Source organism: Eschrichtius robustus, chromosome 12, assembly GCF_028021215.1.
Source record: "Eschrichtius robustus isolate mEscRob2 chromosome 12, mEscRob2.pri, whole genome shotgun sequence".
Classification (NCBI taxonomy): domain Eukaryota; kingdom Metazoa; phylum Chordata; class Mammalia; order Artiodactyla; family Eschrichtiidae; genus Eschrichtius; species Eschrichtius robustus.
Window position 1 is genome coordinate 16,255,768 of NC_090835.1, and position 72,089 is coordinate 16,327,856.

Sequence of the window (72,089 nt, forward strand, 5' to 3'; positions counted from 1 at the left end):
GGAACAAGAAAAAACCCCAGAAAAACAACTAAATGAAGTGGAGATACGCAACCTTCGGAATAAGAATGGAGGCAAAGATTGAGAAGATGCAAGAAATGATTAACAAAGACCTAGAAGAATTGAAGAACAAACAAACAGAGATGACCAATACAATAACTGAAATGAAAACTACACTAGAAGGAATCAATAGCAGAATAACTGAGGCAGAAGAACAGATAAGTGACCTGGAAGACAGAATGGTGGAATTCACTGCTGCGGAACAGACTAAAGAAAAAAGAATGAAAAGAAATGAAGACAGCTTAAGAGACCTCTGGGACAACATTAAACGCAACAACATTCACATTATAGGGGTCCCAGAAGGTGAAGAGAGAGAGAAAGGACCAGAGAAAATATTTGAAGAGATTATAGTCGAAAACTTCCCTAACATGGGAAAGGAAATAGCCACCCAAGTCCAGGAAGCGCAGAGAGTCCCATACAGGATAAACCCAAGGAGAAACACGCCGAGACACATAGTAATCAAAGTGGCAAAAATTAAAGACAAAGAAAAATTATTGAAAGCAGCAAGGGAAAAACGACAGATAACATACAAGGGAACTCCCATAAGGTTAACAGCTGACTTCTCAGCAGAAACTCTGCAAGCCAGAAGGGAGTGGCATGATATACTTAAAGTGATGAAAGGGAAGAACCTACAACCAAGATTACTCTACCCGGCAAGGATCTCATTTAGATTTCATGGAGAAATCAAAAGCTTTACAGACAAGCAAAAGTTAAGAGAATTCAGCACCACCAAACCACCTCTACAACAAATGCTAAAGGAACTTCTCTAAGTGGGAAACACAAGAGAAGTAAAGGACCTACAAAAACAAACCCAAAACAATTAAGAAAATGGTAATAGGAACATACATATCGATAATTACCTTAAACGTGAATGGATTAAATGCCCCGACCAAAAGACATAGACTGGCTGAATGGATACAAAAACAAGACCCATATATATGCTGTCTACAAGAGACCCACTTTAGACCTAGGGACACATACAGACTGAAAGTGAGGGGATGGAAAAAGATATTCCATGCAAATGGAAATCAAAAGAAAGCTGGAGTAGCTATACTCATATCAGATAAAATGGACTTTAAAATAAAGAATGTTACAAGAGACAAGGAAGGACACTACATAATGATCAAGGGATCAATCCAAGAAGAAGATATAACAATTATAAATATATATGCACCCAACATAGGAGCACCTCAATACATAAGGCAACTGCTAACAGCTATAAAAGAGGAAATTGACAGTAACACAATCATAGTGGGGGACTTTAACACCTCACTTACACCAATGGACAGATCATCCAAAATGAAAATAAATAAGGAAACAGAAGCTTTAAATGACACAATAGACCAGATAGATTTAATTGATATATATAGGACATTCCATCCAAAAACAGCAGATTACACGTTCTTCTCAAGTGCGCACGGAACATTCTCCAGGATAGATCACATCTTGGGTCACAAATCAAGCCTCAGTAAATTTAAGAAAATTGAAATCATATCAAGCATCTTTTCTGACCACAACGCTATGAGATTAGAAATGAATTACAGGGAAAAAAACGTAAAAAAGACAAACACATGGAGGCTAAACAATACGTTACTAAATAACCAAGAGATCACTGAAGAAATCAAAGAGGAAATCAAAAAATACCTAGAGACAAATGACAATGAAAACACGACGACCCAAAACCTATGGGATGCAGCGAAAGCAGTTCTAAGAGGGAAGTTTATAGCTATACAAGCCTACCTAAAGAAACAAGAAAAATCTCAAATAAACAATCTAACCTTACACCTAAAGAAACTAGAGAAAGAAGAACAAACAAAACCCAAAGTTAGCAGAAGGAAAGAAATCATAAAGATCAGAGCAGAAATAAATGAAATAGAAACAAAGAAAACAATAGCAAAGATCAATAAAACTAAAAGTTGGTTCTTTGAGAAGGTAAACAAAATTGATAAGCCATTAGCCAGACTGATCAAGAAAAAGAGGGAGAGGACTCAAATCAATAAAATCAGAAATGAAAAAGGAAAAATTACAACAGACACTGCAGAAATACAAAGCATCCTAAGAGACTACTACAAGCAACTTTATGCCAATAAAATGGACAACCTGGAAGAATTGGACAAATTTTTAGAAAGGTATAACCTTCCAAGACTGAACCAGGAAGAAACAGAAAATATGAACAGACCAATCACAAGTAATGAAATTGAAACTGTGATTAAAAATCTTCCAACAAACAAAAGCCCAGGACCAGATGGCTTCACAGGTGAATTCTATCAAACATTTAGAGAAGAGTTAACACCTATCCTTCTCAAACTCTTCCAAAAAATTGCAGAGGAAGGAACACTCCCAAACTCATTCTGTGAGGCCACCATCACCCTGATACCAAAACCAGACAAAGACACTACAAAAAAAGAAAATTACAGACCAATATCACTGATGAATATAGACGCAAAAATCCTCAACAAAATACTAGCAAACAGAATCCAACAACACATTAACAGGATCATACACCACGATCAAGTGGGATTTATCCCAGGGATGCAAGGATTCTTCAATATACGCAAATCAATCAATGTGATACACCATATTAACAAATTGAAGAAGAAAAACCATATGATCATCTCAATAGATGCAGAAAAAGCTTTCGACAAAATTCAACACCCATTTATGATAAAAACTCTCCAGAAAGTGGGCATAGAGGGAACCTACCTCAACATAATAAAGGCCATATATGACAAACCCACAGCAAACATCACTCTCAATGGTGAAAAACTGAAAGCATTTCCTCTAAGATCAGGAACGAGACAAGGATGTCCATTCCCACCACTATTATTCAACATAGTTCTGGAAGTCCTAGCCACGGCAATCAGAGAAGAAAAAGAAATAAAAGGAATACAAATTGGAAAAGAAGAAGTAAAACTGTCACTGTTTGCGGATGACATGATACTCTACATAGAGAATCCTAAAACTGCCACCAGAAAACTGCTAGAGCTAATTAATGAATATGGTAAAGTTGCAGGATACAAAATTAATGCACAGAAATCTCTTGCATTCCTATACACTAATGATGAAAAATCGGAAAGAGAAATTATGGAAACACTCCCATTTACCATTGCAACAAAAAGAATAAAATACCTAGGAATAAACCTACCTAGGGAGACAAAAGACCTGTATGCAGAAAACTATAAGACACTGATGAAAGAAATTAAAGATGATACCAACAGATGGAGAGATATACCATGTTCTTGGATTGGAAGAATCAACATTGTGAAAATGAGTATACTATCCAAAGCAATCTACAGATTCAATGCAATCCCTATCAAATTACCAATGGCATTTTTTATGGAGCTAGAACAAATCATCTTAAAATTTGTATGGAGACACAAAAGACCCCGAATAGCCAAAGCAGTCTTGAGGGAAAAAAATGGAGCTGGAGGAATCAGACTCCCTGACTTCAGACTCTACTACAAAGCTACAGTAATCAAGACAATATGGTACTGGCACAAAAACAGAAACACAGATCAATGCAACAAGATAGAAAGCCCAGAGATTAACCCATGCACCTATGGTCAACTAATCTATGACAAAGGAGGCAAAGATATACAATGGAGAAAAGACAGTCTCTTCAATAAGTGGTGCTGGGAAAACTGGAGAGCTACATGTAAAAGAATGAAATTAGAATACTCCCTAACACCATACACAAAAGTAAACTCAAAATGGATTAGAGACCTAAATATAAGACTGGACACTATAAAACTCTTAGAGGAAAACATAGGAAGAACACTCTTTGACATAAATCACAGCAAGATCTTTTTGGATCCACCTCCTAGAATAATGGAAATAAAAACAAAAATAAACAAATGGGACCTAATGAAACTTCAAAGCTTTTGCACAGCAAAGGAAACCATAAACAAGACGAAAAGACAACCCTCAGAATGGGAGAAAATATTTGCAAACGAATCAACGGACAAAGGATTAATCTCCAAAATATATAAACAGCTCATTCAGCTCAATATTAAAGAAACAAACACCCCAATCCAAAAATGGGCAGAAGACCTAAATAGACATTTCTCCAAAGAAGACATCCAGCCGGCCACGAAGCACATGAAAAGATGCTCAACATCACTAATTATTAGAGAAATGCAAATCAAAACTACAATGAGGTATCACCTCACTCCTGTTAGAATGGGCATCATCAGAAAATCAACAAACAACAAATGCTGGAGAGGGTGTGGAGAAAAGGGAACCCTCTTGCACTGTTGGTGGGAATGTAAATTGATACAGCCACTATGGAGAACAATATGGAGGTTCCTTAAAAAACTAAAAATAGAATTACCATATGACCCAGCAATCCCACTACTGGGCATATACCCAGAGAAAACCGTAATTCAAAAAGACACATGCACCCGAATGTTCATTGCAGCACTATTTACAATAGCCAGGCATGGAAGCAACCTAAATGCCCATAGATAGACAAATGGATAAAGAAGATGTGGTACATATATACAATGGAATATTACTCAGCCATAAAAAGGAATGAAATTGAGTCATTTGTTGAGACGTGGATGGATCTAGAGACTGTCATACAGAGTGAAGTAAGTCAGAAAGAGAAAAACAAATATCGTATATTAATGCATGTATGTGGAACCTAGAAAAATGGTACAGATGAGCCAGTTTGCAGGGCAGAAGTTGAGACACAGATGTAGAGAATGGACATATGGACACCAAGGGGGGAAAACTGCGGTGGGGTGGGGATGGTGGTGTGCTGAATTGGGCGATTGGGATTGACATGTATACACTGGTGTATACATTGATGCCTAATAAGAACCTGCAGTATAAAACAACAAACAAAACAACTAATACTAAACTTTCATTGGGTTATTTGTATGGAAATATGTTAATATAAATGTTTCAGACATTACATGAAATTTCTAAAAATCTTGTATTTGTATGGGAATATGTATGGAAATATGTTAATATAAAGGTTTCAGACATATGAAATTTCTAAAAATCTTATATTTGTATTTGTATGGAAATATGTATGGAAATATGTTAATATAAATGTTTCAGACATTAAAAAAAAAAAAAAGAGGTGAACATGACACAGCTGTTACCATTTCCTAGTCTCAAGGAGCACCCCCTCTAGTGGGGAGCAAACCCACATTACTGATAGCTCTGATTAATGATAGGAAGTAATAAAAGCTCTAAGGAATGTATAGCGTTCCCAGACAGAAAGCAGTTTTTTCCTTCTCTGCGATTAGTGAAAGATTTGCTGACAAAATGCCATTTGTACTAGGTTTTAAACATACAAATACAATTTACGTATTATCTTAGGTCAGATTCCCTAAAAGAGAAAGGCTGAAATGAGGATTCTCATTCTAGAAATGCATTAAAGTAGTGCTTTCCGGAGAAAGGAAGAAGCTAAGTAAGGATGTGGTTTCAGGTGATGTCTAGCCACAGTCTGATTCCACAAGGGAGTGCAAATTGCATAGGAAATCTCTTTTGCCTGGAAGCAAATAGCTGAGCTTTTGTATCTCCTGTCCAAGTAGTCATTGGCTCTGGGTCAGCTGGGGGGCTTCATTCCCAAGCCCCTCCAAGGGAAGCAGCTTCTATGCCTAATGGCAATACCATGAACAAGGACGTGAATTAGAGCCTTTGGGCGCCATTCTTCTAAAAGGGATCCTGGAAATGTGAGCAGAGCAAAAGGGCATCAGCTAGAGACAGGCAGAGATGAGCTGGTCAAAAGGAGTTAGAGTTATTTGAGCGGGAAGAATAATAAGGGCCAAGACCCTCCTATTCAAATCAACTCCAGCTCACTGACGTCACACAATAAATAAGGAAGGAACTGGCCAGACCCAGAATGGGAGTCTCTGTAGGCAGTCTCTCCTAACTTTCCTCATCTCTGCATCACTGTAGCTATTACATTCAGCTTCTATTAAAGGATTACAGGAGAAAGAGTTTTGCTCCTTCCTGCTAGGTCTCAGAATGAGGAAATCAGTGACAAGATTTTTAAGTACTAATGTTGACAGCAGATGCTGAATCAAATAACAGTGATTATTCCCAGACAAAACACCTACAAGAAGAAGAAGAGAAGGCAGGACACACTGTCTCTTTGTTACATCTCTATCCCAAGAGACAGATGAATGATAAGTCATCCCATCCTTAGGGATTGCAATACTTTGTCCCAATTTCCCTTCAGTGAATCCTTGAATCTATTTTGTGCACTTAGCTCATGGTCATTGAAATTTATTTACCATCCAGCAGACATCATCAATCCCAGGGAAGTGAGTTTCAGGAAAGTAAAGGTAATTTCATTGAAGTGTTTTGCCACAGTAAGAATCTGAATAACATTAGTCCTGATATGAAACCAAGCTTGTAATATAATGAAATAAAAATAATGCCATTTTGTTTGAAGTTTTTAGCTTCCTGATTTATCAGTGTAGTCAAGGAAATATTGAAATAATTTTTCAGTAGAATGTATGATATATGTGTGCATATATATATATACATACACACACATATATGATATATTCTGTTAGCAATGATAGGACGATAGGGCTAGTTCACTTCTTAGAGATAATGATGGAAATATGTTGATTATTAGCATGAATACTGGTTGTTCATTAAATCCAAGGGGACTTCTGGATCAATAGCAAATTGAAAGAAAATCAGAATTAGGAGATTTGTTTCTTTTTTTTTTTGGCCGCACTGCACAGCTTGGCTTGTGGGATCTCAGTTCCCCAACCAGGGACTGAACCCGCACCCTCAGCGGTGAAAGCGAGGAGTCCTAACCGCTGGACCGCCAGGGAATTCCCAAGATTTATTTCTGAAAGTCACATTACCTGTTATTGTCTTCAATGCCTGCAAGGCATTATCTGTAACTATTTTAGCTCAAGTGATTTTTTCCCCCATTTAATGGGAGGAAACTTTCAGGAGAAAGTTACTATTATTTTTGCATTAATATCAACACGGATCACTGTACTATCACTGTTGGCAGTTTTCAACTTCTAATAAATATTTTATAGTTATTTTTTACACAAGCAGTTATAAATAACTTCTTACAGTTAAAAACTTAACAAATTATTTTAGTTCATTTTGGAATGTTCTCCGGGATAAAAAATATGATTGATTATAAAGTTAGAGCTAACAAATGTTTTGCAAATGCATCCAGTTTTATTCTCTCTGTGTCTTTTTATGCTCCTAATCATTTGTAGATTACATGGAGATTTTAAATAGTTTGCTTCAGTTTCAAAAATTATTGAAGAGTACTAACTATTTCATATATTTCAGATGTATCATTATAAAAGTTATTTGGTGGGAGTATACCAAAATTTATATAATGAGTACATTTACAGACATAAAATACTTGCTCTGAAAAATAGGCTATTAATTCTGTAACAGGCTACTAAAATTTAGCAATTTGGTAAATTACATTTACTCATTATTCAAATATGTAATTTATTTTCTTATTCTGTTCATAAAATGTAGTAGCACGAGTCAGATAAATATTATTTCTCATTTTTAGAGAAACATTGGGATTCTTTTATAGCTTTGCCCATATTCTTTTTGAAATTCTTTAAAAAAAATTTTTTTTTATTGAAGTATTGTTGATTTACAATGTTTCAGGTGTACGGCAAAGTGATTCAGTTATATATAATATTCTTGTACAGGTTCTTTTCCATTGTAGGTTATTACAAGATATTGAATATAGTTCCCTGTGCTATACAAAAGGACCTTGTTGCTTATGTATTTTACATATAGTAGTGTATGTCTGTTAATCCCAAATTCCAAATTTAACCCTTCCCCCATCTTTCCCCTTTGGTAACCATAAGTTTATTTTCTATGTCTGTGAGTCTATTTCTGTTGGTAAATAAGTTCATTTGTATCATTTTTTGGATTCTACATATAAGTGATATAATATTTGTCTTTCTCTATCTGACTTACTTCATTTAGTACGATAATTTCTAGGTCCACCAGTGTTGCTGCAAATGGCATTATTTCTTTCTATTTTCTGGCTGAGTAATATTCCATATACATACATACATATATACACATTGCACATATATATATATATATATATCTATATATCTCACATCTTCTTTATCCATTCATCTGTCATTGGACATTTAGGTTGCTTCCATGTCTTGGCTATTGTAAATAGTGCTGCTGTGAACGCCGGGGTGCATGTATCTTTTCAACTTAGAGTTTTCTGTGGATTTATGCCCAGGAGTGAGATCTGTGGATCATACGGTAACTCTGTTTTTAGTTTTGTAAGGAACTTCCATACCGTTCTCCATAGTGGCTTCACCAACCCGTGTGAGGTGATCCCTTATTGTGGTTTTGATTTGCATTTCTCTAATAATTAGTGATACTGAGTATCTTTTCATGTGTCTGTTGGCCATCTATATGTCTTCTATGGAGAAATGTCTAAGTCTTCTTCCCACATTTTGATTGGTATGTTTGTTCTTCTGATATTAAACTGTATGAGCTGTTTGTATACTTTGGAAATTAATCTCTTCTTGGTCACATCATTTGCAATATTTTCTCCCATCCCATAGGTGTCTTTGCTTTGCCCATATTCTCAAAGATCTTGTCAGCTCTAGCTATTCTATTCTGGCTGAACTAAAAATTACATTAGTTTAAATCCCTAAAATTCATAAGTGGTCTAGTCATGTAAACACTTAGATTGCAAGGGCCTATCTCTTAGGCAGTGTAAGAAAGTCTTTAATGCATATAACTATGCAAAAATTTTTCAGTTTAATTCTTATATTAAACAAATATTGATGAGTTTATTCAGCATCTGTTGAGAGCCAGAGTAACAGTTAAGATACTGGGACTAGAACTCTCAATTTCAGTTCAGTTCAGTACTCCATCACTTATTCATTCTGTCACCTTCCTCAAGGTATTTAAGTTCTCAACTTCAACAACCTCATTCATTTTCTTTTTTAAATTTTATTTATTTTTGGCTGCGTTGGGTCTTCGTTGCTGCCCGCAGGTTTTCTCTAGTTGCAGTGAGTGGAAGCTACTCTTCGTTGCGGTGCGTGGGCTTTGCATTGCGGTGGCTTCTCTTGTTGCAGAGCTCGGGCTCTAGGCACGCAGGCTTCAGTAATTGCAGCACACAGGCTCAGTAGTTGCGGCACGTGGACCCCAGAGCACGCGGGCTTTGGTAGTTGCAGTGCACAAGCTCAGTACTTGTGGCTCGCGGGGTTCTAGATCGTAGGCTCAGTTGTTGTGGCACATGGGCTTAGCTGCTCCGCAGCATGTGGGATCTTCCTGGACCAGGGATCGAACCCATGTCCCCTGCACTGGCACTGTCCCCTTAACCACTGCGCCACCAGGGAAGTCCCTCCTCATTCTTTAAGTTGAAGAAAATGATAGTGCGAAGTGTACATGGTTGTCATGGAGATTAAATAATATATTGTATATAAGGGATTTGGCCCAATGTCTGGCATATAATAAGTGCTCACTTAATGTTGGCCATTATTACAGAGTTTAGCCAGTGTCTAAGTGCAGAACAATAAAAATATTTGTCTCAGTTAACAATCATGAGAATGTGCATAAGTTAATATCTTGAAAATATAAATTATCATTTTCTAGTTAATATAGTATAACAAAATAGAAATGATTCAAAATTTAAATAGCTTACTCCATCCAGAACAATAAGTTGTTTATTTTTCAAGTATCTTAATCTGTACATCTCATATAGTCTTTTCTTGAGACAATTACTTTAACACCTTCATAAATATCCTGACATACCTTAGATAAAACCTATTTTCTCATATTCACCCATTATATTAGGACTTGAAATTATCTATAATCATGGATTTTATACATTAAACTTTTTAGTAAAGTATAACAAACATACAGAAAATGGACACAGTGATGAGTTTTAAACTCATTAATTTTTCTGCAGAATAAAAACCCCCACGTAACTACCATTCAGATCAAGAAACAGAATTTTACCAGCACCTCAGTAGCTCTTACCACACCACCTCCTGGTCAGTAGCCCCTTAAATTTAATCACTATTCTAACTCCTATTAGTTTTGCATATTTTTCAAATTTACGTAACTGGAAGTACACAGTATTGTACTCTTTTGTTTTTGGCTTCTCTTGCTTATTGTTATGCTCATGAGATTCATCCACTTTTGTTTTCTTCATTTTCATCATGGGTAATAATTCATTGCATGAGTCCATCATGATTTATTTATTCACTTGATGAAAATTTGGGCTGTTTTCTGAACTTAGCTAGTATGATAATGCTGCAATGAACATTCTTATACATATTTACTAGGGGACATAGGTATGTACTTCTTTTGGGTTTATACCTAGGAGTGGAATTCATGAGTCAGAGGGTCTTGGGAAATTCCTGAGTCAAACTGCATCTATTTAGCTTAAGCACATACTGTCAAAAGGAAAACATTTTGACAGAAATGGGACTTAGTGCTATTACCCATTTTATTGATTGGAAAACAATGACTCGTGGTTAAGGGGCTTGTCAGTGGATCTAAGAAGTACCAGTCATAAATGTGGGAGTAAAAGCAGATCAAATACCCACTGTGTGCAAGACATGTTGCTCGGTGTTATGGATAAAACGGTAAGAGAAAGGAGCCATGACGTCTGCTTTCATGGGACACAAAATATAGTACAGGAGACAAATGTATCAATAAAATGAAAAGTCACACTGACAGGTTTATAATTATAGACAAGTTGAGTGATTTGAATAAAAGAAACATGATCCTAGGACATCATATAACACATAATATCATTTGTTCTAAACTAGGAGTTCACAGAAGTCTTCCCTCAGGAAGTATGTTGAAGCTAATTTTCAAGGAATGTATAATAGTCAAGCAGGAAAAGAGGAGGCAGAAGGGCCTTCCGAACGTAAGAAACTGTATATGCACAGAACCCATGTGGGGGAAGAGAACGGCTCTTTGGACAAGACCTGGGGAGGGGGTAGTGAGCAGGGAGTCTGCAGAGACAGGCAGTGATAATAACACACTTGGCCTTTAGCCACTGTTAAGGATTTGGATTGTTTCCTGAGAATAAGAAGTCATGGAAAGATTTAAATGTGGGAATGGGGAGAGGTATGGAAAAGATCATGCTGGCTGCTATGTCGCGAATAGACCAGACAAGGGCCAGCATGAATGCAGGGTACATAATCACAGAAGAGATGATACTATTTCAGACAAGGATGAGGCAGTGGAGACGATGAGAAGCTGACTGATTACAGTGTTATATGTAAAACCAACAGCACTTGGTAAGGGAATGGATGGGGGCTATGCAAATAAAAAACACATCCAGAATGAGTCCTAGGTTTCTGGTTTGCTCAGCTGGATAGATAGGTAACTGGTTAATCCTGGGAATAAAATCATCCTAGCTGTTGATGTTGCTAAATCTAATGTAGCTTTTTTAAAAAAAAATTACATTTAAATCCTGGAATTAAATCCAAGAACAAATTGACTGAACTGTTTTTTGTCACCTTTGGAAATGCTCATTCTCCTTCTGACACGGCCTCAGATGCTGCCAGCAGCTTTCTGTCCCTGGCATCAAATCTTCAGTATTTTTAAAGCTATTGATTGTGGATTTCAGCAAGAAACATAATTTTGGAGGTGTTTAAAGATAGTATCTGTTGTACGTGCATATGAAGTAGATCAATGGTAATCACCCACTTGCTATCTACTGTTCAGTTTGAATGCTTCTGAGATATTGTTATGAATTTCTTCTCATTTCATCTCCTACCATTAAACACACTCTATGAATTTGTTCTGAGTTTAGTTTATTATTATAAACCTAATGAAAACATTTCATCCACATAGAGCTGTCACAGAGATGTCTATGAGTGTTTTGTTTCAATATAACTGTAGGTAAGAAGTACTTAACTGGATATATCTTCATAAGCAAAAATGTCTCTAAATTGTATATCTGCAATTTGGGATTCGTTTAGTACACACCTTGTCATATTTAAGCTGTGAGTAATTCATATATTGTTCTAGTCAGAAATTATGTCTTAGATGACTAAAGAGTGTTTTTTAAAAACTAGAAAGTATTGAGAAAAGAGTTAAGCATATATTTTTATTTTCCTCTCCCTAACTCCATTTTTGATTTTAAATTAATTCTGCATATCACTGCCACATTAATTTTTCTAAAAATACATTTTGCATCACATCACTGAATTACTTAGGGATAAAAGATGCTTCCCTATTACGTACTACATGAGACTGTTTCACATTTTAGGTCGTCCATAAACTTTTCTTACCCTAAAAACACCAATTCATTTCTCTCTCCTTCTCAGAATGCTGGGTCTACCATATTCAACCAACCTTCTTTGTCTCCGTTAACCTTTGAAGCTTGAACTTTTGTACATTGCTCCCTCCCACCCTTACCAGGTCCTGAAAAAGCCAAAAGGCCAGAACCTCTCCAAATACTACCCATACCTCAAAGATAAGATTAAATCTAACTTCCATTAAACCTTTCATCATTATTCCAGCTCACAGTGATCATTCATTTTTTAGTTACCTCAATTACACACACAATTAGTGCTAGTTGGCTTAAGCAATTAATGAATTGGTTTGTAGGATGATATTTATCATTAATAGATACTATATTCTCTAAAGGAAAGGACCTTTGTTTATATATTTATGTGTCTGTATCACAGTGCTGCCCATATAGGGTCTCAATAAAGAGATGCTAAATTGATTACTTGATTGATTGATTAGAACACTCTGAGCTGTTTATTAAACATAATCCAGTAATTTTTGTACATTATTATTTTCAAAGTTATAAGTACCCAGGGGATAGAAAACATTCCATTTATGTCCAACCTTTCCTTGTAATTTTGCGGCAATTGGAGAGAAAGCCAAAAATGAAACCTAAAATGAAAGTAACTGAACCATTTGGAAATTCAAAGTTATTGAAAGAAAAAGCTGCAGAGATTAGTCACACTCTTACTGCAATTCTGAAGCAGCATATGGCTGAATATTTCCTCATGAAGTTTGTTCACTGAACTCTGTAAGTGAATATAAGCACCACAAATGCACATCAAGATATCATCCAAAAATTGCCAGTAACAAGTGTAGGAACATGTACAACTCAAACTTTTCAAAATTGAGTATCAATTTGGGAATGTGTATACATAAATATATGTGACGTGCATCTTAGAAAGTGTTATATTTGATCAATTTACATGAGATAGCCATCTATATAATATATTCATTTATTGTTCAATAATTATGTATTGAGCACCTGCCATCTGACAGGAAATATACTAGTTGCTAACGATACAAAAGTGACCAAGAACAAAAGACATGAACTCTGGTATGATGGAGTTTACACTACAGATGTACAGAAAGATAAATACTAAGGAAGCACATACAAAAAGGATAAATCTGGATTATTTCATTTATAGGAAATAAACAAGTGTCATTGTAGAAAATGACAAGCAGAACCTGCAGAAGGGCCTCTCTGAGGAAATGAAATTTAACTTGGTCCCTGACGGATGAGAAGGAGCTAGCTGTGCAAAGACACCAATTTATTATTTTCTTTACTAAATATGTTAGTAGTAGTTAGAGTGAGACATGAAGCAAAAATTTTATTTTATGAGATCTTAACTTGTTCTTATGGTCCCAGATCAAAGTCTGCTCAACAAAGAGATTCTATGATATAGGCAACTGATTGTATGTTGATTTCAAAGTAATTATAGTTATAATTTCGAGAAGAAATATAATAGAAGATTTTAACAAGAGTATAAATCATTATCCTCATAATTCTCTTTTCTACTCAAATGGAAATACTTTTCAGTTCCTTCTGACATGCACCTTATTTTTCTAAAAATGACCTAATGATTAAAGAATTACACTAATGTGTAATAAGATTTATCGAAAACAACCAGGCTTGGAATGAAGGTGTTTGTATTCTGGTTCAATCTTTATCATTCAATGGCTGTTGCCTCTCAAAAAACTCAATTCTTCTTGAAAGAACTGAATCACTTCCCTGATACAATGAAGGCCTTTATCCTCTGAAGTTTCCTACCCACGTTCCTGAAGATCATAGAATTTCATAGAATGCCTCAGTGACTACCCAGGTGGGGAAGGAGAGAGGGAATAAAAAGGATATTGGAGCTGGAAGAGCTTTATGTCTCTTTCTCCTACTTCAATACATATAAATAATGCATAAGTTCTGATGTTATGTATTTTACATTTTGGGATGTCAAATGAGCTTTAACAGAAGAATGGGTTCTGTCTCTAAAATGATGTTGTAAACCATTGGATTAGTTGATTTGAAGACTCCATCTTCAAACAGCAAGTTTAAGAATCCACGTTCTAGGACTTCCCTAGTGGTGCAGTGGTTAAGAATCCGCCTGCCAATGCAGGGGACACAGGTTCGAGCCCTGGTCCGGGAAGATCCCACATGCCATGGAGCAACTAAGCCTGTGCGCCACAACTGCTGAGCCTGCGCTCTAGAGCCTGCAAGGCACAACTACTGAGCATGAGTGCCACAACTACTGAAGCCCGCACGCCTAGAGCCTGTGCTCCACAACAAGAGAAGCCACTGCAACGAGAAGCCCATACACCACAGTGAAGAGTAGACCCCGCTCGCCACAACTAGAGAAAGCCCGTGTGCAGCAACGAAGACCCAGCGCAGCCAAAATTAAATTAAAAAAAAAAAAAAAGAATCCATGTTCTTCAAAACTAAGATTAAAAGTATCATTTTCTTAAGATGAAATAAAAATAAACTGGTAATGATAATCTCCAGATGTTCTAGCATGACTAGTTTAAATCCCTGGTTAAATTATTTTATTTAAATCATTAGTTTAAATCACTTTTAAATAAATAAATTTATCTGAAAAAAAATGGGAACATAAAGGTAGAGAAAGTTCAAGGCACAAACGATTGCATACGTGAACCAAGTTTTGCTTCCCCCCAAGGCATTTGTGCACCATGTACCAGCTACTTCCATGCATCTTTGCCATCCTAAGTATTCTTCAAGTCACCACTACCTTCAGCCACCTCCTCAGAACACAATATTGACCTTAAACAGAAATGAAACTTAAGAGGTTCACCTTGCCATTTCTATTCTTACATTTTAAAGGCTCACTCAGATGAACTGTATGGTTATTTTTGTGACAGTAAAGGCAGGTAGAAATTGCGACTAAAATTTTAAAACATTGTATTTGGCCATTCATACGATGAATGAAATCCAATGACCAAGTTTTGCATAGATTCCATGAGAATTCACTTCTTCATCAGGTATACTATAGCAGAAAAGAGCAGAAACGTGGCTCTTTCTGGCTGGTGAGCTTCTGTCAGAAACAATGGCAACAATTTGAAAGGAAACCATTTTATAGCAATGAAGCATTTTTAGCAATATTAAAAATATATACATATTTCCAATAAAATCCTTGTAAAGCAAGATCTAATAGTGTTTTTTAAATAAAGCCAGTTTCATTCATACAAGGTATCTGCTGTGAAGTGTCTTATTGTTACATAGCATTGAAAAAGAATTAAGATACATAGGAAAGAAAATAGGAATTGTTTATCTTTAAAAACGGAATTACTAAAAATGTTTTATGCCAACTTATTCTCTGGGAAATATAGAAAAGGTGCATTTTTCTCTCTACCTCAGGTGATAAAATGTTTGTCTAAAAAATAAGAAGTGTTTTCATATTTCACATGGGTCCTTAAGAAACATCCTTTCTTCAAGTGATTTTTTTCCCTGTTGGCTTTAATTAAGTTTAGAATAGTGCATCTAGATACTAAAAAATGAATGCAAATCGAATTACTGTCTAGACCAACAAGTTCTAATATTTCCCCTTACAGCTGTATTCTGCTTTCAATGTGTTCATGAAAAGTTTCTCTTAAATCAAGTTTCTGATAATCGATCACACTTCAAAAGCACTAGGAGAATTTGTTATTTAAAGGACTCTCCGTTAACAGTGAACTGCACAACTAGTAATCCTTGGAGGTAACACACAATCTGCTTTAACTATTGTAGAAATCTGTCTTTACATCTGTTAGATATGCTTTAAGTGTAGAGCACCTGGGCAGTGCAAATGGCTCAAACACCTCCCAGTGTTAGCTAGGAAGATGGTGTCAGTTAAAATTGTAAGAGGGTTATTCACTCGTACCCTTACCACAAGCACCATCGCTCACCAAAACTGTCCAAGGCACCTATCTGCTGCTAGTGTTCTCCAGCCAAAGCCCACCGGTGTTACAGCTGTAGGTGAACAAGTTAGGTTTATTATCCACAGCAGTGAGAGACAACACTTGCCATGGGAGCCATGGGATGACTCAGTAAGAGAGTGTTAGAAAACAGTATATTCTCGTTATAGAATTTGGGATCGTGTTAAGTGATCCGGGGGAGAGTTTAAGGATGTGGGGCTCTGCTCTGGACTGGATATTCTCAGGAGGTGGGGTAATTCTATGAATGGATATATTAATAAATCTTATCTAGAAGAAGGGAAGACTAAATCCTTCAGCTCTAAAGCAACAGTCACGCATACCATATGGGAGAATGAAATGTTTGGTGTTTCATGGTTTAGACAATGTTCATGTTTAGTCCGTGTTCAGGCGTGATTACACACTGGTCTTATTTTTGTCTTGATCCATCATGCTCATGGAGTTGCCGTGTCTGATGTTGATGTTCTCTAAATCACTTTATGTTCAACAGGGGAACTCCAAGGCATGACTGTGAGCATCAGATCAGCCTGCAGCAACACCAGGTTCTAGCTGCATGTCAGGGGCTAGAATTCTTTCTCAGTGTAAATGTGTTCAGACTTTAGTTTGTTGTTATTTGTTGTCTCATAATCATGCTTATTTTAAAGAAGCTTATGTTTACTCCTCCAGAGTCATCTTAAGTAGATGACTTTTCACAATGAATTCTTCTCTAATCATTCACTTCTTCCTCATTCTTAAAGTCAACCAATAAGAGAGGCATTTGCATTGTCAAGTCCTTTTTTTAAATTATAAATAACTCTGGAAACTTTATAGTCAAACTGTCATTTGTATCTTTTATATATAAATATGTAAAGATGTACTTTTTTCCTAATCAGAGAGCCAAAGAAATCAGAAATTTAGATGTCTTGATAGAAATGGAAAACTTCTATACTCCTTTTAATAACATTTTTAGTTTCTATTATCTACACTTGTAACATTGTAAAGCCATTCAAAGTTGGTGTTTCTCCACTGTGGAACCCTGCTAAAGGTTTTTCTTAAGATTTTCCATTTCTGGTTCCAGCCAAACTTAATCACCTAGTGGACTTGGTCATCAGTCACCTGTATTAACTGAATCCAGCAACATAGTGTATCTAAAAGCAAGGACACTTATCTCTCACAATCAAGCATTGAAACACTAGAGGATCACACCAGAGAACTCAAAAGAGAGTGAGCAGAATGAAATGTTGGTGCTTTAGTCAGAGAGAAAAAAATAGGAGACAGCAGAAGCAATGATAGTTGTCTCAAGCAGTTGCAATAGTGTCTTCATTTCTGTTGCTCCAAGGAGCAAAATCCATATGACAATATTTTAATTACACAATGTGTAGAATTCTTGCATTGGGAATTGGACTGGTGAGCTTAAATGCCTGTCCAACCTAAGACTTTGGGTTATGGTCTGCAAACACAGATAGTGCCTGGTTTATGGCACCATTATCCTAAGCCATTTGGGCACTCAACTGTAACAAACATTTGCCAGGCGCCAGGCACTGTACTAAATGCCAGTGGTGTAGTAGAGACCACAACAGACAAAGTATCTGTCCTTATGAAACCTATTTTATAACAGACAGGCAACCAACTCTACAGAGGTCAACATATAAATTAACACAATTTAAGTATAGATTGTGATAAGAAGGTGGTTTAAGAAGAGGGGAAGACTAATCTGATTTTAATAATATTTAAACCTTAACTTTGGATGGTTAGATAATGGGTTAATGAGGTAACAGGCAAATTTTCCTATTCCTGTTTTTTTTCTTGGCTTATGTTTTGACTTTTAACTTTGATTCCCAAATATAGATCATTACCATTGGGATGACTGAGTAGAAGAATATAGAGAAATCAATGTAAACAAATCTTTATGATTAAAAAAATTAGATATCAAATCTGTTGAAAAATTGTTTGATTTAGACCATCAGCAACATCTAATTCAGCACAAATATGGGTCACAGACCATGATATCACCCGCTCAGAGTATTTTGTTTCTTATTCAAGATTTTTTTTTCTGTTTCTTGGCAGAGAACTTATACTGATAATAATTGTGTTTATTTCCGGTTTCTTAAAGATTTCATTCCATGGAACACCAAGCAAATGGCCTACCACATCTTTATATGATCTTAAATATGATACTTGCACCCAAAGTATAAAAGCAACTAAGCAAATTCCATATCACAAACTAGCACAGGTAGTTGAATAAAGCAGAAGTGAATGGATAAATCCTGTTTTAATAAGGTTCACAAATCCTTCACTTAAATAGAAGAGAAAAATAAAAACAAAGAGGAAAATTTATATATGATTTCTCAGCAGCACATAGAAGCTACTGTGAAACTGATAAAATGGGAGATTTAGACCTATGAAAACAAGATTCAACAACAACAAAAAGCAGCAAGATTCAACCAGAAAATCTCTGTGTTGCTTTAAATAAAACCCATTAGGATGAGGTGGGATTGTCCCATGAGTCAACCTAAGCCAAAAGCTTATGTTTAAATACCAACCATAAAAAACATTGTGCAATTGGAAGAATTCTGCTTCTCATGATGAAGCACATTACTGACATCTTCAAAAGGTCCATAGATTTCCGTCATGTAAGCAACATATAAATGTTTTTTTCTTTGGTTTGTTTTGAAATTTCATGACCCGATTGGGCTTTTGGAGAATAAGTAGTATCAAAAGAAACTGTTGACTTGAATTCTCATTATTCAAGCATTTGAATAGTTATCACTTATTTATCTCCCACAACAAATCTAGATGAAAGGAATTGAATTTGAGGCTAATCCATGTATCTTAACTACATACGCTGAATATTTTCATCTCAATATATTATATATCCAAGTAGTCTCACCTGCAAGATGAGTATAAATGAGGATCAAACATAATTTTATCTACTAAAATGTGTCCTTCCAATTGAAATATCTGCAGCCAAACCAGTTCACTTTTGATTTATGTGAGTTTCTTTCTCTTCATTCTAAGAACATATAATTTTCATATAAAGTTCTTTTTTAAAAGTTTTCATTACTTTATTCCAATTTATCAATCTCTATAAATTTCTGTTGACTTTCTCTGCATTCATGTATATAATTCACATCAGAGGATTTTTTTTTCTCATTTATGTGACATTAAAAATATACAGTGATATTTGTTTGAAAAACATTAAGATATATTAATGTGAGCATGTCCCTGGTCCATCTCATGTGATCCTGAGAGCAGTGAGCTTACTTATTGTTAAATCCATAGAAATCAACTTTCAAAACTGTCCTTCTGCAAATGAAGTGAGAGTTGATTTAGAGAGGTTCATGTCTGAGTTACTGACATTTTTTTTTTAACATCTTTATTGGAGTATAAATGCTTTAAAATGTTATGTTAGTTTCTGCTGTATAACAGAGTGAATCAGCTATACGTATACATTTATCCCCATATCCCCTCCCTCTTCTGTCTCCCTCCCACCTTCCCTATCCCACCCATCTAGGTGGTGACAAAGCACTGAGCTGATCTCCCTGTGCTATGCAGCTGCTTCCCACTAGCTATCTATTTTACATTAGGTAGTGTAAATATGTCAATGCTACTCTCTCACTTCGTCCAGCTTACCCTTCCCCCTCCCCATGTCCTCAAGTCTATTCTCTATTTCTGCGTCTTTATTCATGTCCTGCCCTTAGGTTCTTCAGAACCATTTTTTTTTTTTTTTAGATTCCATATATATGTGTTAGCATACGGTGTTTGTTTTTCTCTTTCTGGCTTACTTCACTCTGTATGACAGACTCTAGGTCCATCCACTTTACTACAGTTAACTCAATTTTGTTTCTTTTTATGGACGAGTAATATTCCATTGTATATATGTGCCACATCTTCTTTATCCATTCGTCTGTTGATGGACACTTAGGTTGCTTCCATGTCCTGGCTATTGTAAATAGTGCTGCAATGAACATTGTGGTACATGACTCTTTTTGAATTATGGTTTTCTCAGGGTATATGCCCAGTAGTGGTATTGCTAGGTCGTATGGTAGTTCTATCTTTAGTTTTTTAAGGAACCTCCACACTGTTCTCCATAGTGGCTTTATCAATTTACATTCCCACTAACAGTGCAAGAGGGTTCCCTTTTCTCCACACTCTCTCCAGCACTTATTGTTTGTAGATTTTTTGATGATGGCCATTCTGACCAGTGTGAGGTGATACCTCATTGTAGTTTTGATTTGAATTTCTCTAATGATTAATGATGTTGAGCATTCTTTCATTTGTTTGTTGGCAATCTGTGTATCTTCTTTGGAGAAATATCTATTTAGGTCTTCTGCCCATTTTTGGATTGGGTTGTTTGTTTTTTTTGACATTGAGCTGCATGAGCTGCTTGTGTATTTTGGAGATTAATCCTTTGTCAGCTGCTTTGTTTGCAAATATTTTCTCCCATTTTGAGGGTTGTCTTTTGGTCTTATTTATGGTTTCCTTTGCTGTGCAAAAGCTTTTAAGTTTCAATAGGTCACATTTGTTTATTTTTGTTTTCATTTTCATTTCTCTAGGAGGTGGGTCAAAAAGGATCATGCTGTGATTTATGTCACAGAGTGTTCTAAGTGTTCTTAGTGTTTTCCTCTAAGAGTTTGATAGTGTCTGGCCATACATTTAGGTCTTTAATCCATTTTGAGTTTATTTTTGTGTATGGTGTTAGGGAGTGTTCTAATTTCATTCTTTTACATGTAGCTGTCCAGTTTTCCCAGCACCACCTATTGAAGAGGCTGTCTTTTCTCCATTGCATATTCTTGCCTCCTTTATCAAAGATAAGGTGACCATATGTGCGTGGGTTTATCTCTGGGCTTTCTATCCTGTTCCATCGATCTATACTTCTGTTTTTGTGCCAGTACCATACTTTCTTGATTACTGTAGCTTTGTAGTATAGTCTGAAGTCAGGGAGCCTGATTCCTCCAGCTCTGTTTTTCTTTCTCTGTTTTTCTTGCTTTGGCTGTTCGGGGTCTTTTGTGTTTCCATACAAATTGTGAAATATTTTGTTTTAGTTCTGTGAAAAATGCCATTGGTAGTTTGATAGGGATTGCATTGAATCTGTAGATTGTTTGGGTAGTAGAGTCATTTTCACAATGTTGATTCTTCCAATCCAAGAACATGGTATATCTCTCCATGAATTTGTATCATCTTTAATTTCTTTCATCAGTGTCTTATAGTTTTCTGCATACAGGTCTTTTGTCCCCTTGGGTAGGTTTATTCCTAGGTATTTTATTCTTTTTGTTACAATGGTAAATGGGAGTGTTTCCTTAATTTCTCTTTCAGATTTTTCATCATTATAGGAATGCAAGAGATTTCTGTGCATTAATTTTGTATCCTGCTACTTTACCGAATTCATTGATTAGCTCTAGTAGTTTTCTGGTAGTGTCTTTAGGATTCTCTATGTATAGTATCATGTCATCTGCAAACAGTGACAGCTTTACTCCTTCTTTTCCTATTTGGATTCCTTTTATTTCTTTTTCTTCTCTGATTGCTGTGGCTAAAACTTCCAAAACTATGTTGAATAATAGTGGTGAGAGTGGACAACCTTGTCTTGTTTCTGATCTTAGAGGAAATGGTTTCTTTTTTCACCATTGAGAATGATGTGGGCTGTGGTTTTGTCATATATGGTCTTTATTATGTTAAGGTAAGTTCCCTCTATGCCCACTTTCTGGAGGGTTTTTATCGAATTTTGTCGATAGCTTTGCTCCATCTATTGAGATGATCATATGGTTTTTCTCCTTCAGTTTGTTAATATGATTTATCACATTGATTGATTTGTGTATATTGAAGCATCCTTGCAGTCCTGGGATAAACCCCACTTGATCATGGTGTATGATCCCTTTAATGTGCTGTTCGATTCTGTTTGCTAGTATTTTGTTGAGGATTTTTGCATCTATGTTCATCAGTGATATTGGCCTGTAGTTTTCTTTCTTTGTGACATCTTTGTCTGGTTTTTGTATCAGGGTGATGGTGGCCTCATAGAATGAGTTTGGGAGTGTTCCTCTCTCTGCTGTATTTTTGAAGAATTTGAGAAGGATAGGTGTTAGCTCTTCTCTAAATGTTGGATAGAATTCGCCTGTGAAGCCATCTGGTCCTGAGGTTTTGTTTGTTGGAAGATTTTTTTTTTTTTAATTATTTATTTTTGGCTGTGTTAGGTCTTCATTTCTGTGCGAGGGCTTTCTCTAGTTGCGGCAAGCGGGGGCCACTCTTCATCGTGGTGCGCGGGCCTCTCACTATCGCGGCCTCTCTTGTTGCAGAGCACAGGCTCCAGAAGCGCAGGCTCAGTTGTTGTGGCTCACGGGCCCAGTTGCTCCGCGGCATGTGGGATCTTCCCAGACCAGGGCTCGAACCCGTGTCCCCTGCATTGGCAGGCAGATTCTCAACCATTGCGCCACCAGGGAAGCCCTGTTGGAAGATTTTTAATCAGAGTTTCAATTTCAGTACTTGCGATTGGTCTGTTTATATTTTCTATTTCTTCCTGGTTCAGTCTTGGAAGGTTGTGCTTTTCTAAGAATTTGTCCATTTCTTCCAGGTTGTCCATTTTATTGGCATAAAGTTGCTTGTAGTAATCTCTCATGATCCTTTGTATTTCTGCAGTGTCAGTTGTTACTTCTGCTTTTTCATTTCTAATTCTGTTGATTTCCGTCTCCTCCCTTTTTTTCTTGATGAGTCTGGCTAATGGCTTATCAATTTTGTTTATCCTCTCAAAGAACCAGATTTTAGTTTTATTGATCTTTGCTATCATTTCCTTCTTTTTTTTTCATTTATTTCTGATCTGATATTTATGATTTCTTTCCTTCTGCTAACTTTGGGGTTTTTTTGTTCTTCTTTCTCTAATTGCTTTAGCTGTAAGGTTAGGTTGTTTATTTGAGATTTTTCTTGTTTCTTGAGGTAGGATTGTATTGCTATAAACTTCCCTCTTAGTATTGCTTTAGCTGCATCCCGTTGGTTTTGGGTCATTGTGTTTTCATTGTCATTTGTTTCTAGGTATTTTTTGACTTCCTCTTTGATTTCTTCAGTGATCTCTTGGTTATTTAGTAGCATATTGTTTAGCCTCCATGTGTTTGTATTTTTTACAGTTTTTTTCCTGTAATTGATATCTAGTCTCATAGCGTTGTGGTCGGAAAAGATACTTGATACGATTTCAATTTTCTTAAATTTACCAAGGCTTGATTTGTGACCCAAGATGTGATCTATCCTGGAGAATGTTCCATGAGCACTTGAGAAGAAAGTGTATTCTGTTGTTTTTGGATGGAATGTCCTATAAATATCAATTAAGTCCATCTTGTTTAATGTGTCATTTTAAGCTTCTGTTTCCTTATTTATTTTCATTTTGGATGATCTGTCCATTGGTGAAAGTGGGGTGTTTAAGTCCCCTACGTTTATTGTGTTACTGTCGATTTCCCCTTTTGTGGCTGTTAGCATCTGCCTTATGTACTGAGATGCTCCTATGTTGGGTGCGTCAATATTTACAATTGTTATATCTTCTTCTTGGATTGATCCTTTGATCTTTATGTAGTGTCCTTCTTTGTCTCTTGTAATAGTCTTTGTTTTAAAGTCTATTTTGTCTGATATGAGAATTGCTACTCCAGCTTTCTTTTGATTTCCATTTGCATGGAATATCTTTTTCCATCCCCTCACTTTCAGTCAGTATGTGTCCCTAGGTCTGAAGTGGGTCTCTTGTAGACAGCATATATATGGGTCCTGTTTTTGTATCCGTTCAGCCAGTCTATGTCTTTTGGTTGGAACATTTAATCCATTTACATTTAAGGTAGTTATCGATATGTATGTTCCTATTACCATTTTCTTAATTGTTTTGAGTTTGTTTTTGTAGGTCTTTTCCTTCTCTTGTGTTTCCTGCCTAGAGAAGTTCCTTTAGCGTTTGTTTTAAAGCTGGTTTGATGGTGCTGAATTCTCTTAGCTTTTGCCTGTCTGTAAAGGTTTTAATTTCTCCATCGAATCTGAATGAGATCTTTGCTGGGTAATCTTGATTGTAGTTTTTTCCCTTTCATTACTTTAAATATGTCCTGCCACTCCCTTCTGGCTTGCAGAGTTTCTGCTGAAAGATCAGCTGTTAACCTTATGGGGCTTCCCTTGTGTGTTATTTGTTGTTTTTCCCTTGGTGCTTTTAATATTTTTTCTTTGTATTTAATTTTTGATAGTTTGATTAATATGTGTCTTGGTGTGTTTCTCCTTGGATGTATCCTGTATGGGACTCTCTGTACTTCCTGGACGTGATTAACTATTTCCTTTCCCATATTAGGGAAGTTTTCAACTATAATCTCTTCAAATATTTTCTCAGTCCCTTACTTTTTCTCTTCTTCTTCTGGGACCCCTATAATTCAAATGTTCGTGCGTTTACTGTTGTCCCAGAGGTCTCTGAGAGTGTCCTCAATTCTTTTCATTCTTTTTTCTTTATTCTGCTCTGCAGTAGTTATTTCCACTATTTTATCTTCCAGGTCACTTATCCGTTCTTCTGCCTCAGTTGTTCTGCTATTGATTCCTTGTAGAGAATTTTTAATTTCATTTATTGCGTTTTTCATCATTGTTTGCTCTTAGGTCTTCTAGGTCCTTGTTAAACATTTTTTGTATTTTCTCCATTCTATTTCCAAGATTTTGGATCATCTTTACTATCATTTCTCTGAATTCTTTTTCAGGTAGACTGCCTATTTCCTCTTCATTTGTTTGGTCTGGTGGGTTTTTACTTTGCTCCTTCATCAGTTCCGTATTTCTCTGTCTTCTCATTTTGCTTAACTTACTGTGTTTGGGGTCTTCTTTTCGCAGGCTGCAGGATCGTATTTCCCTTTTTTTTTTGGTGTCTGCCCCCAGTGGGTAAGGTTGGTTCAGTGGGTTGTGTAGGTTTCATGGCAGAGGGGACTGGTGCCTGTGTTCTGGTGGATGAGGCTGGATCTTGTCTTTCTGGTGAGCAGGACTGCGTCCAGTGGTGTGTCTTGGGGTGTCTGTAAGCTTAGTATGATTTTAGGCAGCCTCTCTGCTAATGGGTGGGGTTGTGTTTCTGTCTTGCTAGTTGTTAGGCATGGGGTGTCCGTCACTGGAGCTTGCTGGTCGTTGAGTGGAGCTGGGTCTTAGCGCTGAGATGGAGATCTCTGGGAGCGCTCTCGCCACTTGATATTACATGGGTCTGGGAGGTCTCTGGTGGTGCAGTGTCCTGAACTCGGCTCTCCCAACTCAGAAGCTCAGGCCTGACACCCTGCTGGAGCACCAAGACCCTTCAGCCACACAGCCAGGTACATTGGGAGTTTCTTGCCTTTTGGGAAGCCTGATGTCTTCTGCCAGCATTCAGTAAGTGTTCTGTAGGAGTTGTTCCACATGTAGATGTATTGTTGATGTATTTATGGGGAGGAAGGTGATCTCCACGTCTTACTCCTCCTCCATCTTGAAGTGTAATAAATCTGAGTTACTGACATTTTTAAACATCACCTTCAGCCCTCTCTGCAATCACACAATCTGTGTGAATGGTTGTCTAGGGTCTTCATAAAAGAAGACTATGACATGCTGGAGGCTGCCAAGCATTGATGGACATATACCTAAAACTGGCCAGGCAATGTGAAGCAACTGAAAGCTTGATTAGAGAAAAAGAAATAAGGAACCATCTCACACATGAAAATGGCTATAATCTACACTGTATTTTCTTATTTTAAAATGTAGGATTTGATTCTTAAAAATGTTGGAAAATGTTACATTAAGATTTATTTAATTTCCTTGATATAGCCATAACTGTTTCCTAGAAAATAATTACAACCATGTCTACCTTATTATATTTATTAAAAATAGGATGAACTTCTATTATTAAAACAGCTATCCTTCCAACTGAGGTATTACTATATCAATTTAAATAACATATGAATAAAAATTATCTCACTTTTCTTCTTAATTTTTAATAAAAAACAATGTTTACTTCAGTCCTAAAGAGTGCATGCTTCAACGAATATAGGGTATCTGAATATTCCTATGGTAGCTAAGAGAAAAAATAACCTACCTGTTTGTAATCATGAAATGAGAGCTCTCTTCAAGTTGAAAGATTCAAACTCATGATACTTTTTAGCTTCATGGTTAATAAGTTTAATTTTTTTGTCACAAGGAAGGAAGGGAGGGAGGGAAAAGAAGAATGAAAAAGAGGCTTCAATATAGTCGGCAGAGAAAGTAGAAAGGTTTTAAGACACACAAAATCTTTATAGGAATATATTTAATGCAGTGTTTCTCAATATGTGTTACACATATTACTTAGGCTAAACATGAATATTTTTATTTTAATATTTATTCCTTATAATGCCTATTAGAAAAATATAACTAAGGAATCAAACTAGTGATTTAATGTCTATTACTGCATGGGGGGAGCTAGAATTATTTAAGTAAAACGAGGAGTCACATTAATAAGTTATTGAATAAATGATAGTTTAGTTGATATGGAAAAAAACATGAAGGTAGCCCACAAATGACTAAAGGTATATAAAACTTTACTATAAAACTGCTCTTCAGAACTGGGGATGAGTAAACTGGAAAAGTGTCAGGGAGGAAATAATAGCTATCTTTATACATTTCCAATACTAATTCACACCAATGGGAAGAAACTACACAATACATATTTCTAATCCACAGAAGGAAAGAGTTGTCATAAGTCCAATACTGCTAGAAGATAAAGTGTACTGATTCCAGTTCCTCATTACCAGTGGAACTTAGGAACAGGCCTGGCAAACATTTAACAGCAATGTGTAAAGGGAATTGAACAGCTGGAAAGGTATTGTGCTCAGAAGATCTTTTTCCAACCCAGAAACTTTGTGAGAAAAACATAAATACACTATTACCTCATTTTACACATTTACTAGGGATAATGATAGCAGAGGTAATTTTCATACACAGAAATTTATTATCCAGTAAATTCAACCATCATAAAAATAGAACGTGGGGAAAGTTTTGAGTTTACTTTCACGTACTATTCATGTTCTTTGAAATAGGAAAACTTTAAGAATCAGCACAACTCATGGTCATTACAGGCAAACATTCCATGATGGTTTTTCTGACTCAGAAGTACATATTTATCAAATCTGTCTTTCCATATTATAATAATCCATCATGATTTTTGGTAACAATCACATGCTTTCTTGCATTGGTATTAAACTGTTTCATGTAGGTAATCTTTATTCATCAAGGGTTTGGGGGCAACAAATAACAAAAATACAACTAACAGTTGCTAAAATCACAGCTCTAATTATTTCACTTAATAGGAAGTCCAGAGATAGGAAGTTAAAGGCTAGTTCAAATTTTAATGTAATCATCAGTGACTAGACTCTTTCCATTTGCCCATTCTTTTTGACACATTGGCTCTTTGGGTTTTGTATGTTTTATTGCCTTAGTTTGTTTGTCTTAGGCTTATTGCCTCATAGTTGCAAGCTCCAGATGTCACAATTATATTCAAAATTAGAAAGAGAGGGGAGGGTTTTCTCCTCCTGCGTCTATGTCTTCTTATCAGGAAATAAAAGCTTTACTTGAAGACCCACCCCCCAAAGATTTCTCCTTACATCTTATGGGCCAGAAAATGTTCACATGGCTATAAGTGACACTGAAAAAGTTGTACATGGCAAATAGGAAAGATGGAGACAGGGGTTCACTTAGATCAGTCATGATTTACCCCCTGATATTGGACATATTACTGTTCTTCAAAAAAACAAAACAAAACAAAATGAAAAAACAACTGTGGTTCTGATAGCCAGCAAGAAAGGGGGAGTTGTGGATAAGTAATAAGTAAGGTCTCTCACATAAACCTTGAAGGAGCTCTGCGTTCCCTGAGCAGAAGAAAAGGATCTTCCTTTTTATTAATTTACTCAATGCCATGGGAAAACTGTTCATTTTTTAAGTACTGAATAATCCCATTCATTCACCTATCAATTTATATTCATATTTGGACAAGGGGCATATTTATTTTTACGGAGGAAGGTAGTTTCAGCAGAAAAAAAAAAGAAACTGAAAGAATGAACAGAAATTTTTTGCCATGAGACTGACTTAATGATTCACTAGATGAATTTGTCAAGAGAGCGATGTCTAGTAGAGTTTAAGCCTTGGTGGCTGAAACAGTCCTGAACACATCAAAAGAAATGGGGAAATACTGGAAATTCCTTCAAATTTAAAAACTTAAGTTTGATGTATATTTAACATTTAAAACTCTCAAACTTTAATTTTTGTATGTGTATATTTGCTTTGGATTTTAAATTAAACATGAGTTAGAGTTTCAGAGTTTCAAATTACAAATACAAAGATTAAAAAAAAACAAATTTTCCATTAACTCTTCTTCAAGTTCAGTGCTTTTATTAAACTATGTCCAATCTGCTCATAATCCCACCTAATGATGTTTTCTACAAATGTTGTATTTTTTAGTTCTGGGATTTCTGATTGATTCATTTTTACACTTTTTATTCCTTTCCTGAGAAACCCATGCCTTCACCCATTATGTCCATGTTTTCCTGTAAATTATTTAACATACTAATAAGTTATAAAGCCTGTGTATATCTGAGTCACCTTTGGATCTGCTTCCATTGACTCTTTATTCTCTTGAACGTGATGGCACTTCCTGATATTTTCATGTGTATAGTAATTTTTTATAGTATTGTTATATTGAAAATTGAATATAATGCTTTGTAGAAATGCTAGATATTGTTAGGTATCTCAGAATTTTTTCTAGCACACATTTATATTATTTACAGATAACTTTAATTCTGTGAAAGTTTTTACTAGGTTTTGTTAGGGCAGAACTCTTTTGCTTTTGCCCTTGATCCTTGGGCATGGCCCTTACTGCAGACTTCATTCCTAAAGTATGCCCCTTCTAAGTTTTACACAGAAAGCAAGGTTTTTGTCAAACCACCCCAACTTGACAGGACTCCAACACAAAACTCTTATTCTCCAGTGTTGAAGCTGATGAAATCTTTGCTCACATTTTAAGGATTCTATTTGTTGCTTTCCGCTGGGTCCCTTGAAGTCTTGCTCTATACATTTACACTTTAGGAATAAACTGAAAAATTTACAGGAGTCTGTATGCATATTTAGGTCTTCCTGTTCTGTGTCTAACTACTTTCTATCATTTTCCTCTCAATTTTTAATCTCTGTCAGTTTCACACTGTGATATCTAACTCTACAGTCAAGTAAGACTGCATCTTTCACCTTGAACTCTGGGGTGCTCACACAGACTGGAGAATTCCCTCAGGGAAAAGTCAGTTAAATGTGGATCTCACCTAGTTTATTTCATTTTGAGAGTTCTATTTCTCTCTATTTTCTCTGTTTCTGGTGCCTCTTTAATGCCTTCAAACTTTTTTTTTAATTTGCATTGGCAATTTTTAATGTTTCACTTGTGCACAACTGAAATTTGTCTTTAAAGGCACAGAAGGAAGGAAAGGCAGTTGTCACAGCATGAATTCACAGATATAGGATGCTGGATAAAATCATAGGACTGCTCCTCTTTAGCTTTAGGAAAATAAATAATGTGGCACTAAATTAGATATGTATTTTTAATTATATTTCCATGTAAAGACATCACCCAAATATCTGCTGAGCCACAGACTTTCTCAGCAGATACCAAGGATGCATCATTGATCTTACTTTGGAATAAATACCCAGAAGGCAAATGTCACCAATGGGTGGGGAGCTCTAGGGACAAAGTCAGTTCTCATTCAGAAAGTGGACAGAAATTTAAAGCAGTCAAATATGGAGCCTTGAAAACTGGAAACGAAAAATTTTATGACATTTGATTTGAAAATAAAATTATCTGCATATCAAAAACTATAATTTTTAAAAACAGAATCAGGCCTGCTTAAACAGTACTTACAACTTACTGATAAGATTATAAATAAAAAGTGAAACTCTTCTGTCCTTGAAAGAGATAGAAGACTATATTTTTTCCTGCAATATTATAGGAGAACCACCAGTGTTTCACCCTGTGTCTCTTAAAATGTCATTTCTTCTTCTATCCACATTCTGCCACTTTAAAAACAGTAAAAGCTGTTCAATATGGCAACTTCTGCTAAGTGAAAAGATGCACTGTTTATTGACTAAAAGATTATGAATGAGGAGAAAGCTGAATATTTTTTTAAAATACTAATTTACCCATAATGGGATCATTCCCAGTACGTAGAAGGAAAAATAAAGACTGGGGTTTTCTTAAAAACAAAAATAAAGCCCAATGATTTAAAACATTCTACACATAATTTCTAATTTCAAAACATCATTAGAAACTCCTGATCAGTTTGTAGCAAGAGAGCAAACAGAGAAATTTGGTGTAACAGTAGAGCATATTTCTAGCTACTTTCATTTAAATAACATCAGCCTTACCAATTGTTACTTTTCTTTTTCATTTAAAACGCTGATTGGCAGGTTAAATCATAAAAGCATGAAAGTAAAAACAAGTCTCAACTCAGGTATGAGCTCAATGATTTGGGACTACTATTTCTGTCTTACAGAGAGGACTAGGACTTAGAGGTGCTGCTCCCTCTTTTAAACATATGACCCCAAACTTACCTGATTCCATATAAGTGCGTAAGTAAAGCAAGTTCTGTATTTTCTCAAATAATTTTACAAGTTGATGATAAATTTGATTTTAAAGATAAAACTGTTCCTTTAAAACTTAAACATAAGACCTGACACCATAAAACTCCTAAAAGAGATCACAGGCAAAACATTCTCTGATATAAATCGTACCAATGTTTTCTTAGGTCAGTCTTCCAAGGCAATAGAAAAAACATGGGACCTAATCAAACTTACAAGCCTTTGCACAGCAAAGGAAACCATAAACAAAATGAAAAGACAACCTACAGAATGGGAGAAAATGTTTGCAAACAACATGACCAATAAGGGCTTAATTTTCTAAAATATACAAACAGCTCATACAAGTCAACAACAAAAAAATCAAACAACCCAATCGAAAAATGGACAGAAGACTTAAATAGACATTTCTCCAAAGAAGAAATACAGGTGACCAATAGGCACATGAAAAGATGCTCAACATTGCTAATTACTGGAGAAATGCAAATCAAAACTACAATGAGGTACCACCTCACAATGGTCAGAATGGCCATCATTAAAAAGTCTACAAATAACAAGTGCTGAAGAGGGTGTGGAGTAAACGGAACCCTCCTACACTGTTGGTGGGAATGTAAGTTGGTGCAGCCACTATGGAAAACAGCATGGAGATTCCTCAAAAAACTAAAAATAGAATTGCCATATGATCCAGTAATCCCACTCCTGGGCATATATCCAGACAGAACTGTAATTCAGAAAGATACGTGCACCCCTATGTTCATAGCAGCACTATTCACAGTAGCCAAGACATGGAAGCAACCTAAATGTCCATCGACAGATGAATGGATAAAGAAGATGTGGTACATATATACAATGGAATACTACTCAGCCATAAAAAAGAACAAAATAATGCCAGTTGCAGCAACATGGATGGATTTAGAGATTATCATACTAAGTGAAGTAAGTCAGAAAGAGAAAGACAAATACCATGTGATATCACTTATATGTGTAATCTAAAATTTGACACAAAGGAACCTATCTACGAAGCAGAAGCAGACTCACAGACATAGAGAACAAACTTGTGGTTGCTAAGGGGGAAGGGAGATGGCAGAGGGATGGAGTGGAAGTTTGGGATTAACAGATGTAAGCTATTATATATAGAATGGATAAATAACAAGCTCCTACTTTATAGCACAGGAAACTATATTCAATAACCTGTGATAAACCATAATGGAAAAGAACTTTTTTAAAAAATGTATGTATATGTATAACTGAATTACTTTGCTGTACAGTAGAAATTAACACTACATTGTAAATCAACTATACTTCAAGAAAAACTATGCCTTTTAAAACATTAAGCCTAAAAATTTCATCTGTTTTCTTTAAGAAATGGATTATTAAAATCATTTTTGAAATGAGATATTAAATTTATTTAAATCTTGGATTTTCTGTACTTAATAACTTTTCTTAAAGAAAAAGTTAAAAATAGGAAGAGCTAGAATATGCCACCAGGACAAAACTGATCGGAAGTGTCTTCAGTCACAGACTGGACAACTAGTCTTGTTTTGAATTTTCCAAAGCGTGAAGTCTCCCCGGTACTAGAGGATGAGAATAATGTGACATTGAAAATAGCCAGTCAAAAACAGGGAATCCCAAGTTACCTTTGTTTAGCTTGGTTAAAGCAGAATGTGTCTTTAGCTTCTCCAAGTTTTTTAGCAAATGCATCAGCTTGAAAGTCAAATCTGTGGCTTATGGCTGTTAGGTGAAAAGAAAGACAATCATGATAAGGTGGAAAAATAAACTGGAAGATGATCAATAGTCCAATTAGAGCATAATGGCTGCCATAAAAACCAAATGCAGCAAAAAGCTCTCTTTCAGTCAATTAATACAGCAAACAAGAAAAAACACAGGAAATAATTCATCTGGCTAATAATGATATTTTTGTGTGTCCCAAATTCCAATGCCCCAGTTCATGGCTTAGTACAGCAAGCACCTCCTCATTATTACGTCTTTGTTTCTTATTCTGTAGTGCCCAAGTTGTAATCCCAACCAGCAGCTTCACTCACCTGCAGAACCAAGTTATGGGCGTCCCCTGACCAGGGAACTTGACAGGGTGCAGATCCTACGTATCCTAATCCTCAAATGAGGAGTTTTGCTGACCCTAGAGCCTGGCCTTCCCATATCCAGGCAAGCTGCTGAGTCACGGTCTCTCTCACTATGGAGCATACCCTCTAGATTCATCTGACTAGAAACAATTGTTGTTTTTTTTTTTTTTAATGTGTTTTGTCCAAAGCTTATAATTATTTCATCAAGAGGGTAGGTCTGATATCAGCTATTCCACCATTACCAGAAATGAAACTCCATTTTGTTTTTAGATGTGATAATGTTGTTCCAGTTATATCTAAAGAAGAGAAACATTTATTAATTTTGACAAATGTATACTGAAATATTTACAAAGGAAACATATATGTCTGAGATTTGCTTCAAAATATTACAGAAGTGGAGTCTGGATCAAGATGGTAGAGTAGGAAGATTCTGAGCTCACCTCCCTCTGCTCATGGACACACCGTAACTACAACTACATAGACAGCAACTATTTCTGAGAACAACCTGAAGACTAGCAGAATAGTTTCTGAAACTAAGGATATAAAGCAAAGTCCATGTCGAGACAGGGAGGATGAGCACGGGCATGGTCTAACCAGAACCCACACCCCTGGTGCCGTGACCCATAAACAGGAGGGGTATCAAAACCATGGAGGTCCCCCCTCCCCAAGAGGCAAGGACTCCAAGCCCCATGTCTGGCTCCTCAGCCCAGGGGACCTGCACCAGGAAGATGAGCCCCCATAAGTCCGGCTTGGAAAACCAGTAGGGCTTGCATCTGGGAGACCTGGAAGATTGTGGGAAACTGAGACACCACTCTTGACTCTTGCACAAACTCACTAGCTCCTACTCACAGTGCAGAGGCAGCATCTTGAAAAACACCTGGTTTATATGAAAAGGAAATTCCTTGACTAATTTTAGGGTGTGTGCTAGAGAGGCAGGGATCTGATGGAACTTTCTCTGGAGATGGAAGTGCTTGCAGGTGCCATTATGATTTTTGTTTACTCTCCTTCCACCTAGCTGGCCTGGCACTAGTGGGTGCCATTTCTGTCACTCTCCATCAACTTAGCTAATATCATGTGCCCCACCCCAGAGTTCCCTCGAGGACCCAACCTGCCTAACTTGCCCATCCAGGCCTGCCCCTCCAACATGGCTCCTGCCCTGTCTCACCAGTGGGCCGTCTCTACCAGCACAGGCACCCCTCCACAGCAGCTCCCATTCTGTGGGGACAGTCCTGCATGCCAGTGTGCCCCTAAGAATTGTAGCCAAGTCTCACAGTCAGCTGGGCCAAGGGCCAGTCCCACACATCAGCATGCCTGCAGTAGTCATAGCTGGCCCTCTCAGCCAGCTGGGCCGAGGGCCAGACTTGCCCAACAGGGAATCCACAGCAGTTGAGGCCAAGCCACACAGCTAGCTAAGCCGGGGGCCGGCCCTGCCCACTAGCACGAATGTAGCAATGGCAGCCCAACCACAACAGGAGGGCACACGCAGTCCACACAGGAGATACCCCTGGAGCACCTGGCTCTAAAGACCAGAGGGTATTGTGCCACTGGGCCTCACAGAGCAGCTTCTACATGAGCCCACTGTTTCCAGACTGACAGAGGTAGTGGATAACACCTAGTACATAGAAACAAATGCAGAAAGTTAGGCAAAATGAGGAGACAAACCACCTTCCAAAAGAAAAGAACAAAACAAAAGACAATCAAAACAGAACAAGACAAAACCTCAGAACAAGAACTAAACAAAATGAAGACAAACAATTTAATAGATAAAGACTTCAAAGTAATGCTCATAAAGATGCTAACCAAACTCAGGAGTAGAATGTCCATAAACAGACAACTTCACAGATGAGTTCTACCAAATACTTAAGGGAGAGTTAGTACGTATCCTTCTCAAACTACTCCACAAAAAGGTGAAGAGGAACGAACGCTTTCAAACTCATTTTACCAGACCAGCATTACCCTGATGCTAAAACCAGATAAAGACACTACAAAAAAGAACATTACAGGCCAATATGCCTGATGAACCTAGATACAAAAATCTTCAACAAAATACTAGAAAACTGAATTCAACGATACATTAAATGGATCATACACCATGATCAAGTGGGATTTATTCCAGAAGTGCAAGAATAGTTCCATATCTGCAAATCAAGCAGTACACCACATAACAAAATTAAGGATATAAATCATACAGTCGTCTCAGTATATGCAGAAAAAGCATCTGCAAACTTCAACATCCATTTATGATAAAAAAAATCTCAACAAAGTGGATATAGAGGGAACATCCTTCAACATAATAAAGGCCATATGTGACAAACACACAGCTAACATCATACTCAACAGTGAAAAGCTGAAAGCTTTTCCTCTAAGATCAGGAACAAGACAAGGATGCCCACTCTCGCCACTTTTATTCAACATAGTATTGGAAGTCCCAGTCACAGCAATCAGAAAAAAGAAAAAAAGAAGAGGCATCCAAATTGGAAGAGAAAAAGTAAAACTGTCACTATGTGCAGATGACTTGGTACTGTATATAGGAAACCCCAAAAATCCCATAAAAACTATTAGAACTAACAAATGCATTCAGAAAAGTTTTAGGATACAAAATATATAGAAATCTGTTGTCTTTCTATATACTACTAATGAACTATTAGAAAAAGAAATTAAGAAAAGAGTTCCACTTAAAATTGCATCAAAAAGAATAAAATACCTAGGAATAAATTTAACCAAGGAGGTGACAGACCTGTACTCTGAAAACTATAAGACATGGATGAAAGAAATTGAAGATGACACAAATAAATGGAAAGTAGCAAATTTTGAAGGAAAGTTAGCACAACCTGGGCTCAGAAAGTCCAGTAACTACATCAGGATCTAGAGAATGAGAGCTGATAGACTTTCTCAGATCAAGCTAGAGTACCTGGATTATCAGTCTCACCAAGGCTGCAAGAAATGAGGAGGAACAGTTCCCTAAAGGAAAATAGAGTTGCAGCAACTGGAAGAAAGTGAAACGGATGCAGGTAGGAAGAGCTATTAGGTATCACTATCCAAGACAACAGGATATCATTGCTAAGACTACATTAAGAATAAAAAATAATAATAATACTGTTTTCCTTTAAAAAAAATTCCAGCAATAGTTAAAGCAAAATGTTCACCAGCATACCCATAATAAGGACAGGTAGGAAATGTTCAAACATCAGCCAACAGAAATAGATTTACTGTTTTGCTGTACCTGCAGTAACTGGTTGAATTACTCAATATGGTAATATAAAGCAGACAATATGGAGACTCAGATGAAGAACAAAGAAAGATTCTACTCACCGCTGGAACCGTGAGAAGACTGTTTTGAGTTGTCACACCTTTGAATTACAAATGGATATTATCTTTCCTTAAATTCTTAGAGCCATTGTTCTTTGATAGAATCCAAAATAAAGGCCAAAATTTCCATTTCATTTTCAGCGAGGTAATTTGGCCATGAAAGAAATAAACCCCACAGATGTGTTCATCATAACTCTTTAATTAAATATTCTAGAAATCAACTTGAGCTAGCTTATAGAGATATAATGGGAATTCATTATGAAGATTCAAAGTGTTTTGCATTTTCCAAGGGTGAGGATGTAGCAAGGCCTCAGAGAAGGATGGTAACAGGAATAGAAAAGTATCTGGAAAACAGGAATTATTTGATCTCTATTTTTTTCTCTGAGAAGCTACCCATTCTTCCTTTTGCTTCTGATTGATAAATAAGGACTGTATCATAGCACCTTTGGAAAAAGAATATGATTGGCCCAGTTTAAGTCATTCATCTTCTTTCCTGGACATAGTCACATGTGTCCAGGAGAGTAGTCTTTTATTTCAAAGTTAACTGTAGCATCCTATTCCTATAGGTAAAAGTATTGATGAATAGATCATACGGAGCCTGAAAGGCATTGCAAAAGTGACCTTGTTCAGTGGATATAAGCTGTGTAAACTTAAGCTAACTTTTGTCTGTGTGTATGTCTTTTTCATTTCCCTTTTTTTTTTTTTTTAACAAAAACTGGGTTTGAGTTTAGAAAAAATGTAAAGATAAACAAAAATGTTAGAAATATGTGATATGGATCACCAATTAAGAATAGTGAGATAAGGAATTAAAAATCTTGCTGGGGGAATTACCAAAAGAGAATCACTGTTAAGAACAGTGTGGCCAGAGTGGCCTTGTAGCCAAGAACAAGAAGGTTGGTCATTAAGGATGAAGCTGGGAGGCAGTCACAGCCACCTTCAGGGTGGATCTGTAACACCAGCAGTTACTGAGGTGGGGCTAAATCATCAAGCCTGAGCTAAGAAACCAGACCCCAAGGTCACCAGCCATAGACGATAGTAGCAGAAAGGCCTATCTGTCCTGGAATAAAGCTCAACTAACTGTACCTCAGCAGACACCACCAGTGAAAACACGAATACCAGATCCGTCACCCTGGAGAGTAGACCAGTAGTAGGTAAAACCTCAGACAGCTTTTCCTCCATGAAACATAGTGAAGACCTGTCACTTATGTCCAGACGCCACCTGGGGGAAGACTGAAGGGGAAAGGTGAGGCAGCCCTGATAGGACCTTGACTTCTAACCTGACTAAATATTTAACATAGAGGGTCTACTTAAAACTGAAAGGTGCTGTTAAAACTGGAAGATGCTGAAATATTGCTGATAAAAAACATGTGTCTCCTCACTGCCTAGAAGGATAAGAGTCTGTGACAATGTTTAGCATAAAATAATTAAGCTATAATTTTCATGCACATCTGACTATATGTACACTTTGACAATCCAGTTACGTTGGAAAAAGCCTAGTAACTTGGATCTAAAGTACAGAAAATAAATACAATTTAAAAGAGGAGGAATTAAATAAAAGGAATAGGGAAGGACCATAAAAATGTCATAGCAAAAATAAACATCCATAAGGGGAGGTAAAGGAGGGTCATAAGTCATAAGAGAGACAGTGCTGAGCCATGTCTTACATAGTCAGGTGAGATGAAAATGATTTATAGTCAAATTTACTCCTAAAAATCCTTCGGAAGGCAACTGTGGTGTTCCTGTTTTAAATCTCAATAGGGAAACCAAGGCAATCTTACAAAGTCCTAGGATTCTAGTCACTAGAATCCCCATCCCACAGATTATCTAATACATTATAAAGCACTCAGTTTCCACACTAAATATCTTGTGAATTTTTTTTTAAATGAGAGAATTTGCGTTTTTTGCATTTGGATAAGGTGTGGCTACAACTGACTAAATTGAAATTTTTCTTTGTTTTTTTTTTGATCATACATACTTATGAATTGATGCAAAGAGAGAAAATGTATTACAAAATTCTTTTCAATTGTGAAAATCTATTACAAATACTAAACATACAGTTACAAAAATTGAGTTCATGTGTTTTGTAGACAATTAAGTGTTGACTCATTTTAATTTTTCAAATTTCTATAATTTGAGGTCAGTATATTTTATTTCAAGCTTCAGCTATTTTTAGAGGGCTTTGAATAACTCCAAAGCCTGAAAACAAATTGCTTCAAACATAAAGCAGCATTGAGTCCAATGCAGCCAACATCAGGAATAAGAACCATAACACCACAAAATCACTGTTTTTCAGTAGATCACCTCTTATAACATTTGGTTGAGTTGGGGAGCAATGTAGTACAAGTATATATGAGTGTGTGTGTGTCTGTGTGTGTGTATATATATATATGTGTGTGTGTGTGTGTGTGTATATATATATATATATATATATATATATATATATATATATATATATATATATGTAGTTGATTACAAGGGAGTGAAATGGGCAAGCTAAGCTATGCAGGCAGGAAACTAGGATCATCTTAGGAGCAACAGATACTCCACATCCCAGCTTACTTTGGGCCCTACATTTATGAACCGAAATGGGAGGCAGAGTCTTCTGCACAATTTACATACAGTCTGCCCTCTGTATGCAAAGGCTGTGCATTTGCTGATTCAACCAACTGATCCCCAGTTGGTTGAACCCCAGGGTGCACAGATGCAGGCCCGGAATGCAGAAGGAGTGCAAACCGTACTATGCCATTTTATACAGGGGACTTGAGCATCTGAGAGATTTTGGTATTTTGAGGGTGTCCTGGAATCAATCCCCCACAGATATGGAGAGACAACTGTAGTTGGTTTTTCTTCAGCTTCTCTTTCATTTCTTTCTTTCCATCTCTCCCGCATGTCTCCCCGTTGAGTGCAATATAGTTTACACTTGGACTCCAAGGTACAATCTGAAGGGCTGCAAGAAAGGCAGGGGAGAGCACACACTCCAGTGGGAAGCATCATGGACAGTTCATGAGGAAGCTACCTTTTGATATTGGCATTAACGGAAAAGTAAGATTTTAACACTATTGGTTTTTTCCTGAGAGGGTTGGCATTCTTGGTGACAGAAGCGCATAAACAGTGGAATAAAGGCAGCAAAGGTTGAGTATGTCTGCAGAGCAGCAGAGATCAGAGTGTGTTCAGAAAAACAGCAGGAAATAAGGTTAGAGGAAAGAGATAGGAACATAACATGGAGAGTTTTTTTCTAGTATTATTCCACACTATTTGGAGGTGTGTTAAGGACAAATGTCCTTCATTGCCTCTCCTGCTGTCTTTAAACCACCTCTGAGTTCCTAACTTAAAGTTTGGTGATTTTATTAAGGCCAGTAATTACTACTTTCTGCATTTCACGTTCCACAACGCCTTTCCTTCAAAGTTGCCTAATTAGTACCAAGTCTCATTTCCACATGCCTTGCTGTACTCATTTGATGGTGTTTGCTGTAGGGCTCCTTACAACTTGCAACAGTGATACTGCAAGTAGTAGAAAAGAAGAAAAGGAGCTGTCATTCATTGCCAGGTGATTTAAAAAATAAAATCTGAAGATCTTATGCATACCATCAGCTGTAAATACCTCTTCAACAATAGTAAGCCAAAACAGTTCAACCTCACCCTTTCTATATAACCTTTCATACTTTCTGTCAAGGTAACATATTATTTTGTTTAGGAGGCAAAGGCTCTTTTTCTTCTTTTTACAAAGTATCTTCCTCATATTGAGTAAAATAGTAATAGTTCTTACATTTTTCTAGTAAACCGTGTCTGCTCTGTCATTGAAGAAGCTGCAAAAGATCCCTTCTTACTTTACCTTTGACTTCTACAAGAACAAATAAGTGTAACCTAACTTTTATTGAGTCCTTACTATGGGCCAGTTGCTGTGTTAGATGTTTGTATGTTTAATATTTTATTTAATCCTCATACCAACTTCATAGATTAAGTATTATCCCCATTGTATAAAGGAAATATAGAAGTTGGGTAACCTGCCAAATGTCATACAGCTAGTAAATGTTAGAAATGTTATTCAAACTCATTATTTATAATCCCTATACTATTGTTTATAAAACATTCCATTCATACCAATGACAGGTATTCTGTTTATTGTCAATAGCACATACATATGGCCCTATAGTCTTGTGGAAGCTTTATGTACAATTTGCGGTGCATCTGGTATCCTAAGTAACCAATGCATACTATACCTTATGCACATTTCCTAGGATTCAAACCATATTTTCATGAGTTTTCCCTTCATCTTGGAGTTCTGAGTTTTGTATCTGCCTATGTAACAGGTTGTCAGATAAGTTATGCTATTACGTACTCCACAATGGTTTCTTTTTTTTTTTTTTTTTAAATGTATTTATTTTTGGCTGCATTGAATCTTTGTTGCTGCGCGCGGGCTTCCTCTAGTTGCGGCGAGCGGGGGCTGCTCTTCGTTGCCATGCGCGGGCTTCTCATTGCGGTGCCTTCTCTTGTTGAGGAGCACAGGCTCTAGGCGCGCGGGCTTCCGTAGTTGTGGCACACGGGCTCTAGAGCGCAGGCTCAGTAGTTGTGGCTCACGGACCTAGTTGCTCTGCGGCATGTGGGATCTTCCCGGACCAGGGCTCGAACCCGTGTCCCCTTGCATTGGCAGGCAGATTCCCAACCTCTGCACCACCAGGGAAGTCCACACAATGGTTTCTTGATTAAAGCTCAAAGTCCATTCTAGGGAACTTGTGATGGGCTCCATGTTCATGTCTACAAAGCATACCACAGCGAAAAATGCAGAATACATACAGAGGTATGCCCTGCAGCATCTGAAACTGTACATTCTTTTAACTTGGACCAAAATTATAGTTTAGTTAAATTCTCTGAGGATATTTAATAGGTGCATGTTGTGCAGATTAAAGTAAAATGGTAAAATAAAAAGAATGGAGAATGTAGAACCAGGCTGTCTGAGTTCAAGGCTAAGTTTCACCATTGCTGTGTCACTTCGTGTAGGTCACTTTAACCTCCCAGAGGTGGGTTTGCCTCACCTAGTGAATGAGGATCACTATAATGCCTGCCTCATAGATCATCTTATTGACAAGTCCTGAAATAATCTATAACACATGAAGTATTTTTTAAATCTTAATTTTTAAAGTTTTTTAATCTTAATTTTTTAAATAAGGGTAATGGATTATCAGCTCATCATAACTTTCCAAATCTAATATTTTGACTAGCCATTTGCTAAAAAATGCCATTAGGATATATGATTAGTCATAAATATGCCAGTTAATTCAATGAAATTTCCGTCCTTTGTTGTTCAACAGAGTCCTTCCTGTTGAAGGACTCCCAAAGAAAAAGTGTTTAATAACTTAGTGCTTTCTATTTACATTCAGAGAACTTTGTATTCTCTATAAACATTTTTGCAAGTGGATAAAACATATTTTGTTCCAGTACTTCATGATCTAAATTGTGATTCCTTAAAAGCATGGTGGAGCATATATTTTTTTAGAAAACACAGACCCAGTGACACCCCAAAAGGTATGCATTTAACTTTTAAGGAACTTATCACATTTGTTCTCTTTAAGTGTCATTTGATTTAGCTACTATAGACATCTGCTACAAAGCTCTTTCAACTTTCCATTAAGGCAAATTACTGGAAACCTGAGTTACTGTGGCAATGAGGGATAGCCCTCGTTTTTCCATGTCAGTCATCTCAGCAGTGTTAGTCTGGTGGTAAGTGCTAACCAGTAGGGGAGTGAAGACCAGCATACTTTTGCAAAGCTTTAGATTGTGAACCCTGGGATGGAACCGCTCAGATGGAAAGGCCTGTTTCCATGGCAACAGGAGCAGCTCCTATTGTTTCAGTTTGTCACTCATCACAGCAATGTTTGCCTTGGGAGACTGCGCTAAGCATTTCTAGCCGCATTTTGTTGTGGATTCAAAAGATTGGATGGCGATGCTGCTATGGTTACCAGGGTTTTTGTCTTAGGGGAAATCCTAGAATAAAGTAATCTCTCTGGTTCCAAAAGAAATTTTAAATAACTAGCTGTGGAATAGAAAGAAAAGAAGTTGTGATAAGTAATTCCCTTCTGGGACAATGATAACAAAGTCTGACAAGTCTGACTTCCTTTTTTTTCTTTTTTTGGTGCTTGTGGTGATGGGGTGGTTGGAAATGAGAAAATGAGAATTGGGAAAGATTAAGGAAAATTAGAACAAGAAGGAGAACATAAAATGATTGTTTACCATTTCTTTAAAAAATAAGAATAGAAAAGAAAAGGGCTCAAAGAAAAATGTATAGTAAATATTCATATATTCAAGGAATTTCTTTTATCATTCTCTATATAACTTAATTTAAATGATTTTCTCCCCACACTTATAAAAATAATTCATTTTCCTAGTCAGATCATGACCTCTTCCCCAGCACTGATCACTTAGGGTGTTGAAGGGATAATATAGAAAAATGAGAACCTTCAAGCTGACAACATTTTTAAAGATTTTATTTGTTTCTTATTCCCACTCTTCATGGGTCCCAAGATCGATGCAAAGAAAGAAATAGCCATTGAGAATTACAGAAAAGGCTACAACCAATATTGTTATCTTTTCTCAAATTATATGGTTACTATTACATCCCTAGAGTATCAGAACACTGCGAACCTGACAATGATTAGCACAAATTTATTTTATAGAAAATTATTAAAAGCACAGGAAACTGTAGTACAAACATTTACAGATGAACACTATTTTTTATTATTTTATTTTGATTTCATGATTTCATCTTAGTATTTCTCTTATATAAGATTCTATGATGTGATAAGTGTTGAATCAAACGCATTTGCTGCATTGTTTCACTTAAATTTCACTAAAAACTTTTGAGGAAATTATTATTATTCCTATATTCAGAGGGATTACAGCTAGCTGGCAGAATTACTTGAAATTAGACACCGAGTTCTACTACTACATCTATCCTAGGATAGAACATCCTCATTTTTTAATCACCCCAAATCAAATCATACTGTGTGTACTCTCTTATTATTTCCTGAGCATGAGTGACCTGTGAATTATCAAGAAGTTGTCAATAGTCAGATGTTATTTTATATGTCTATAAAGAGTGATAACTTCCTGCTTCATTTGTGGACTTTGACAAATCTTTTACATTGATAGAGTTACAATGCATTCTTTTGATCTCAGCAAATATTTAATGAGCAACTAATTAGTCTGTGATGAACTCTTTAATAGGTTATGAATATATATGATATGCATTGTTTTCTCAGAACATTCTTTTGGAAAATACAGCATAAGATACATGAACTATATTTAATATTTTGGGCCTAGAAATGGAGTGGATGTAGCCACGGTTGATAGGGCACAAAATGCCTAGGAGACATCTGAGAAGAAACCGTGTTCTGCCCATATGGCAGCGACTGACGGTTCACCCATTGAAATGAGAATTCGGCTCTAACTCCCTAGGCACCTGTTCAATGGTGTTATGTTCTCCATAAGTTACATCTCTTAATTCCAATTCTGAGAGTAAGTAGAAGGGGGTCTGTAAGAAAATCCAGCTTCCCTCTTTTTTTCTTTTCCTGGATTTTGGTCACATTGCAATAAGAATTATATTTTTAATGCTATTTTCTCTCATAAACTTTATTCCCAGCATAAATAACTTCATGAAGAGCTTTTAGAAGAACTTAGCGTGAAATATAAGGCCATTTTGCCAGAAGTAGTCAAGGAATGTACAGTACAGGAGACATGGTAATTGCAGGTGTTGAGAAACAATTTCATCCTGAATAGCCAGCTTTTTAGTTAAACTGAATGCATGTATATGCACACATATGTCTATCCATAATTGTGTATGTGTGTGTAAATATATACATAGCTAATACCTAGATTTCAGAATTTAATAAGAAGGGTGATGAGAGCCTATAGTAGTGCCTCTGCATAAGTAGTATTCTGTAGATATTTTTGGAATGCATGAATGAATGAACGTCAAGAGAAAATAATGAATATCACTGGACTGCCTTAGTTAAAATGGAAGTTTAAAAAAAAAAAAGGAAGTTTATTATAAATCTCAACTCAGAGTTTAGAATTTTCATAATCATTTTTCTTTATTGTATTTCTCCTTTGCTTAATATTCTAGTTGCTTTTACATTTTATGATTAAAAGGTAATTATTTTGTTATAATCAAGTAGTACCAAGATCTATTTTATGCCTTGCATATGTGCATTCTTGAGTTTGGCAAATTGTTTACTCTTTGTCTTCTATCTGGTGCCACCTCCTTGCAACATTCAGTGTTTTTCTTTCATTCAACAAATATTTATGAAGACCTTCTCTGTGCACTATGCTGGGTTTTGATGGAGGGGAGATGAATGGGTGGAGGGGAGATGAATTAGTCATACATACATCTGTGAAAGCTCACCTAGAGTATTGTGATTAAAGGTCAGTGCATTTTAAATTATCTTAATTGATGAATATATTAAGATCAATCAAAAGTAAATGCCTACCTTAAAAAAAATTAGCCTAACTTGTAACTTCTAAGAATAAATTTGTCATCTGACCACGCACATTTACTGAGGGTCAATTATCTAAGTGAAGCTTTACTGCAGAGAATAGACATGAATCATAGAATGTCGTCCAGAATATGAACTGTCCCATGAACTGCCCAGTGCCCCACAGTCTTGAATTCTGACATTCCATCAGCTTGGCAGAACCTTCCTCCCCTGGTCCTCTGTGTCGAGACCCAACTCAAAAATCACTTTCCCCTTATGCCTTCCCTGGCAGTTTGGTCTCCAAGAATAGGGTTAGTACCCTTTCTGTGCAGTCTCGTAGCAATCCAACCATAACTCTATTATGGAACAGACTACGTTGATATTTTCATTAAAGTTTTATTTCTAGATAATTTAAAATATACTCAAAGAAATCATGTAGAAAAAGCTCTAATCCAATCTTGGGTGGGGATTTAAAGAAATCTGCTGAGAGCAGAAGCTAATTAAGGTAGAGTATAAAGAATGAATTTTCTCCATCCAGGAAAAAAAAAAAAGATAAAGAAAAAATCTTTCGAGAGGAAAAAGTCATATGTGCCGAGCTCAGGGATAAGAGGGAGCACCAGGCAAATTGAGAAAATGTAAATAGCTTGGGAGGGTAACAGCTTTGAGGAATTTAAGGAGAAGAAGATGCAAAGTTGAGCAGAAATTAAATAATAAAGAGCCTTGTACGCCTCTGAGATTTGGCCTTCACACAGAGGATAAAGTCTTGAGAAAGAAAATGATGGTCTCATTTTGATTCACATCTGCTTCCTCTTCCCAACCGGCACTATCTTAATTTAAACAATTAATATGTGAGCAAGAAAAGAAAACCCAGTGAAGGAGATAGAGGAGGAGTTATCAATGACAAGAGACGAATCCTTTGTAGCCAGAAAACTAAAGGATATAAAGTGAACTGAGAAGCCAATGAGGAGCTTAGAGTAGGGATCATCAAACTACACCTGTGAGTCAAGTCCAGCCCACCGCCTACTACTGTAAATAAAGTATTATTGGAGCACAGCCAAGTCCATTCATTAATACACTGTCTATGGCCACTTTTACATATGATGGCCGAGTTGAGTAATTGAGACAGACATTATCTCATAAAGTCAAAAATATTTACTATCTGGCTCTTTACAGAAAATGTTTGCCAGTCCTTTTTTTAAAGCAAAAGAGCAGTTGATTAAAAAAAGGACTACCAGGAGTCTTTTGGATTTATCAGCAAGTAGGTTTTGGGAGACTCTGTGAGAGGAGTTTTCAGTAAAACGGTTGATGCTAAATATAAAGAATAGGATAAAAGAAAGTGGAGAGAATAAATGCAGTCACCTTCCCACCACCAGCTCATTCCTGCCCCAGTCTCAGCAATAAAATGTATTATCTCCATTCACTGAGGAGGAAACAGTTTCAGAGATTTTGAGTAACTTAGCCAAAGTTGCACAGCAAGTACTTAGGGGTTGGAACTGGAATCCAGTTCTATTTAATCAAAACCCATGTTCTTTCTGCTAGATTGGATTTGCCCTAGAATTTAAGTTCGAGAGCCCAGAATTCAAGCCTCATGAAATTGTTTTAGATTCCAAAAATCGTGAACTTAGAAGGCAAAATATTCTTGCAGACAAATGAGATGAAACCTCATCTGTTATCCCTGTCAACACGCACACTGAAGGAGTAAGACTGTTTAGTAACTATGTGCAATTAACCCCAAATCATTCTCTCTCCAAATGTAAAAATATCTTACTCCCCAGACCCTCCTAATTTACAGAAACCCCCTACTCAGAGGAAGTTTTCATAGACATAATGGAATTCGCTTACAACATCTATTCTAAAATATTTTGCACAGCAAAGAAAATGAATAAATGCAACCTTTTAAATTAATAGCCACTAAGGGAACAATAATAACAACAAGTAACAATGGAGAAAGACATTTCTAATGAAAGGAAAGAGAAAACTGGTAGACCAGAACCTTCCTATCCTATAAAGGTCTACATGAAAAACCTGAATAAAAGAATGTAAACAATTTTCTCTAACATGTAATTCACTATTGTCCAAATTCAGAGATTTATGTTAAATGAGACATATTAGCCTCATTCTTCCTCATTCCTTTATCAATTTTCAGGCCAACAATTTTAAGTATGATAGGCAGATAGGAGGGAGAGGTTGCTATAATATATGTCACCATTAATTAGAAATTACTTTAAAGCAGTAGCACTCAATGGGGGCAATTTTGCCCCTCCGGGGACATTTGGAAATGTCTGGAGGCATTCTGGATTGACACAACCTGGGGTAGGGCAGAGTACTACAGACATCTTGTGGGTAGAGGCCAGGGGGCTGTTAAACATCCCACAAAGCACGGGACAGCCTCCTGCAACAAATTATCTGCTGGCCCAAAATTTCCGTTATGCCCAGGTTGACATATGCCACTTCAAAGGAGCACCACTGTAGCACAATGGCATTCCAGCCAATGGCATAGTCTCCAGCATTTCAGACGTACTAATTATGCATAGGCAAATGTTATCTGAAAGTAATGAAATATAACCCTTAAACTCTCGCAGTTGGAAAGGACAGCCTAAAAGGAAGAATTATGTAGGGATGATTGAAAGATTAAAAATATTGTATTATATAAAAGATAATAATATATCAATATTACCGTGTATGATTTTTAAGAAAAATTTGTCCTCTTCTTCAAAGATGGTATTACATAGATATCAAACTGTATACATATACCCTTTGGACCAGCAGCCTGTAGCTACATAAAAACAGTACATTAAAGACCCGTATGAGGCATGTTGCCAATTCATCCACAAAGAGAGAGATAAATGTGTGACTGAAAAAGTACTTGTCGAACACAAGCTGCAGCTGTGCCTAACTAATACCTAATTACTCAACTAGAACATATTATCCATCAGGCAGAACAAAGGTGGGTAATTTGCTATCATCTACTGAGATGATTTACCAAATTACTGCATAAAAATACACTTAGCTCATATTAAAGTTATGACACTAACCAAACACAAGCATATTCAGAATTAATGGTGATTTGACCTAACTTTCCTTTGTGGGGATTTAGAAAATATACTCCACAGGAATAAACCAAAGATAGTATAAAAATCTTAATTGGAAACCTGAAATTGACATCAGAATTCTTCCGGAACTAGTATAAAAGATTTCAATAAAGTTTGGTACTCAAAAACTATAATATGGGAAAATGTCAATAATAATTTAAAAATAAATTACATTTGTTACTGTTTTGGTTACTTATCTGTTATAAAACAAATTTATATACAGATATTCGTGTATAATTTAATCTGAACAGAAATGTAATGGTGATGAACACTACCTTCTTGGATCTTAATAATAAACTCTACGGAGACGTGAATTGGAGAAAAATCTTCTGACAGCTGACTTTGTCATCAAGTAAGCACTAGAAACGTCCTCTGGTAAATAGGTTCATTGCTCTCAATTCTTCACTCCTGTCCTGTATTCGAATTACTCCATGCCATTTGTCACAGGACTTTGCATTACCTCCCATTAATGAGTATGTTTCCTCATTCAACTGATGTTGGGTTTAGCCGCATGACTTGTTTGTCCAATAGCATGTGGATTAAAGTGATGGGCCCTAGACACAAGCTGAAGCCTTTAAAGGCATTTCATAACTCTGCTCAACTTTTTTGTTTTCATGCCATTTGCCATTAGAGAAACATGCCTCACACGACTATTAACTAATTAGAGAAATGCAGAGCTGACCCACAACTGGAGAGCAAAGAAGATATTTGTCGTTCTAAGCCAGTGAGATTTTTGAAGTTGGTTGTTAACAGCAGAAACTACTATTTCCCTTAATAAAGGCTTTTCCAGAAATGTTTATACTATGGATGTTTCATGTTTACTGCCCCAGCATTTGTCTCCCTGATTTTTAATCAAAGATCCACCTTCATTCCATATCTTTAGGAAGGAGTTTCTGGGGTAAACCAAGTCTTGGCATTTCTCTGGTCACTGTAATTTGATTCAGTTATGGACATAAGATTTTAGTTGGGCCAATCACAATAAATTTCAGGACTTCTGGAAAAGCTACCAGAAAAGAATTTCACTGTTTCCTTATAGTCTCTTACTAGAAGAATGGGAAATTTAAGCTGCTTACCGACATCTTCCTGACACAAGGAGAAATCTCGTGCTACCTAGACTTAAGCCAACAAAGTTGAAAATAGAGTCAAGAAACAGAAAGAAACAAATCCTGAGGAGGTGGCCCAGTCTCTGAACCCAACTATACCTGAAAATTAATCTAGCTCTGGATATTTATATGTGTTGATAATTTCCTTTTATTCCTTAATCTAATTTTAATTGAGTTAATGGTCTCTGACCACAGAGAGCTTCATAATGGATACAGTATCTATGGTGTCAATTTAAAGGATAGGAAATAGAGAAAATATTTTTTTTATTTGTCTTTTAAAAAATTAATTAATTTGTTTATTGAGGTAACACTGATTTATAACATTATATGAGTTTCATGTGCACAGCATTATACTTCTACTTCTGTATACCCTACAGTGTGCTCACAAGATAAGAAATAACAAGTGTTGGTGAGGATGAGGTTTGTGGGAATGTAAATTGGTGCAGCCACTTTGAAAGTCAGTATGGAGGTTCCCCCAAAAAAATTCAGAGTAGAACTACCATATGATCCCGTTATCCCACTTCTGGGCATTTATCCAGAGAAAATATTTTTCTTAAACACAATTTTCCTTTATTTGAACTGAAACACTCAGTTATTCTGTAATGTGTATAAAAAGAAGAATTTACTGCAGAAAGAGAATAATTATAAAAGCATATGCAAAATGTATGTCTAAATCTTCTATTCATATAATTTTCTTGTAAAAGTGAGTATCATTATGACATAATTATACTTTATCCAAATCCCAACGTAAAATTAACATTTCAAAGATATAATAGAATTATAATATTTTTCCTGCAGGCCAAAATATTTTATCAGTTCAACCTAAATTTATAATCTTCCAAACTTCACAGGAAGTATAAGAGACTATCTAAGGGAAGCGGGGCTGCCGAGGAGGAGGAGAAGGAGGGGCGCGTGGCTTCCAGCGGCTGGGGGCGCCTGCGAGCGGAGGGGGGGGGGGCCCTGTCCCGGAGGTGGCGGTGGTGCCATCTTGGCGAAGGGGGGATCAGGCAGTGCGGACGGCGGGGGCGGCAGTGGAGCCTGGAGCGGAGGCCGGGGGCTCCCGCCCACCGGCCCTGGGGCAGCTGCAGCAGCCGGGCTGGGGCAGCAGCTGGGGGTGGGGGTGGGGGTGGGGGGCTGGGGGACAGTCCCAGGTTGGGGGGCGGGGCCCGGGGCCGGGGCCCTGCCTGAGTGGGGAGCTGAAGCTGCTTCAGTTCCTTCTCCCCGGCGGCCACGAGCGCTTCCGCATTGCCAGCGCCTGCCTGGACCAGCCGAGATGCGAGTTCCCGCTGGCTGAGGCCAGAGGGTCCGGGACAGGGGCCGCGCCCGGACCGCATCTCTCCCCACAGGGGTCGGTGCCTTGGGATCCCGTCCGCATCGACTGCAACATCACGGAGTCATAGCCAGCTGTGCCCCCCATCTGGTCAGCGGAGTCCGATGACCCTAACTTGGCTGCTGTCTTGGAGAGGCTGGTGGACATAAAGAAAGGGAATACTCTGCTACTGCAGCATCTGAAGAGGATCATCTCCGACCTGTGTAAACTCTATAACCTCCCTCAGCATCCAGATGTGGAGATGCTGGATCAGCCCTTGCCAGAAGAGCAGTGTACACAGGAAGATGTATCTTCGGAAGGTGAAGATGAGGAGATGCCTGGGGACACAGAAGACCTAGATCACTATGAAATGAAAGAAGAAGAGCCAGCTGAGGGCAAGAAATCTGAAGATGACGGCATCGGAAAAGAAAACTTGGCCATACCAGAGAAAATTAAAAAGAACCAGAGGCAAGATTACTTAAATGGTCCGGTGTCTGGCTCTGCGCAGGCTACTGACCAGCTGATGAAGGAGCTCAGGAATATATACGGATCACTGAGTTTCAAAGGCGGAAACTATACAGTCAAACTCGTGAATGACAGCCTGTATGATTGGAATGTCAAACTCCTCAAAGTTGACCAGGACAGCACTTTGCACAACCATCTCCAGATCCTCAGAGAAAGGAGCCGACTTCATCCTACTTAACTTTTCTTTTAAAGATAACTTTCCCTTTGACGTGCCGTTTGTCAGGGTTGTGTCTCCAGTCCTCTCCGAGGGTATGTTCTGGGCGGAGGTGCCATCTGCATGGAACTTCTCACCAAGCAGGGCTGGAGCAGTGCCTACTCAATGGAGTCAGTGATCATGCAGATCAGTGCCACATGGGTGAAGGGAAAAGCACGAGTGCAGTTTGGAGCCAACAAATCTCAATACAGCCCGACAAGAGCACAGCAGGCCTACAAGTCCTTGGTGCAGATCCACGAAAAAAACTGCTGGTACACACCCCCGAAGGAAGATGGCTAACCCAGGAGTGCCATCCCCTTCCTTCTTCCCCAGGCATCACTGGACCAATTACGTTTGAATGCTGTATTTGGATCTCCCGCTGCCTCTGTGGTTCCCTCCCTCACTTTTCCTGGACATGATAGCTCTGCCTATTGCAGGACAATGATGGCTATTCTAAACGCTAAGGAAAAAAAAAACACAGAACTGTTTCAGGTACGCAAGACTGACTTACAGACCAACCAACCACCTGGCTGGAACCTTTGCTAGCAAGCATTCTTATAAAAGAAACTTTTGAGCCTCATTATATTGCTGGAAACTCAGCTGTGCTCCAGACTAGAGCCTCCTTACCTATGCTATGGATTTTTAATTTATTTTCCCTTATTTCATGTACACTGCTTTTTTTGGTTACAGTGTATGATGGATGTGTATGAAAAAAAAATGTATCTTTGGGAAAACAATTACAGTTTGTTGACTTGAAAAAAAAAAAGACTATCTAAAACTCTACTAAATTTAAAATGAACAAATTTAATACCAGGTTTATAAACACGACACAAAAACACCTCAGATGATGGAGAGAATAAATTATATCTGTCCTAGAGTCAAGTCTGCATAAACCTATTTTTCTAGATAATATAGGTGAAGTGTTTTTTCTGTAATTGAGTAAAGGAAAGGAAACTTAATCAGCTTGCCTCGACACAGTGAAAAGTTTTCTTTGACGACCGTCAGTAAAGTGGCCAAGTACCTGATAATTATACTATCAGATGTTAATATTTCACTTCTGGTTGCTTAGCAGCCACCTGTATTTTAGAAAATAATATTCTATTTCTCTGACTATATGATGCGTATCATTTTATATTATTTGGAAAATACTGAAAGGTATTAAGGAAATAAAAGCCTGCCATGTTCCAAACACAAGATAGTTATTACTGTTAACAGTGTATTGTATTTCTCTCCAGAACTTATTTTCTAGAATTGTATTGTATATATAATTGTCTGCATCTTGTTTTTTTAATATACACTTATTATATTTGATATTTTCCTACGACAATCATTTGTTTAAAAAAAAAAAAAGCTTTCAATAAACATACATCTCACTTTAAGTAAGAGCCAAATTCTTACAGTAGTCTACATGAATTGCATCCTCTCATTATCTGTCTGACCCAACTACCTCCCACTCCTTAACTTTACTCTGGTCGCAACAAATCCACTGCAATTCCTCCAACATGCCATGATGAACCCAAGTTAATACCTTTGTAGTAGCTGTCCCCTTGGCCTGCAGTCCTTCCTCTCCTGACGTGCATGGTTCATTCCACCTCCTCCTCCAAATGGCAAAGTTCTGTGGGATGCACCATGACCTGTCAGGTGACTGTGGTCATGGTCTCTGGAGTCAGAATTCACATCCTAGCTGTGTGACCTTGGGAAAGCTGCTGAACCTCTCTGTCCTTTGGGGAATAAAAATAACTATTCTCAGGGCCCAAACTCTGCTCTTTTGTTTTTTTAAGTCTTTATTGAATTTGTTACAGTATTGCTTCTATTTATTTTATGTTTTGGTTTTTTGGCCATGAGGCACGTGTGATCTTAGCTCCCCAACCAGGGATCGAACCCGCACCCCCTGCATTGGAAGGTGAAGTCTTATCCACTGGACCACCAGGGAAGTCCCCAGCTCTTTTTTTAATGTTATTTTTTCCACAGTCCATTTGTATTTCATAGCATACTCCATTACTTACTGGTTATTACAGTTATTATTATAATTTACTGATATATTATGTTTATTGTGTACTGTCTCATCTCCTCTCACTAGATTGTAAATTCTACAAAGGTAGGTTTTCACCCTGAAGTGTTCCTCAAAAAAAACTGTACTAAAAAATACACCCATATACACAAAAAATTAACACTAATATAGAACCTAGAATGCCATCACTGTCCTAAGCTTTTAAAATATATTAATCATTTGCTCCTGCCACAACCCATGGATAGGGATTATTATTATGATCTCCATTTTATAGATAAGAAAGTTGGGGCGTTCAAATACATAAGCAGCCTTCCCAACTGGTAATGCTAGTAACTGGTGAAAGAATTTGAACCCAGGCAGTCTGGCTCCAGACAGAATATTCTTGATCACTATGCTATGCTTCTACTGAATATGTATCGATTGAATGAACTGAACAAACCAAAGAAGGAAGCACTGTCATATCAACAGGATCACGTTTCTTTGATAGTCGCTACCTCCTTCTGAAAAAAAGTGAATTCTAGTTCTTCTAAGATTATCTTTTTCTCACCAGAGGAATGCAGGCAAGAAGGTAGAATAGTGAGGTTTTCATTTCTCATCTCACCTTCAACATGAGATGGGCCACCTTCCTGTTGGCTGAGTGCCCAAATATGTTGGATTTTCCTTTATTATTTTCGTCACCTTCACCCAGTTTCCAGCTCCACACTAATGATTTGCATCTGTAAAGCAAATAACCTTTGCTAGCCAGTGTGTTTTCCCTTTAACTTGGGCATGTTACCTTTTTATTTTAAATAAATATTATAGCACAACTTGCTAGTATACTATTAATATTAATAGCAGCAGTTTTCGAGCAACTACATCATAACTGTGTTCAATTCACTGGAATACTGTGTTCTTTTGCCACTCTATACATACTGCCCTTTAATATAGTATCTTTAATTGGGATACGAGTTGCTTGCTGGATGCATTATGAAACTCCACAGGGCTGTATTATGAGAGCAATACTTTCTAGCTGTGCTCAGCTCTGCTCTAGCTTTGCTTAAGTATGTCATATGAGGGAGGGAGGAGGGCTTCTCCTTTAATTCTTGAAAGGGAGTAACGAAACTACTGTTCACTGCCCCTCTCACCAAAAGAAAACAAAAATACACTTAAACTTAGCTGTCCTTTAGGACTACCTAGAACACTGTTTCTCAAAACAGAACCCACAGACAACAACTGCATCACAGGCAGCTTGAGTGCTTGTTAAAAAATGAGGACCACTACCCCTCATCCTGACCTTTTAGTGAACTGAAATTTGAGGAGGTAGGACAAAAGGGTTTGCATTTTTAACAAGTACCCCCAAGTAATTTGTGTGTGTATAATATATACATTAAACGTTATTCAACAAATAAATGTTCAGCCTCTACTAGGTGCCATTTCCTGTACTGATTTCTGGGTATATAATAATAAACAGAAAGAGATATAATCGCTGTCCTCATAGAATTTCAGCCTAGTGAGGAGCCACGTATTCGTAAACGACCACCATACAAACAAGCACAGACTCTCAACTGGGATCCGGGCTATGAAGGAGAGAAATTCAGAAATATGGACAGTTGGGCAGGAATTTCAAGGAAGGCATCTCTGAACTGAAACCCAAAGCTGAGTATAAATGAACTCAGGAAGAGGGGAAAAGTGGATTGTGTTCCAGCCAAGAAGAAAATGATGTCATAAATCACACGGGGGTAAAGGAGCTTGGAGAGAGAAGGACTAATGCACAAAGCCCAGGGCGTGATAGCAACAGGGCAGCGGAAGCAGATTGTGAGAAGAAGCCATTGAGGTGACAGCTGAGTCTTGTAGACTAGCTCCTCCTTTATTCTACAAATACAAAGGGAACCTCTTGGAGGCTTTAATGGGGGAGAGGACACTGGCAGTGTTATAGTTGACATTAGTCTTATCCTAGAGCTGCACTATCCAATCAGGTAGCCACTAGCCACATGTCTATTTATGTTTAAATGTAATAAAATTAGAAGTTCAATTTCTCAGTCACACTATTTACATTTCAAGTGCTTAAAAGCCACATGTGGCTGGTAGCTACCTATCTGACAGTACAGATACAGAATATTCATTGTCCCAGAGAGTTCTATTGGCACAGCTGCTCGAAGTGTGGTCTGCAGACCCCAGCGTGGCAGACATCCCCTGAGAGCTAGTTAGAAATGCACAATGTCAAGTCCCACACTGCATTTGAAGGTGATTCTTAGGTGACCTGTATGCATATTAAAGTTTGAGAACCATAATTCTAAAAGGTAACTGACCTTTTAATGGAATCCTATTAATCATTTGCTACTTTGAATGGGGTGAAAAGCACAGAGAAAATTCCAATATAGAGAATGACTGAAGAGATGAGGATATTGCCTGGTACCAATTTGGGCCTCAATTTCATGAGATCTCCTCAAGTCCCCTTAGGAACTCAGTGAAATATACACACCACCTGGTTCCAATCAAATGCTTTACATTTGGGGGGAAAAAGATTGTCTTACAGTTCTTTCCAAACGTGATTTCCAGGTATTGCCCTGCTGTCTTCCCTTCCCATCCTTTCCCCTGTACTATCCCTCTCTAATGTCTTGCTGTTGTGAGTAGGATCGCTACATATCATACCAACAGAATACAGGCTGTGACGCAAAAAGCTTAATTATCATTTTTAGGGTTCCCGGTGAAATGTTACTTGTTAGATTGTTAAAAGAAACTAATGAACTCACTGGCTTCCTGAAATTGTAGTTCTATTTTTCAGAAGTATGGTTGCCTATTTATTTTTAACTGTACTATTATCATACAAATAGATCAACTTGTGGTTGTTACCCATTTCAGACACGTGCTCCACTCCACTTTTATTACACAGTCTGTTACATGACAAAATACCTGAGGAAGCTCACCAAAATCCCAGACTTCTAAACAAAGCATTATAACATGTGGGAGGATAGAAAAAACTTCCAAATAGCTAACCTAGGCTCAGGTTTAATATTTGAGCTAAAGAAAGACTAGGATAACAAAATGATAATAATCTTAAAATGAACACTTACTAATCATTAAGGACTGAATGTATCCTCTCAAAATTCATATGAGGAAGCCCTAACCCTCAATGTGATGGTATTGGGAGAGAGGGCCTTTGTGGGGTATGAGGGTCAGATGAGGTCATGAGATTTGACAAAGTGTCTCTCCTTGACCAAATTTTAGTCAGGTTCCTTTGATCCTCTTCCCAACTGGGCCTCAACTTTTGTCCTACTCTTTCTACCTCTGCATTGTACAATTTTAGCAAGAGTCCTGCTAAGTCAATTTAGCCAGAATTTCCCACCTCAATATCTGATCACCCTCAATAGCTAATTGGGTTCCTCTTCCCCCCCTTACCCCAGGTGACATCTGATCTCCCTGGCCCCTTAAGCAAGAACCCTGTTAGGTTCATTTAGCTAGAATCCTCTCTTACCCCTGATGTTTCTTCTTAGCAATTTTCCGTCTACTGACCCCCACCCTGATCCTTGGCTACAAATTCCCACCATTCCTCGCTGTATTTAGAGTTGAGCCACCTCTCTTACTTCAAAAACCCCATTGCAGTAGCCCTCATACCTAGCCTGATAATCCTGAATACAGCTTGCCTTACCACTTTAACAAGGGTCACAATAATTTTTTCTTTAATAGGGTGGGATTCTCATGATGGGATTACTGGTATGATAATAGAAAGATATCTCTCTTTCTCTCTCTCTCTCTGTCTCTCTGTCTCTCTCTCACAGACACACACACACATACACGTTCTTTCTCTCTCTCTGTCTACAGAAGCATGGAGGAAAGGCCATGTGAGGACAGAGTGTGAAAGCAGCCATCTACAAGTCAGGAAGACAGCTCTCACTAGAAATCAATTTGACTGGCATTTTGATCTTGATCTTGGACTGTCCAGCCTGTAGAACTGAGAGAAATACATTTTTGTTGTACAAGCCACACAGTCTGTGGTATTTTTTATGGCAGCATGAGCAGACTGACACTATGTGCCATGCCCAGTGCTACATACTTCACAGATATTGTCTCATTTGATCTTTACCTACATTATTACTAAGCTAAAGTTACTAATATTATAAATGCTTTACAAATGAGGAAACTGAGGCTCACTGAGGTTAAGTGACTTCCCAAAGTCCCTCTGTTATTATTCCAAAGTCATCTCCTATTTACTTTGAATCTGAGTCCAAAGATACCCCATGCAAAGCTTTAAGCAATACTATGTTAAATGCTAGCAGCTATAGAGCCATCCAAAGCACCCCAAGTACTTGAAATGTTAACACATTTTGACAGCTATATTAAACTATTACCTGCATTTAAACAGATGCTATTATTTTTACAGGTATAATTAGGCTTTATGTACAAAAGAAATATATCTGTGGCTATTCCTTGTTTTTTGTTTTTTTTTTTAATTCTTTTTTTTATTCCTTGTTTTTATCCAAGAAATCTTACTAATTCGGGTTCATGTAGCACAGACAAGATGGCTTGCTAAACATATAAATGCACATCAAAAGCGAAGTCCTGTATGGATAGGAAACCTGAATTCTAATCCTATTTTGTAACTAATTATGGGACCTTGGGCAGGTCACTTTAGGACATATCTCATAGGACAAGGTGTTCCCTTATGGGAAAAAGGGGCTGTTGGTCTTTAGCATTACCCCTCCCCCAGAGTTAATACTCTTTGATTTTTGTTCTCAAAGGAAGTCTTATCAAGAACTCCGTTATCTCAGCTGGCAAAATAAAATGTTTGATCTTTATAACAGGTTTAGGTCCTGCCACTTGATTACTTTGAATTTTGGTCCCCAAGGTAAAAAAATGAAAGAATGAAAGAGAGAGAGAAGAAGAAGGAAAGAAAGAAAGAAAGAAAGGGAGGGAGGGAGGAAGGAAGGAAGGAAGAAAGAAAAGAAAAAAAAGAAAAGAAAGAAAGTTGGTCAATCATATGTGCTATTCTACAAAAAAACAAAAAATAAAAAAATAAAAATAAGAAAGTTCAGACGTCGATTAGCTGATAGAATCTGTCCTGCTAGCAAATGTAAAATAATTAGCTGTACTGGTTAGGACTTATTCAGTTACAAGTGACAGAAACCCATTTCAAAATGGATAAAGCAAAAAAACCAACAACAAAATATTTAGTGATACGCACAAATGAAAAGTTCATGGGTGGTATGGCTTCAGGCAAATATCTTTGCCTGCTGGCAAAGCTCTAGGCTTACACGCTCATCTTCACTTTCCCAGACGGATGTCCCAGAATTAAATCTCATGGGCCAGAAAGGGCCATGTGCCACATTTGAAGCAGTCCTATGGCCAAGATAGGCCATATGCCTATACTTTGAACCAGAGATGAAGGCAGCCTCACTTTTAAACACCTAGAAACCACAAGGAAAATCCAGTAAAATTACTATAAGAATCGAGAATGAATATTTGGCAAGCAAAAAACAGTAGTCATCCACCTTATCAAGAAAAATATTAACAGTAAAGACATAATGGTAAGTGACAAAGTGGTTTCCCCATCTTACTAAAGATAATAATAGCTGTAAATTATTGAGCATTTCCTATACATCCGGGATTGTGCTAAATGCTGTACACTTGTTATCTACTTTATCCTACATACAGATGAAGAAGCAGAGGCTCAAAAAAGTCATGTCACTTGCACAGAATCCCTAAAGCTAATAAAAGGCAGAGCTAAAATACAATATGGATTTATCTGATTTCCCAGTTCAGGTTCTTAAGACTCTTAACCACTATACTGCTTCCATAAGAACTAACTTGATATCTTATTTTCAGAGAATACAAGAAAACAGAAGCTGCAAAGTAAAATAACTTCATTACGTGGCTTCAAAAAATGATGGTTGTTTGTAACAACAGAAGAGTACAGTAGAATATGGTTGACTAATAATGTCCATAACCGATCTGTGACAAAATCAGTTTCATAGTGTCTTAAATAATTCAGATACCTTATTTCCAAAATACAACAGTGTTCCAAAAAATGATTTTCACAATAGATATGTACATGTATGGATGTGTATGTGTGTGTACACAGAAAATTAGAAATCAGTGTTTCCAGAAGAGTTATTAACAATCAGAACACGAGAACCATCCACAGCTCTTACTAGTTATATCAGAATTATGAGTTATATCAGTTACTAGTGATATCAGAATTATTCAAAGTCATACTGGGACGTCACTAACCAGTCATCTGAAACTTGGCTGTTCATATGCCTGCAACCCACCAACCTCTACAGCCAGTCATTAAGTTACCACTTACCTAAACAATTTTCTACAGTAAGGTTTGGCAAAAGATGGTCTATCGTTCAAATCCAGCCTGATGCCTGTTTTTGTCAGTAAAGTTTTATCAGAACATAGCCATGCACATTAATTTACATATTGCTTATTGCTGCCTTTGCACTACAATGGCAGAGTTAAACAGTTTCTACTGGGACGATCTATCCCCAGAGGTTGAAAATATTTGCTATTAGTCCTCTACAGAAAAAGCTTGCCATGTTCTAGAATATGGCATGCATGCTTCAAGGAGGATTTGAATGTTTAAAGATAAATTCCAAAAACCCAGAAATTTTTCTCCTAGTTTGTAAATCACTGGGAAGGAAACTAATATTTTATGAATACATATTGAATTTCTCATGCTATAAAAAGAATGTGATATCATACCTCAAACTGACCTTTGAAAATGCAGTAATGACGTGTTTATCAGGCAAGCTGCTCCAGAACAGTTGAGATGCCAGAAGTGTCCTCTCCTGCTTTAGGGCATCTTACTTTATATTGTTTCTATTTAGACCTTTAAAAAAGGAGTTAATGAGCTGAAACCTTTTCATTTACTCTCTTTGGGGCAACTGTCAATTGGAGGCTATGACATGTACTTTTTCTTGAAAAGTTTCCTTAAAATCTTTTAAACCTTAAAACTTTCCTTAACAGTTTCCCTTGCATTGGTTTCTACAAATTATATATACCTTGTTCCCCTCCCATTAAATCATGTTGACCCTGGAGTCATATATAAATTAGACATGTTCAACTCTTAACAGGCATTCATGGCTACTGAGGGACTTGTCCTTTGAAAGATTAACTGGGCACTTGGCCTTTATTGGTCTGTTCTTGGAATTACTGTGTTTCATCTGTTTTCCTTAAGCAGCTTGGGCTCTGGATGACCCACTTTCAATAAAGAAGGCTATTTGCTTAATGGAAGAGCATACTGTATTTTCCCTGATTCTGAATTAAACTCTAGGGATAATGTTTCCGTTTTTCACACGCAGACTCATTACTCCAACCTTCCCTGATTGGGTGGAAGGAGGATATTTTAGATGTGAAATTCAAGTTCTGATACTTTATCCTAAACTCTAGACTGCACAGGGAATCCCTGATCAAATTTCCAGCAGTTACATGAGACATATTAGGCATTAGGGTATACCACTGGGAAATATCTCTATGGTGTGCAAGTTGCTGCAGACATTTCACTTGTGCTATTTAAATAAACTAGTCATGTTTCATCATGCACCATAATGTTTCACTGTCAGGCACACAAACCTTAAGAATTTTCATATTTTCAACAAACTCAAGAGTAAAGCCATGAATTTGAAAATGTATGTGTTCACCCCAAGCCAGAGCAGAATATAATCCCCATCAAAGGAGGAACACATTTTTGGCTAGCAGAAAAGCAAAACAAACTACAATCCTTAGAATATTATAAAGTCAGCACAAGAAAGCTGTTGACAAGGAAAACAGGGTTGCAATGTGGATGAGAGAATCATATCTCCCAGTTAAGATCAATTCATTCATTTCTGCATGTTGCTCCACTTACAGAAAGAAGTTGTGCCCCCCATTCCAATTCCAAATACTCCAAAGGAGCCTTTGCATCAGCCCTCATATCTGTAAATTACACTCCTGGAATGTCAATTTCCTGGTACTGAAACTGCTAAAATGCAAATAGGAATGCTTTCACTGATCCTACAGTTACATATGTCTTGATAAGACTGCCTTAAGGCTTGTTTGAAAATATACTGAGTGAGTTCGATATATTTTTTCTCGACCAAGCATCCATCCAAGGAGAAAACTGTGTCACCATGAGGTGGCAATCTGTTCCAGCAGTCAGCATGTGACAAACAAACCAGCTGGAGACAGGTCTTTCTTTACCACTCTTAGAAGAAATGCATTCTCTTTCCACTGAGGATGCCCAGCTGCTCACGGGTAACCCTGGAGCTTTAAGTATATTTGCTCCAAAAAGGCAGAGTCTGTCTGAAGGTGCAGTCAGCACAAAGAGCAGAGTTAGGGGACTCAGAAAGACAAATCCCAAAGGGCATCATTTAAGTCCAAGAGTGAAGTGCTACCTAATGGAAGAACCACCGTAACTTTTCAGTTAGTTGAAGTTAATAAGTTCACTTTTTGCTTAAGCTGTTTAGAGATGGGTTATTGTCACTTGCAAGAGGATAGTCACAAGGACAAGGTATTTTTACAAATGCTCAAAACATAATGAAAGCTCTATTATGATATGTTTATCAGACATCAAAATTTTGAAGATATGTGATACCTGACAGGAACATTTTGTGAGGGAGGAGGAGGAAGAATCTAGAAGAGTAGGCACAATCCATAGGCTCTGAATGGAATGCAGAATAATCAGGTACCCAGAACAGAGAGGTGGGGGGCTGGTAATGGGAGGGGCATTAAAAAGGGAAGCGAGCAGAGGTAGAAGACATGTTTTCATGTACTTGAGTGCAGTGTTTGGGGTTAGGAATGATTTAGCAAAATGTGAGATCTACAGTTTTATGCAGCTCAAACTAAACTACTCCAACAAAACTATTTCTCCACTGATATTACCTCTGCCATGAGCCAGGGTGTCCATTATGTTAATATTCATTTCATATTTTTTACCTTATTAAGAAATACCTCTACCACTTATCGGTTGAGAGCTTTCCAACCACGACACTGAGCTACTTGATGACCTTTCTCTCTATGGATGAACAGGTGGGGCCTGGAATGGCCAAACCCTTGAGCACATCATTGTGAACCATGAAAAGCCATGAACAGTAACAATGGGAATCACTACAGTCATATATGTTTTGTTCAAGTCATTTTACCTCCCTAAGACTTAGTTTACTCATCTGCAAAAAGGAATAGAATATAGAGATGATATATTATAGAGCTTTGCAGTGAAAATTACACTCAATATAAAATAATATATGAAAATGGTCTATGTGGCGCCATAATACAGTAGGTACTAATTAAATTATAGCTGCTGTATTTTCTATAAACACATTTTACATTTGTTTGCCAATTACATTTGCATTTGTCTGTAAATGCACATATTTAAGACAGAATTTACTTTTCCCAGACAAAATGTATACATGAAAGGATCTATAAAAGGAAAAATCTTGATTTTTCAAAATCCTATATTGTTGTCATGGTTAAAATACTGGAGTTTCAGAAGAAAAATGCTTAGAATCATGTAAATATCTAATTAACCCATCCTCCTAATCAGGTTATTTATTTTTTATAAAGCAGTTATTCACGCTGAAATTATCGAATGGCACAATAGAACAAAATTGGGTTTGCGCAATAATTTGAGGCAATCATGTTTTTATAAGTAAATAATATGCATAAATGAAACAGATTAATAATCTAATTATATTATGACTTCTTTTAGAGCCCGTTCATGTCCTGATTTCAAAAATGTGTATGTTAATCATGCTGTTTAACAGTGCAATCACAAAGGCCAGTGTACTTTACAAAAGCTGATAGGGGTCTAACAGACTTGCAAAAGGTATGAGTCTCAGCAGAAAGCTAGCATTTGGAAGTCAATGAAAAACCTGCAAAGTTGTGAAAGCAAATACAGAAAGAAGTGTCTATGCATAAAATATTCAGCAAGATAATAAGGTAATACGGCATTGGTGAACTTTATTTTTTTATTGAAGTACAGTTGATTTACAATGTGTTAATTTCTGCTATACAGCAAAGTGATTCAGTTACACACACACACACACACACACACACACACATTCTTTTTTTATATTCTTTTCCATTATGGTTTGTCATAGGATATTGAATATAGCTCTCCGTGTTATACAGTAGGACCTTGTTGTTTATCCATTCTTATATATAAAAGCTTACATCTGCTAACCCCAACTTCCCACTCCAGCCCTCCCTCAACCCTCTCCTCCTTGGCAACCACAAGTCTGTTCTCTATGTCCATGATTCTGCTTCTGTTTCATAGATAGGTTCATTGTGTCATATTTTAACTTCCATATATAAGTGATAACATATGGTGATTGTCTTTCTCTTTCTGACTTACTTCACTTAGTACGATAATCTCTAGTTGTATCCATGTTGCTGCAAATGGCATTATTTTGTTCTTTTTTATGGATGAGTAGTATTCCATTGTATGTACCACATCTTCTTTATCCATTCATCTGTCGATGGACACTTAGGTTGTTTCCATGTCTTGGCTATTGTGAATAGTGCTGCTATGAACTTTGGGGTGCATTTATCTTTTTGAATTATAGTTTTGTCTGGATATACGCCCAGGAGTAGGATTGCTAGATCATATGGTAGTTCTATTTTTAGTTTTCTGAGGAACCTCCATACTGTTTTCCACAGTGGCTGTACCAACTTACATTCCCATAGCATTGGTGAACTTTAAAAATTGTAATGCAGAGTGCGTATGGAAGAGAACAAAAAAAAATTTCAATGGCTAAAGATTTGTGACTTTTTTCTGGGATGAATATAGTAAAAATCAATGAAGAAAAAGTTGAACATAAGTATAAAAGAGATACTATGTTCTTCTGGTAATAGAAATGGCAATTAAATATAAAGTACTTACTTCTCATCCAAGTCTCCTCTTCCTCTTTACCCCAAACCCATCCTTCAGCACAGACTCTACCTTCTCTCTTTTATAATGCACTTTCTGAAACTGAAATAAAACATACAAACACAAAAATGCATACAGAAATTTATAATCATTTTTGAAGCTTTTATAAATGGACTCATACAATATGTATACTTTCTTTTGGGGTTTCCTTCACAAATTATTATGGCTGTGAGATTTTCTTCCATGTTGTTACATGTAGTAGTAATTTTTATTGCTCTAATGTATATACCACAGGTTTTGCCATTAAAATAGTGTATTGTTATAAATAGCCTGGACCACCTTTTCCACTTATGTATTTTTGGAATATAACTAGGAGTGGAATTGCTGAGTCAAAGCACTGTGGAGCTCATCCTTTAGGTTTCCAAACTGATAGTGCTAACTTATGCTATTGCAAGCACTGCTTGGATGTTTCCATGGGTCCATAAGCCCCTCATTAGTATTACCATGTTTACTTTGTTTTGAATTTTAGCCATTTTTGATATGTAGTGACATCTCACTGGGTTCCTGTTTTATTGAGGTATAGTATACATGCAACAAAAGGCACATAAGTGTCGATGGGTTTTGACAAATTTATTTACCCATGTAACTACTATCCAAAGCAAAATATATAGAATATTTCCATTATCCCAGAAAGTTCTCTTGCCCTTTTCCATTGAATTTCATACTCTCACCTTAAGAATTGCTGTCCTGATTTCTGTCACTATGGTTCTCTTCTTGGACTTAAAATAAGTAAAATCCTACAGCGTAAAATCACTTATGTGTGGCTTCTTTTGCTCAACATTGTGTGCTCGACGTTGTGTTTATAACATTCGTCATGGCATGTGTCCGCATTATTAATTTCCTTTTCGTTGTCAAGCAATATTCCATTGTATGAATATACCACAGACTGTTTATTCCATTCTCCTTGTGGATGAGCATTTGAGTTGTTTCAAATTAGGTTATGATGAACATTTTTTATAAATCTTTTGCAGACAGAGGTTTTTATTTATCTTGGGTAAATACCTAGAATGGAATTCTCAGGGTGTGAGATAGAATGTATATTTAATTTGACAAGAAACTGCCAAACAGTTATGCAAAGTATTTGAACAATTTAACCTTCCTACCAGCATTTATGAAAGTTATAGTAGCTCCACATCTTTGCCAACAATTAGCATTGTCACTCTTAACGGATATATCCATTGCAGTGGGTGTAAAATGATATATGATTGTGGTTTTAATTTTCTGATAATGATGTTAAGCATTTTTTTACATGCTTGTGCTTATTGATCATTCTTATATCTCCTTTTGGGAAGTGTCTGTTCAAAAGTTTTACCCTTGTTATTGAGTAATCTGTCTTTATAACATTGATAAGTAGAAGTTCTTTATATATTCTAGATAAAAGTCCTTTCTCAGATTTATGCATTGTAAATATTTTGTTTCAGTCTGTGACTTGCCTATTCATTTTCCTAATTTCTTTCATAAATAGAAGTTTTATCTTTAACGTTGATAAAGTTCATATTATCCGTTTTTGTAATGACTAGTGCTTTTTTGTGTCTGTCCAATTAATCTTTGCCTACTCAAGATAACAAAGACATTTTCCTACAGATTTATGGTTGTAGATTTTAGATGTAGGCCTTTGATCTATCTTGAATTAATTTAATTTTGGAGTGATATATGGAATTGATTCAGCATTATTTGTTTAAAAAAACTTTCCTATCCCATGGATTTAATTTCACACCTTAGTTTAAAATAGCTGGCTGTATATATAGGTCTATATCTCAACTCCATTTGGGTCTACTGATCTATTTGTTATTCCTTATACTGATACTACAGTCTTAATTAACGTAGCTTTATAGTGGTTCTCAATAGCAGGTAATATGTCTTTCAACTTTGTTCCTTAAGAAAAAAATATACATGCTCTTATATAAACATATATTTTATTATATTTTATATAAATATACATATCCTTTGCAATTGCATTTTAATTTTAGAATAAGTTCATGAATTTCTTCAAAAAATACTGCTGGAATTTTGATTGGGACTGAGTTGAATCTACAGATTTCTGACTGCTTTTGTGATTTATTATTTATCTTTTGTTTTCAGCAATATGACATATCTCATATTTTTCTTTGTATCTATGTTTCTTCGGTTTTATAGCACTTCTTTTTTTTTTTCTTTTTTTAAATTTATTTATTTATTTATTTATTTTTGGCTGTGTTGGGTCTTCGTTTCTGTGCGAGGGCTTTCTCTAGTTGCGGCGAGCGGGGGCCACTCTTCATCGCGGTGCGCGGGCCTCTCGCTGTGGCGGCCTCTCTTGTTGTGGAGCACAGGCTCCAGACGTGCAGGCTCAGTAGTTGTGGCTCACGGACCTAGCCGCTCCGCGGCATGTGGGATCTTCCCGGACCGGGGCACGGACCCGTGTCCCCTGCATTGGCAGGCAGATTCTTAACCACTTTGCCACCAGGGACGCCCCTATAGCACTTCTTGAATCTCTGCCTTGAACACTCTATTCAGTTTTTTTAACATTCTTAGTCTCAATATTCTCAACTATTGTTTCTGCCCAATTCACTCTTTTGTCCACTTTTAAGACTCCAATTACATATTTGTTAGACATTTGTACTATATTCTAAATATCCATTATGTTCTCTAAATTTTCTATCCTTTTGGAGCTTCACCTTCAGTTTGAATATTTTCTTTTGACTTATTTTCCAGCTTCTTCTTTCTTCAGCTGTATCTAGTCTGTTGATAAACCCAACCACTTAGTTTAATAAAATCTCCACTGTTGAGATCTTAACCACTCATTTTATTACTTAAGTTCTAGAATTCCCATCTTTTAAAATTTCCAGGTCTCTGCTAAAATTCTCCATCTTGTCACAATTTCTGAACATATTAATTAAGCTATAGTTTATAACTCTAATATGTGGTTGTTCTCTTGGCTTTTTTTCCTTGTTTTTGGCCGGTTCTTGATGTTTTGTACCTGACTGTTTTTTATGAAAGTATAGTTGATTTAAAGTGTTATATTAGTTGCAGGTGTACAACATAGTGATTTGATATTTTATAGATTATACTCCATTTATACCTATTGTAAAATATTGGTTATATTCCCTGTACAATACATCCTTGTATCTTATTTATTTTATACGTGCCTGATTATTTTTTATTGCTCACCCACATTGCCTACCATTGTATAGAAAATTGGTATCAATCATTTGAAGCTTTAACTAATGTCATCTTTCTCCAGAGAGGAATTATTTTTGTTATCATGAAGCAGGGGGGTACATCGCCATAATCCACACAGGAGTCGAGATGATTTTAAGCTGGGCATTAGTTATTATGAGAGCTTATTTAGTTCCCATTCAATATCACACGTAGAATGCACTACCTTTAGATACCAACTGACAGATCGGGGTATTTACCCAGAGCCCTTAATTCCATAGTTTCCCCAGAAACATAAGACAGCCCATATTCTGCTCAGTTGATTATCCTCTCAACCATTGCTTTAGCATTTGGCATTAATTTTACTGGTAGAAGTGGCTCCAGATACTGAAATAACCTCCCTTGGTATTCCTCATTTTCTGTCTCTTGGTTCTTTAAGTTTTCAATGTATTGGTACCTTTTTTATGTCTTAAAACAGATAATTTTCTAAATATTTTTCTAGCTTATTTCATTGTTCTCAGCAAAAAGGCTGTTCTGAAACCTAGTTAGTCATTACTAGAAGCAGAATTTCTGTATCATCGCTTAAAAAATAAATATTTGTAGAAGTTAATGGACCAGCTTTCAAAAATATTAAAATATTATCCTGTCTGATAAATCTAATAGAGACAAGATTTCCCTAATGTAAATTCAGTTCAATGACATGCAAAAAATTTAGCTGAGATATGTCAATCTGTAATTGGTAATTTATGATATTGCTTGATGATAAGGAAAAATGCAACTCATGAGTGTAAATTACTGAGAATAGAGCAAGATGAAAAAAAAAAAAAAAGAACCAAAACCAAAAAAAACAGCATAGTAAAAGCTGAAAGAACTGAGCTGAAATTTAAACCACCACTCACCAAAGACAAGACGGATCTTACAGTTCAGATGTATCCAGACTGATTGCCTCCCAAAACAAAAACATCCACATTCCCAAGAGGATTATAATAGAAACCAGAGTGTATACAATATAACATTAACAATGACCAACATACAACCCAAAATTGACATGGAAAGACATAGGAAAAAACGGACTCATTTTTAAGTGAAAAGACAACAGATGCCAAGGTCAAGATGACCCAGATTTTGTAATTATCCAACAAGGACTTTCCAGCAGCTATTTTAAAGATCACTATTTGTTATAACTTTCATAACAAATATACTGAAATGAATGTAAAGATGAGAAATATCAGTAGAAAATGAAACTATAAAAAATAACTAAATGAAGCAATTATACTGCAATAAAGATGTTAAAAAAAATAACTAAATGAAAATTTTAAAAGTAAAAAGTACACTATCTTACTTACATAAATAGTTCACTGAATGGGCTCAAAACCAGAATGTGTATATATATATATATATATATACATATATATATATATATATATGTATATATATATATATACACACACATATACATATATATATATATATACACATACATATATAAAAGGTGTAAAGTAAGTTACATTGTTGTCCTAGAAGAAGAGAATAAAGAGTTTAGGGCAGAAGTGTATTTGTAGAAATAACATTTCAAAATATACTAAATTTGGTGGGAATCATAAATTTATAGAATCTAGAAACTCAGTAAATTCCAAATAGGATAAATTCTAAGGAAAACATGCATAGATACATAATAATCAAAATGCCAAAAATCAAAGACATTACAAACGAAACTTAAATACGTTAAAGAGAGGAGGAAAACCATTTAAATCACTTTTGTCCTAAAGGACAGAAGTTCTTATTTCCTCAGCTGCCAGAACTTGTTGGCTACTGAACACTCACAGAAGAGACCTGCTCAAGAACTGCCCTCATTCACAGGGGCTCCCTCACCCCCATTGCGCTTCTGTCCCAGGGGCCCCCACATTCAGTGACTGGTCTGTGCTGGGTACAAAAGTCCAGCCGCCTCGCCGGAATTCAGGACAAGTCTGAAGGGTCGCTGCAGCTCCACAGCTCCCCACAGAATCAGCCTTTGTTCTCACAACATCACAGTACAACTTTTTCCTCTGCATGATCTTATTTCATCCCTCCCTGGTAGGCGCTGCTCGAAAGGCACTCCCCAAAAAACCTTGTGCACGCAAATCTCTGTCTCCTAGTCTGTTTCCTGGGTAACCTGACCTAAGAGAGTTTGTCATACACAGAATCCTTCTAAAGCTGAGTCCTTTGAAAAAACTGCAAAAGATGAGGGGGTGAGAGAAGAACAAGCATAACAACAACTTTCAGTTGAAAATAATCACTTAGATTGTTTCTCTCAGTATGATGGGCTAAATAAAACACATTCATGGAAAGCCAAATGACAGTGTTGAGACCCACTTTCCATCTAGACTCTACCAACTCTAAGAGCCATACGTGGGTTCCATCTACCACCAGTCTGCAGTGCCAAAGATAAAATAATAGAACACGACTGGAAATATATGAAAAAATGAGAAAATGCTCCCTTAAGCCATAAAGCGTGTAGAGAAATAGGTGCTGAGTTATCATAAGAAGCCACAGTTATTCACTGGCATTCACAGCAAATAGACCAAATCTTCCTTAAGAGGCAGTGACAGCTTTATGCTGGAAAAACCATCTCAAATTCTTTTCTTAGGTCAAGCATATAAAAAAAAAATTACAAAAACATTCTCAATAAGTCTAAAATGGGGATTAAAGGTGTTTTGGTTGAGGTTTTTGCTTACCCTGTTTCTTCCATTTGAAAAAAAATCCAGTCTTCTTAATAATCCCTTTCATTATATAGCTCCCTAGAGTTTTAGAGCACACTATTATATACAGTATCTCATTTATATTTTTGTTACTGCCCACACAGTACACGATTATTGTAGAATTATTGAAAAACACAGAGAAGCAAAAAGCAGTTAACAGATTATAGGTAATCCTAGTAACAAGATAAATATTGGAGGCATATTTTCTTTTGCCTGCTTAGTATTCCATCCTCCCAAAGAGCCCACTGTTTTTCCTGTAGAAAATTCAATTCAATCCTCCGCAATTCAATCCAAGTGTGGGTATGATGTACCCTACCCTTTACTCAACAAAAGCATGTTTGTCTCAGGCCTATCTAATCAAATCTCAAAATGATTGGTTCAGGGAACAGTATGAGGCAAGACAGGCCAGTGAATGTTGGGATGTTTGAGGCAGCAATTAAGGAAGATTTTTTTTTTTCCAGCTGGGGATGCTAACCTGGTAGGCAGTGGATTTCCATGTGGCCATCTTAGTCAACATATGTGGTGGTCCTACCTGAAACTAAAGCTAACACGATGGAAGCAGAGTACAGGTGAAGCCTAAGAGCTCATTTAAGCCTTTGAATCCAGTTGTGCTCAAATCTCTTCTGAACTTTTCAGTTTGAATGAGTTAATACAGTCCCTTTTTTCTTAAGCCTATTTGAATTTCATTTGCATTACTTACAATTGAAAGAGCTCTAATAATACATAACTGTTCATGATTTGCTTATTGTTTTTCCTGGTTATATTTAGATAGATATACACAGTTTAATAAACCACAGAAAAACAGTAAAATTTGGAAGTATTTCATCTTTATGCATAAAACCATCCAGCATAGCAGGTAAGGCAAATATTATTAATTCTATTTTACAGATAAACAAGGAACAAAGGACAAAGCTAATATATCATATTTTGGACTGGAACCTATGTCTTTCTAATATCTGATATTTTTTGTATTATATGACATTGCCCTTCCCACTGTCTCATTATTCTAACCATTTATTTCCTGAATATTAATAAGGATTACCTACCATCTGAGAGTAAAAGTGAAGGAAGAAATTGTGAGTTTATAAAGAACTTTATCAATCCTCAGAATGAGAATTCTAGAAAATAATGATATTGCAAAGAGAGCTAGGACCTCCAAAATTATGGATAGAGGTTTGAAAATATCCATTCCTTCATTCAACATCTATGTGTTTTGCGCCTTCTTTGTACCAGTGTCTGTCTCAGAACACTGGGAATGCAACTAAGATCAAACCCTAATTTGTCCCTACCCTCATGGGGTTAGAGAACAGAAGAAGGAGACAGAACACATCCAAGTATGTACACAAATGACATGAAAATTCCAACTCTGACATGTACTTTGTAGAGGAGATATTTTGCTGCTAAAAGAGTTCATATTAGGGCAGTTTGATGTAATGAGGAGAGTTAAGGAATGTCCAAGGGAGGAATGATGCTTAAACTGAGACCTTCAGGATGAGCAGACTTAAAAGGTGATGGAAAAATATTCTAAATGGAGGCAACAGCGTGTGCAAAGATCCTGTGAGGGTGGGAGGGTTGATGAAGAATACGTAGGACCAGGAGAAGGTCTGTGAGTCTGGACTGTTTAAAGCAAATGGTACCATGACTGAAGCTGTGGCTGGCTTTCGTTTCTTTAGAACTTAGATTTCTAAGATTAGGTATCAATTTTTAAAGTGGACTCAGTCCACCCTGTCCCGACATATAAGTAGACATTTTCCCCACACAAATTAGCTACCTGTTGTTACAAAAATCTGTAAAGAGATTCTTTTAAAAGAATATAACTAAGTTAACAGTTGTTTTTTGTTTTTTTTTTTTTGCTTTGCAATATGTAGCCTATCCTTTTCTTGCTTCAATTTAAAATATTTCAAGACAATACCTTTTCTGTGCTAATGCTTCCTAGAATTACACAATTTTATATATGGAAGAGATCATAAAGATTTTCTAAAATAATCCTTTAATTTTAAGGATGGAGAAATTAACCCCCCAACCCTACTCCCTTAGTGTGACTTACACAGTCACCCTGTTAAAATGGCACAAATGACTAGTTATTTCTCCAAAAATCATTTTTGCCAAACTAAACCCCAATTTCTATATCCAGCTATTATCTTGTCAATTCTTTAATCCTTTTCATTGACTCTCTCGTTTTCCCACATCTTTTGTTAAGCTCTAGAGCTCAAAGCATGTCACGTACGTAATGACAGCCAGCGTACTGAAATGAAACATCAAAATGAAAACTCTGCAGAATTTTTCACATTGTATCCCTAAAATATTTGTACCTAAATGTTACGAATGTGTTTAATATTGCCATCTAAATAAGACTGTAAGTCTTATTCCAGACATGTAAAAAGCTCTGTGATAATACAACTACAATTGACTTTGTAAACTCATATATTAGGAGGCATATGTTACTCAATC

At 36.8% G+C, this 72,089-nt stretch overlaps 1 pseudogene; it reads left to right on the forward strand.

Moving 5' to 3' along the window:
• The first annotated feature begins 34,011 nt into the window (after positions 1–34,011).
• LOC137773998 (ubiquitin-conjugating enzyme E2 Q1 pseudogene) lies at positions 34,012–51,193 on the forward strand (annotated as a pseudogene).
• Positions 51,194–72,089: the final 20,896 nt, after the last annotated feature.